Source organism: Rosa chinensis, chromosome 3 (assembly GCF_002994745.2).
Source record: "Rosa chinensis cultivar Old Blush chromosome 3, RchiOBHm-V2, whole genome shotgun sequence".
NCBI classification, from domain to species: domain Eukaryota; kingdom Viridiplantae; phylum Streptophyta; class Magnoliopsida; order Rosales; family Rosaceae; genus Rosa; species Rosa chinensis.
Genome location: NC_037090.1, coordinates 16,186,416 through 16,258,288, shown reverse-complemented (window position 1 = coordinate 16,258,288; position 71,873 = coordinate 16,186,416). Strand labels below are relative to the sequence as shown.

At 37.6% G+C, this 71,873-nt stretch overlaps 4 protein-coding genes and 1 long non-coding RNA gene across 8 annotated transcripts; 3 read left to right on the top strand and 2 right to left on the bottom strand.

Moving 5' to 3' along the window:
• Positions 1-17,848: 17,848 nt before the first annotated feature.
• LOC112191697 (ABC transporter B family member 1) lies at positions 17,849-24,039 on the top strand. Its single transcript, XM_024331100.2, has 10 exons — positions 17,849-18,560; positions 18,665-18,719; positions 18,844-19,019; positions 19,122-19,322; positions 19,445-19,704; positions 19,799-20,115; positions 20,233-20,456; positions 21,194-21,567; positions 21,688-22,402; positions 22,542-24,039. The coding sequence occupies exons 1-10, from the start codon at positions 18,129-18,131 to the stop codon at positions 23,829-23,831; spliced, it is 4,044 nt and encodes a 1,347-aa protein (XP_024186868.1). The 5' UTR covers positions 17,849-18,128; the 3' UTR covers positions 23,832-24,039.
• A 6,803-nt stretch (positions 24,040-30,842) lies between these two features.
• LOC112193293 (zinc finger protein 593) lies at positions 30,843-31,781 on the bottom strand. Its single transcript, XM_024333377.2, has 2 exons — positions 31,485-31,781; positions 30,843-31,180 (listed from the first exon to the last, which is right to left on the bottom strand). Exons 1-2 carry the CDS (start codon positions 31,682-31,684, stop codon positions 31,018-31,020), a joined length of 363 nt encoding a protein of 120 aa, XP_024189145.1. The 5' UTR covers positions 31,685-31,781; the 3' UTR covers positions 30,843-31,017.
• Positions 31,782-54,437: 22,656 nt separating this feature from the next.
• LOC112193867 (histidine--tRNA ligase, chloroplastic/mitochondrial) lies at positions 54,438-60,181 on the bottom strand. 4 transcript variants are annotated; one of them, XM_040516855.1, is made up of 11 exons: positions 59,701-60,179; positions 59,519-59,607; positions 59,249-59,378; positions 58,890-58,982; positions 58,333-58,407; positions 57,725-57,842; positions 56,695-56,837; positions 56,267-56,329; positions 55,960-56,088; positions 54,875-55,038; positions 54,438-54,777 (listed from the first exon to the last, which is right to left on the bottom strand). In XM_040516855.1, exons 1-11 carry the CDS (start codon positions 60,121-60,123, stop codon positions 54,639-54,641), a joined length of 1,566 nt encoding a protein of 521 aa, XP_040372789.1. In that variant the 5' UTR covers positions 60,124-60,179; the 3' UTR covers positions 54,438-54,638. The 4 variants fall into 4 exon arrangements, with proteins under 4 accessions (XP_040372789.1, XP_040372790.1, XP_024189884.1 ...); XM_040516856.1 differs by lacking the exon at positions 58,890-58,982 and having other exon boundaries at positions 59,701-60,181; XM_024334116.2 differs by lacking the exon at positions 56,267-56,329 and having other exon boundaries at positions 59,701-60,178.
• A 2,434-nt stretch (positions 60,182-62,615) lies between these two features.
• LOC112191884 lies at positions 62,616-65,108 on the top strand. The gene is made up of 3 exons (XR_002933173.2): positions 62,616-63,100; positions 63,355-63,417; positions 64,398-65,108. It is a non-coding gene; the product is annotated as an uncharacterized LOC112191884 (long non-coding RNA).
• Positions 65,109-69,202: 4,094 nt separating this feature from the next.
• On the top strand, positions 69,203-71,317 carry LOC112192876 (heavy metal-associated isoprenylated plant protein 6). The gene is made up of 5 exons (XM_024332784.2): positions 69,203-69,363; positions 69,480-69,627; positions 69,853-70,118; positions 70,241-70,319; positions 70,503-71,317. Exons 1-5 carry the CDS (start codon positions 69,355-69,357, stop codon positions 71,039-71,041), a joined length of 1,041 nt encoding a protein of 346 aa, XP_024188552.1. The 5' UTR covers positions 69,203-69,354; the 3' UTR covers positions 71,042-71,317.
• The last annotated feature ends 556 nt before the right edge of the window (positions 71,318-71,873 follow it).

The window sequence follows — 71,873 nt, the reverse complement described above, 5'->3', positions numbered from 1 at the left end:
ATATATATATATATATACTGCTTACTCCTTATACTTATAGGGTTTCATCATTTCAGTCTTTGACCTTCTAATTCCACCTAAAAAGTCCCTGAACTCTCAATTTCCTCCCAATCGGTCCTTACCGTCAAGCCTCCATCCAAATTGTCTGTGAAGTTGCTGACATGGCATTCCATACACACCGAAATACCTATTATACCCTCAGTAACTCTTTTTTATTATTTTTTCTCTCTTTTTTTTTTTCTCTTTTTTCTTTTTACCTTTTCTTCTTCCATCTCTCTCCTCCTCTGTTTATTTTCATCTTCTTCTTCCAAAAACAAACCCAGCTCTCTCTCCTTCTCCAAACCTTCAACGACACCAACGCCTACCAGAACGGCGATGTTTCCAAACAATTCATCAAAGAATTCGACACCTCCAAACCCCTCAACGACGGCCTCAGAGCCCCTGTCATGATTGGTAACCCAACTAGTTCCTATAGTGCGCACCCAATGGGGAGGAGGTAGTCACAACTATACCATTGGCTTTGCAAAAGTCCTCCTTTCAATTTTCATTTCTAATAAACCATTAGCACATTTGAATTCAATTTAGGTTAAAGATTTTATTCACCCCAAACAAGCAACAAACAAACTGAAACTCAAAATTGACAAAACAAACAAGCAATTAGTCAACAAACTCCAAACTTGGCCTTTCTCACAATAACAGAAACTAGATATAGAGAAATTGCAAGAGCGTACCATTTAATCACAAATTAAAAAGCCTAAATCAATCATAAATTTGAACAACAATACCATTTACCATCATAAAACTCATATCAGCTACAAGATTAGATTATCATAAAACCAGATCGAACTGTTGCTGGTATTTTTGCAGAAGCACTCGAAGATTGAGAATCCATCAGGAGCCGGATTCCGGCAACCACAGTCGCACAAAACAATTTGTTCAACAAGAAATTATCAGGGAAAGATAATTCTGGACGATTTCCTGACCAACTTGGCGTTCTCGAGTTGGGGCTTTAGCGGGTTGGATTTCAGAGCTAGCACCGACCTTCTTGTGGATCCTAATCCAAAAGAACCTGAATTGAAACCCTAAATCCCCAAATCAACCACAAAAGAATCAAACTTGGGAATCAGCAACGATTTAGATCAAGAAATGCAACTCGAAAAAGAAGAAGAAAGACTTACCAAGCTGTCAAGATCAGAGGAGTATCCGGTTGGGGAAGTGAAGATGAAAGTGAGGGAGAAGAAGAAGATGACGGCTGAGGAGGTGATGGTGAGGGCCAGTAATCTGAAAGACGAGCTTCACCGGAAGTCATCAACTCATAGCCAGTTTGGAAGGGAAAGGCAAAGACGCTGCGACGCCTAGACTTGCGGCGCCAAGACTTTGCTTAATACCCGACCTAGCTAGCTGAGCCTAAGGAAGATGCGAAGGTCGAGAGAGAGAGAGAGAGAGAGAGAGAGAGAGAGAGAGAGAGAGAGAGAGAGAAGACGTAAAAAGAAAAAGGAGAAAAGAAAATAAATAAATTTAAAAAAAAAAAGTAGGTGAGGGTATAATAGACATTTTCGCATGAAAAGAATGTCACGTCAGCGATTTAACCGACAATTTGGACGGAAGTTGACGGCAGGGACTGATTGGGAGGAAATTGAGAGTTCAAGGACTTTTTAGGTGAAATTCGAAGGTCATGGACTAAAACGACGAAATCCTATAAGTATAGGGAGTAAACAGTAATTAACTCATATATATATATACACACACACACACACAGGCCTTCTCTACTAAGGATATCCTTAACTTAGCTTACAGTACGGATTTCCATATTTTGACCACTTTTCGATCACATATTCACATCCTAACCGTTCAATTTTTAGGTATATATGAGTGGATCACTTCTGCAAATTTTCAGCTAAATTAATGATCGTTAAGGCATCCAAACTGCAATTTACACGAACGGTTCAGATTTGATAGATTCGGTTAGTTCGTGTAAACTGCTATTTTGGATGCTTTAACGATCATCAATTTGACCAAAAATTTGCATATATGATCTATACAATATGACCTAAAAACTGAACGGTTAAGATGTAAATATATGATCAAAAAGTGGTCAAAATATGAAAATCCGTACCGTAAGCTAAGCTAAGGACCTCCTTATCTTAGAAGGATTGTATATATAGATATATAGATATATATATATATATATATATATAGAGAGAGAGAGAGAGAGAGTTTGATGTGCTTTCATTGATAATAGAGGCCTCTTTATATAGAGGATTACAAGTATAGAAGTAAAGTTGTACATGGAAAGATAATCGTACAATGATTGGATATCTACGAATATATCCGAGAATATCTCTAACATAAACCCTATTACAACTTGCACAAGTAACCTAGAGTTTGGGCCAGATATATATTCTGGATTTACTTGAATGCTCCCCTTTGTGTCCCTCAAACGTAGTGCTCATTTCGTTGCCTCGTCAAAAACCTTGTCTAGTAAAAAAAACCCAATGGGATAAAAATAACCTCGGTCGAAAAAAGAAGAAGAGCACAACACACTCTTCACGTTTCGAGATTAACATGTAGACATCTCCCCCTGATGTTTGCGTCTCACCCAAATGACTATGATCATGAGAGTTCGGATAACTTCCACAAACGATGCTACCAACATATTTCTCGAAAGTGGAATTAGGCGATAACTTAGTAACAATAGTCTGTCATACTGTCCTCAGATCAAACCTAGTTCACTTTGATCTTGAGGAGAGTCTGTTGTTGCTGATTATGCTTGGTGTCATCACTTTTGATGTAGTCTTGCTTCATTTGTTCAATACAAGCAACATTATCCTCATAAATGCTCGTAGGCTTATCTGTAGTAGACTTCAAACCATAATTGCTTTGAACAAGCGTAATTATGGATCCAATCCATAAACATTCACTAACTGCTTCGTGAAGAGCAATAATCTTTGCATGGTTCGAAGATATAGCGACAATGGTCTGTTTTGTAGACCTCTAAAATATCGCGATCTTACCCATGGTGAACACATAACCAGTTTGGGAACAACCTTTGTGTGAGTCAGAGAGGTACCCAACATCAGCAAAACCTTCCAAAACACTAATGTTGGTTTGGGATAGGGATAGAGAATGCAGACCAGTGTTAGCGGCGTTTCTGGTGTATGATGGGTCCAAATCCATCATCTCTCTGTAAGGATAGAACAAGCTCATATCAATCGTACATCTCAAGTATCAAAAGATATCTTTTACACAAGTCCAATGAGGTCATGTTGGAGCAAAACTATATCTAGCTAACAAGTTCACTACAAATGAGATGTCTGGTCTTGTGCATTGGGGTAAGTACAATAATGAGCCTATTGTACTTAAGTAAGGCATTTCTGCCTCTAACACATCTTCATCATCATCCTTTAGACGAAGAGGATCATTTTCAGGATCAAGACTACGGACAATCATGGGTGTGCTTGAAGGCTTGACCTTGTCAAAACGCCTAAGCAGCTATCAACATAATGCTTAAGTTTCAAACCGAGACATAATCGTGTTCTCCCAAGATCCTTCATCTCAAATTCGGATTTCAAGTGTTCAGCAATTTTCCTTAACTCTTTAAGGACTTCCAATGAAGATCATGTCCAACATAAACTGCGATACAATCCATAACTTGTCATGAAAACGCACGTGCATATCCCTTCCCAATCAAGTAGTCACCTTAGTGAGCATTTCAACCTCATTACAAACACACTCCGTGATCTAGAGCCACTTGACTTAGGTAAATGAAGTTCATCATGAATATTCATGTATATTCTGTATCTGGATCCCCATAGAGATATTTAGTGACCACGTTCATAAGCTGCATGTTCAGTTCTTCAGAAACTACTAAACTGACAGGATAGTGGAGTGTAGTGATATCCATTACGAGAGAATATGTCTCATCGTAGTCGATTCTAGAGCGTTTTGTGAGAAGCCTTGCGTCATATGACGAGATTACCATCTCCTTTTCTCATCAAACTTTCTAACGAAGACCCATTAGTCAACGGGTTTTATGTAGGAGGTGTTGGAATCAGTGGCTCAAAAAACATTCCTCTTCGTTAGAGATTCCAACTTAACCTAGATCGCATCTTTCCATTTATGCCAAATTTCTGTATGTTGGCATTCATTCATCAACGAAGCATGGTTCAATATCATCGGACTCAACAAACTCATGTGCAATGAAATGCGTGAATACATCTTCAATAATCATCAATCATGATGGAGTTTCTATCTCACGTCTCATGTACACTAGTGTAATTATCATAGAGCTTTATATTCTCAGGAATATGATCTGACGTTGAGGCGTCCCCCAACGATAACCATAATCCGGAACATTCTCATTAGACGAATTTTGAGTGTCGATGATCAAAAGGATTGAGTTATTCCAAAGTATCTTTCAAACCCACAAGTCTCTCACGCATCCTAGCTAGGGCCATAGCCTGTAACGCCAGAGTACCACTCTTTATGGCGTTGGCGTCATGCCTACCTCAATGTAGCATGGCGCTACGTCCTCTCATAGGGACGTACATCCTTGCAAGCATGTTTGCAGCAGATATGTGTGATCTCCTCAATTTAACGGGGATCTAGATGAGACATAGTAGGGACAGATCACGACAATTCCTGTCGTTCATGCTAAACATCCAGGCTCTTATCTCCCCCTAGCAACTGAAAGACTATCTCATCAAAGTGACAATAAGCAAATCTACTGGTAAGGAGATCGCCTTGCAAGGGCATTAAGTGGCGGACGATTTGTTGGAGTCTCAAATCCAACTTAGTTGACCATTCGTCTGTAAGGACCCATCATAATGGCGGCGTAATTGGCACATAAATGGCACACTCAAATATGCATAAGTACGAGATATTTGTACCCAGTCATTAGCTGTAACGCAGAGATTGTTTGAGTGGTGGTGGGTTGTAGACGAATTAGCGTAGCTACATGTGATATTGCATCCCCCAAGCGGATATAAGGAGATTGGTGCATATTACCAATGTCCAGGCTACCATCGTAGTCACTTCCGCGAGACCATTTAGGTGTGTACATGAGAATATGATGTCCAACATTAGTCCCAGTGATATGCAATAATCATCAAAAGTCTTCAATGTAAACTCTCAAGCATTTTCAAGTCCGATTAACTGAATGGGATGATCCGGGGAATGAGCCCATTGTCATATGATATGTGCTAGGAGTGTAGTATAAGCAGCATAACAAGTGGATAATGGCACAACACGTGACCAGCATGTTTGCTTGTCAACCAACATCATGAAATATTTAAACGTCCGCAAGTTGGTTGAATCAGTCCACAGAATCCCCTCGGATTCTATGTAAGAACAGAATGAGCTAGTATTTTTGTATCCTTTGCAAAATGAGCGAGGGGCCTTGGAAGCAACCAATGAGGATTTTGGTTAGGCATGAGCGTATGAAGCACTATTCGAAGCAAAATTTGTAACTACATCACCCATCATGGCGTCATATCCATGGGAAGTGGCATCCTTGGCATCATAGCCATAGTTGGCGCCTACTATGGAGTCATTAAGGGGGACGGTGGAGGCCCTAGGCCGGCGGTGGATGGCGGCGGCTGTCACACTCAGTTTAGGAATCAATCTTTGATTCTTGCTTCGTTTCGCTCGAAAGAATGGATGTCCATGTGAAGTCTTTAGTAGACGGATCATCATATCATGACTATGATAACCTATCATGTTGTGACAAAGCCAATATGTGTTTAAATCCAAAAGATCTTCTCTCATAACTTTATTGGATTTAATAGCTCGAATAGTGGTGATATAAAATCCACTAGAGAGACACATACGTTTCTCTAAGATGCGTCTTTATTCGCAATGATTAGAGGTAATGCAAAGGAACTCTTTTCCGTTATCTTCATGCATTTTGCATTGAATCCGTTGACTCAAATAGCTTAGTAGGGTTCGATTTTCCCTAGGAGTGTAGAGAGTTTCTGTGACAGTAATGAAGGTGTCATTTGGCAAGCGAAATTTGGGATATTCCATGTCCTTGAAATAATCTTGATGGTCCAGCCATCATAGTCACAAAGTAATATGCTCATAATAAAAATAAAGTCATAATGAAAAGAACTCGAAATTTTATTCATAAGCCAACGGAGTACATCATTGTTTCTTAACCATTAAGAGAATCTAATCCAAGTACTAGCTAATGCAAAACAATGGTAGTCGTTTAACTTCTTGCAGTAACTCCAAAATAAATATGACCAAGTAAGTAGAGAGATGTCGGTGGAGCAAACCTCGCTTAAGTACCACTTATCTCAAAACCTTTCTAGACATCATACTCACTTTGGATGAGCTTAGTTCGAAGAGAAACTAAACCAATGACATTTAGTATAAAATATAAGGCAATTGCCCATTACATCTCTTGAAAAAAAAAAAAAAAACTTAAACACAATTGGCGATCTATTGATCCCAGCCAGATTTGAAGTCTCTAACCCTTCACTCTAGATCACCTTCTTGATCTTCTTGTTCCACATAATGAGCTTCTCTTGCTTCACAATATGCTCTATAGGCGGTGACAATATCTTCACGAGCTCTACAAATGTGTACCCAATGACCGGATAATCCACACAGGGAACATACATCTCTGTACTCAAACTCCATTGATTGAGGTTCTTTGAAAGCATTATTTGGATGGCTCTTAGTGTTGGTGGCGCCACCAACATCGATTTGATAATTCTTAGCAACCATCAAAGTAGAGATGGGAAAGGTAGAGAGAGTCTTCTCAATCAACATCGCATCTGTGATATCTTCTCCACATAATTCCATCAAGGATTTAATGTGAAGTGCTTCCAAGTTGTAGTCAAGAACAGTCTTGAAATCACAGAAGCGGAGGCTAAGCCATCTCACTTTTAGGTCAGAAAACAGGGAGTCACAGACGTTGCCAAATCTTTCTTCGAGTGAGACCCACAACCTTCTGGGGTCTTCTTCATTCATATACTCATACTGAAGCGAATCATCCATATGATGAGTCATTAGGATGATGGTTTTCGCCTTATTTGCCTCCAAGGCTGCTCTATTTGCTTCCAAAGCTTGAGCTTGCTCAACAATTAGCACGTCCTGGCTAGCTCAAGAATCGTATCCAGGATTCCCTCGACCTTGAGATGTTGGCAGACATCACGAACTCACTTATGATATCCAGAGCCAGTTGTTCCCAATGGAGCAAAGTCCAATTTATTCAGGTTACTCATCCTGAAAAGAGAAGAAGGAAAAAGGGTTAGTTTTGAAGCGGAAAAAGCTACCACGAAAATAATATAAATTTCTGAGCATAATCGCTTCAAAAAAATTAGGAATTTCTTAGCGTAATCGCTCCCAAGAAATTCAATTCCAAGAGGTATTGGATTAGATCGAAACAATGACGTAAGTGGTCGATCATAAATTCTCTACAAAATCTAAGTTTGGAGATCTCAACAAGCTCCAAGCTTGGAGATAGCACGAACCCCCACAGTTCAGCTTAATTAGGTCTCCCCTATGAAGAAGAAAGGGGGTTGAAGAAGGGAGGTTGCAAGTCCCCGAAGAAAAAGAAGGGAAAAAGAATAAAAACTTCAAAAACAGAAACTTTTAAAACATACCTCTAAAATTATCAGAAAAGTCACCAGAAAGTTGTCAGATGGTCGTCGGAAAATTGGGATGTTCGGCGGTGGTTGTCGCTGGCCGGAGGCTGTCGAAACTGGTCGATGGTGGCCTGAATTAATCGATGGTGGTCGGAATTACCTTAAAAATATTTCTGTCCGGTTTTCTACCTATGGACCAGTCAGTCAGGAGGCCGATTCGGCGAGTTTTAGACTGGTTTCTTGGAACGATCTGATCGGTTCTAGAATAGTGAGATCAAGGCACTGCCGCTAACAAAATTTGGTGGCAATCGGAGGTCCAGAAGGTGGTGAACTGGCAGAGTTTTTGCTGCGGATAGTTTGGAGCTTCCAATGGCCGGTTCAATAGGTTCCAGCAGGTTCTGGTAGTTCTACCGCCTGTTCTGGATTCCTGGGGTCGAGGGCTTCAAGGTGTGAGGCGAAGGCAGAAAAGGTCTCAAGGTTTTGTATTCGGATTTACTTCTTGAATCAGGGTTTGGCTATTTGTTTCTAGGTTAGGGCTTCGTCCTGATAACATGTTTAAGGAAAAGGAAACTGGGATAGAATTTGATGTGCTTTCATTGATAATAGGGGTCTCTTTATATAGAGGATTACAAGCATAGAAGTAGAGTTGTACATGAAAATGTAATCATACAATAATTGGATATCTAGGAATATCTCCGTGAATATCTCTAACATAAACCTTATTACAAATTGCACAAATAACCTATAATTTGAGCCAGACACATATTTTGATTTGCTTAAACATATATATATATATATATATATATATATATATATATATATATATATATATCATACGAGCTTGTGAAATGTTACTCATTAGGTCTTCTATTTATCAATTGCATATTCGTTGGCATACGTAAGTGTGATGCATATTTGATAATACTTCAAGGCTTATATTGAGCAACATGGTAAATTATTTACTCATGAAACATGAAGGTTTCCAAAACAACGTGAAGAGTTACTCAAACTTATAGAAACCAATCGATGTTCAATACATTCAATAGCCACAATAACATAATATATCTAACTATGTTGCTCATCATAATGTAAGTCATACTTAGGAGTTTGAGAATGGATGAGTCTAAGGTAGTGGACCCAAAATAGCCTTCATTTTCCATTCAAAAGCTTTTAATTCACCCCACACATTGATATAGTTCCAAAGAGAAAAAAAAAATAGCAAGTGTTCCCCATTACTATCACATGCCCAAGGATTGCCCTACCAACTCTACAATCAACTGTGTCCTTGAAACTTCAAACTTAATTTCCGCTGCTCAAGAACTGAAAGCTTTCTCAAAGTGCTTAACATTGTTTATATGAATGGGGCAAATTATCTTTCATTTTCAAATACAAAGAGATTAGGTCAATTTGCTGACTTGATTTTAATTGGCCTTGTTCTACGTTCTAGCAAAACCAGCAGTTTATAAGATATTGAGAGCATATTCTTCAAAAGTCTTCTTATGTAGGGAATGACATTTCACTTTCTTCGTTCTATGACATTTCATTTTCTTGACTGAAAACTACTCAGAGTGCATAATAATTGGGAAGAAGTTGTTCAAATGTTGACAATATATACATGCCAAGACTTAGAACGTTTGAATTTTATTTTTTCTGACACCAAGAAGGTTTGGATTCTAAATGATCGATTTCATATATAGTAGTATGATACTATCATATTTATGTAGTGATAGTTTGACACTTACGTATGATACTAACTACAAAACTAGCAACTGTCTAAATTTTGATAGTAAAGTATGTAAAATTACCCTATAACATAAACGTAGAATTCAAATTTGTATTATCCTTAAACTTAATTGGCAAGAGATAGTGAATAAATGAGTTAGGATTAAGATCGCGGTTAGAGATTCGATTCTCTTTGATTTAGCATGTAAAAAAACTCACTAAATGATTGCATGACATTGTGTGTTGAGCCTCATATGTATTTCTTAAACCATACCCCTCTTTGTATCTACATACAATGCGGTAAAGGTTAATCTGCCTACCTATAATAGAAGAAAGATAAGATCATATACGAGTTCGTTATTATGGATAGATGGGTATTGGGTAGAACCCTAAAAAATGCATAGTTGCCAAAAACGACCTCTTGTGGTATCTAAACCAGAAGAAATCATCCTTACTTGTAAATTAAGATTCTGATGATCAAAGTCATTAACAACTAATTTACGATAAAGCACACTTAACCACAAGAAAGACAACGGGAATATGGCATAATGAGGGCCACATGCACTACTTTTCAGGGCGGTAATTGAGTAAGCACTTGAGTAATTGTTTTGAGGTTTAAATTTTTAATCTCAACTTTGTACCAATCTTAATAATAACCTCTCAAATGATCGAGAGAGGTTGGGGGTTTCTTTTTTGACTTCTTCACGGCCACTGGGGCTCCCCAAAAATTTGGCTATAAAAAACTGCATTTTCATCATCAAGAAAAACTAATCTTAGTTTAAGTCTCTCCATGTTGAAGTTTGTTCACCAACCTTTTTCTTTATATATACCTAAACTTTAACAACCATTTATTTGTTTATCTTCATTTTATCATTTATTGGATGCTAAACAAGTTACCAATGTATTTAGGATGGTAATTCCAATGTCTCTATTGTAGTGCCTACACCTTGTTGTGGTTATAACAAGGCCATGATGTACTATTATCAAGAGCACACAACCGCAACGAGAGTTCCCAAGTAAGACTCGGCTAAAGCTTGAGAGAGTGTTTAGTGGACGCCATGCAGTTGTACCAACAAAATTTTATGGTTCGACAACATTAAGTATATTAATATCAACATTTGAAATCTACTAAATTTGTTAATTCACTTGCACCGTCGGTGCACAGAAAAAGTTTCAGAATAGTAAAGTTATTAATATTCAATTGAAGTACTGAGTTTGATGTTTCATTCAACGGATTATCTGATGATTAATGAATGTCATCTATTTTTTATATTTAATTATAAGAGTTGAAATTAGACGATAACCACTTTTGATCACAAGTAAAAATTTTAAAGATCAAACTGATCGAATAGGTGAATTCATTAAATAGAAGGTCAATTGTGAGAAAAAGTTGGTGTCTTCCATATATAACTTTCTCCATAAAATTATAAAATTATACCGATTTCCATATTGGTAATTTACCATCCTCAATGTTAAATATAGTAGTTGGTTTCAGTCTCTTCCATCTCAAAAGCATAGACGAGTCCCCATTTCTTCAAGAGGATGAAGCACACGCACAATGACACAAACAGAGAGAGTAGATGTGCAATGGAATCTTCCTACTCTCACCTCCATTTATAATCAAACAAGCAAGCTACTACAACAACTTCATGCAGAAAAGATAGACATGGGCAGTCTAGTTATTTATTACACTCATGTAACAGATATGACATCAAAACCAAACAATTGGACACATTCATGAATTGGTGTTGTATCTTAGCAAACAGTTGGACACATCAATAAATTTGTGCTGCAAACTTGTGACTTGTGAGAGATGCAAGCAGCACTCCTGCCAGTATTGTCCTATTTACTTCTCACTTTGTAGTAACATTCTTATCATTTTTTTTTTCATTACTCTTTAATCATTTAGGGAAAACTTATAATTAAATATATCAGTGATTATAGAAATAATAAAAGTTTGAAAATACAGAAATATCATGGATTACCAAAATTTAGATACATACGAAATTTAAATGAAAAACTTAAATTTTGCCAGAAATTTAAACCTTGATTCCAACCATGAAAGTATGGTATTGAAAAGAAGCGTGTAGAAAATTAGTAGAACAATTTCAGCAAAAGTAGATTTTTGTTGCAGATTATGTTCACTTTTGCATTATTTACTTACCTATACTATTATTAAGAGAAGAGGTGTTGTCAGCCAAAACTAAAAAACATGTACCAAATTAACCCTAAAATATTAATAGACTTTAGTATTCATAAAATAGATAGGGATAATATAGTGAAATAGGAGCTTCTATTCATACATCCAAAATTGGTATTTGGACCTCTCCACTTAATAGACCTCTAACTTATTTTTACAAAATACCAATATGCTATTTACACCTCCCTAATTTTCCCAAAATGCCCATTGTCCAATAAAATCAATAAAAATCCTTTTTTTTCTTTTCTAGATTCTATTCATACCTCCAAAATCGGTAATGGATTTCCTTCAAATTTTGAACAATTCACAATCCTATTTTACCTTTGAAAAAAAAAAAAAAAAATCTCCAGGTGGTAGTCTCTTTCTTTCACATAATTTTGTCGCTTCTATTTTGTTTCTTTCATCCATATGTATTTTTTAGTCTTTCTTCCAAAATTCTAACTATCATAGTTTGACTTTTGTTTCAGTTTGGTTTATGTTACTGTTATGCTTTCTTGCTTTGTTTTTCTCTTTTTGACCTTCTGGCCTTTGTGTACTGCTATTGTATTACAACAACAACAACAAAAAGTCTACCATGCTATCAAGTCTATGAAACTATAGTACAAGAGAAATGAAGTGAAAACAAAGAAATCCAACAATCAGATAGTTAGATATAATTGAAGTGAAAACAAAGAAATCCAACTTCGAAAAGCCTACAATTATAGAAGAGTAATTAAATAAAAGGTCATTCAAAGTAAGATCAAACACAATTAGGTCCTGGACTCTCTAAGGACAAATATTAATCATTCTTCCCAATGGCCTGCACAAAAAAACATGGTGCCAAATCGAACCATTTAATCAAACCAAGAACCAAAATTCCAAGTTTATGAAGTGGATGCTTCTAGTTTTAAGTACAGTAGTACTAATCGAGAACATCATACCATGTAATCAAGATGCAAGACCAAAATTTCAATTTTCTCAAGTGGATGCTTCTAGGTTTTAGTAGTACTAATCGAGAAACCAGAGTGTTAGACATTGGTGCAATACATTGGTCAGTGATTTTAGAGTTTATGTTGGAGGAGAAGGTTTTCTCCAAGTTGAAAACTACTAGAGATAAGAAGAGGCATTTTTTTTCTCTTTTATGTCCTTATTGTTAATTTGACATGAGTTGACAAAGTCAACTATTACTTGAAAAAAAAAAAGAGGTCCAAATACTTATTTTGGAGGTATGAATAGAAGCTCCCTAGTGAAATTACAAAATAAACAAAAAAATAAAATAAAAATAAAAAAGAAAAGGGTTTTTGTCTATTTACCCCATTTCTAGGGATTTTTATCCCACTAACCCCATTAAGTTTTTTTAATTCTCTCTTACCCAATACACTCTAAGGGAGTCTTCCCTAATACCCTATTAAGATTTTTTTTTTGTTTTTAATTTTTTTAATACCATTTTACCCCTCACCCTTTTGTTACTTAGAGAGAGAGAAAATGGAAGAGAGAGAAACTATAGGAGACTTCGCTTGAGACGGTCACCGGTCACCGGCCGCTGCCCACCGGATTTTTTTGAAAACGTCTATTGCCCTCAATAGAGGAGCAATACAAGTCTATTGCCCCCAATAGACGTCTATTACCCCAGCAGTGTATTGCCCCCTAATAGATGTCTATTGCCCCCCAATAAACGCCTATTGCCCCCCAATAGACATCTATTGCCTCTCAATAGACGTTTCGATTATTGAAATCAGTGAAATGGGAACCAATATTCTTAAAATTAGACAAATAAAACTTTGATTAAAGAAAAAAAAATGAGGAGATTACATCAATTCAAAACGTATATTGCCCCCCAATAGACGTTTCGGTTACCGAAATGAGAACTAATCTTCCTAAAATTAGATAAATAAAACATTGATTAAAGAAAAAAAGAAGGGATTGCATCAATTTAAAAACGTCTATTGCCCTCCAATAGACATCTATTGCCCCCCAATAGACATTCAAAACTTTTTTTTTCTTTCTTTCTGCCCCATTACTTAAACAAGACCAAATTGTACAACATTTTTTTTTTCCGCTTTTCTTTCATTCTTGGAGAAACAGTTTACTGAAAGGAAAAAAAAATTTGATTTGGCCACCCAGAAAATACTCTGGGTACCAAACCGGAGCAAACCTCTGCAAAAAAAAAGGGAGCAAACCACCACAGGTGCAGCTGAGGGATCCAAGCTCGGCCTCAATTGCTGTAATTCATCTTCTCGTAAAATAGCAAAAGCGCCAATTCCAAAGCAGCAGCACCTCGCCGGTGCTTCGAAGCTCTGACTCCTCGTCGCTTACTAGCAGTTATCGGTTCTCGTCGCCTACCAGTTTCGATTCCTCGTGGCCTACCAGCTCCGCCTCCGAGATCGCTTGCCAGCGGTGACCGGTCCTCGTCGCCTACCAGGTCCGACTCCTCGTCGCCTACCAGCTCTAACTCCTAGATCGCCTACCACCGGCGACCGGTCATCTTCGGCCTCGTCTCGCCGTCGGCCATCTAGACCAGAGACCGGAGCTAGAGAGAGAGAGAGAGAGTCGATCGGAGAATGGAGGATGAAAGATAGAGACTGCAGCAGATCAAGGAGAGAGGAGAGAGATAAAGAGAGGGCCACATGTAATTAATTAATCAAGTCAAGGGCAAAATTGTCATTTTGCTTTAAATAGCGTAAGTGAGAATAAAAATTTATTGCTAGGGTAAATGAGATAATTTTTGCTTATTTTGGTGCTTTTGGTCAATGATCCAAAAGAAAAAAATAATGTGAAACAAACAAGTACGTAGGAAAAACTACCCACTTCCTGAATACTTTCCCTGCAGATTTTTTTTTTTTTAAATAAAAAAAATAACTTTATAAAATAAGCTCAATAGAGATGATTACAATCATATCGTAACACTTCTAGAGTACATTCTAGAGCGTTATCAAAGCAAAAGGAACTTGTTCTAGCCTCAAGCCAGAATGACCATTACATATCCTTCCGCTGCTATTGGTATAGACAGGCAAGAAGTTGTGGTGGTACCACGGTGGTATATAGAAATAGGTTCACTCATTAAACATTCAATGCTTACTTATTCCAAGCAATCGTATAGTACTATACCCAAACATTAGATAGTACATAGGCAACATAAAACAGATCGAACTTAAATTTTCTTCTTACCCATAGTATTACGGCAAGGAGGATAACTATGATAAGTTGGCTATCTCCGGGATCCCAAATACGAAAATTGAGGGAGTCTGAGCCCATATGCTTGTTCCACTTACAAGCCAGGTCCAATAAACATCTTTAGCTGCATTGGGCCCCCATAATGTTCCAAATCCGAAGACATTGGGCAACCACTTTGATCTGGGCACCCCAAAAACAGATCTAGGCACCCAACCGAGTTTGGGAATCCGAACTGGAGCTGCTTCACCGGTGTTAGCAGCCACCACAGCCGTAACACCTTTCACACCTGCAAATCGATGCGTTGTCGGCTGTTGCCTTGGACGAACCTCCGATTTCGCGGCTACCAGCCGCCATGATCGCCCTTTTAGCTTCGCCACTCTCAGCCTCTATCCCTAGCAGAAGCAAAACCATTCTTCCTTCTCTGTCGCCTTCAGCGCTAGGCCCAAACCACAGCCACCTTATCGCCTAACAGCTGCAGAGGCTATGATCCGATCCCTCGCTTCTGACACCACATCGAGAATCATACGCCTTTAGTCGCCCTCTGAGAGGTCGAATCCTACCCGGATTCTCATTTGGCTCCCAACTTGAGAGGCCAGCAACGCCATTGTGGCGAGGCACGGTGGAACTCGAGGATATAGCCTCTTTGAGGGAGAAAACTGGTTGGAGAATTGTCGAAGTAAATTGACGTTGGAAGGCCGTAAGACGGCGTGAGGCAGAGATGCTACTGCTTAGTGATGGTGTCGAACACCATTGATGGAGTCCCCAACCATGACGGCTAGGGTTAGCAAGGAGGCGGAGAGCCATTAGTACAGGGCTATATACATATCTTTGGCTTTGTAGGCCCGCTTGCTCTGCAGATAACTACTGCAGATAACTATATTATTCTTTATTTTTTTAAATAACTTTTACTATATCTTTTTTGAGTGAGAAATTTTCTTACACATGCAGAGCATGTGATTACACACTAGTTTATTTTGTGGGATCCAAATTATAAAAATTAAATTGATTTTAAAAGTATAAAAAGAGAGAAAGTAACTTGAAAATAAAACTTTTAAAATTGAAATTAAAATAAATATAGTTGCGTTGCGAGCAAAATGTCAGAATTGGTGGCCATGACAGCAATGATGAAGAATAATAAATAGGAAAGGCACCTCAAGTTTAGAAATTGACTGATAATTAGAATAGGCTTCATAATGTTGTTGAAGACTAATCGAAAAAGACAAGAAAAAAAGGTGTGAGATTAGTTAGAAGTGGAAGAGAAAAATGAGGAATTTTCATCAGAGATGATGCAGTCAACATGAACAACAACATTTTTAACTCGGGGAATGCAATTAAATAAACTAGAGTCGCTTTTGTTCACAATTTCAATATAAGCCTAGCATTGTCCCAAATTGTGTCAAGGTGAAATAACAAAATCTCTAATGTGATTGATGTGAAAAGCAACACATACCCCGTACATGACAAAACTTGAAAAGAGAATGGTGCTAAAATATTTCAGTCTTTATTTAATTTATCTTTTAGTTAGACGGTTGAATGAATTTAATTTATCTTTCAAATTTCAATCAAGCGATTGAACGATTAATTTATACGATTAGCGAATCAGACACATCTTGCGTACAATTTAAAAAAAAAAAAAAAAATATATATATATATATATATATTCGGTTTTTCACATAAGAAATCTCCTATGCATAAGACATCGGGATATTAATATTAAAAATTAAGTTGAATGGGTTACGTCTTACGTGATATGATCACTTCACTAGTGTCTTTCTCCGTTAACTTGTAAAGCTCAAGCTCAAATGGCATGTTTGAAAATAAGTACAACAGCAGTGGCAAATGCTCATCGTTGGGGTTACTTGTAGCAGCAAGACAGCCAAGACTAGACAGACGCCCCTGGATGGAATCAAAACTGAAGACCTTGCGGAGGAAAAGAGAGAGAGAGAGAGAGAGAGAGTACGGTTACAAGCGTGAAAAGAGAGAAAGATATCGGACCCCTTTCCCTTAATTCCTTAAAATCATTTTCCCTTTTTTTTTATTTTTTTTTTTGGGTTTAAAAACCCACCAATTTCTCATTTCTAAATAAATTTTCTCAGACCTGGGTAAGTTTTCCTTAAATCTTGTCAGAACAAAACAATACTAAAAAAATTGCAACTCGAGGGTATTTTCAGAGTGTCAGATCCCTGAGGACTTTATTGTATTTTAGCTGGAAAAGGAGCTGACTCACAAATCCAGTTTCATTTATTAAATTCCAAAGCCTGATTAAAGCCAATCCCTCTCTTTATGTTCTGTGAATTCTCTCAAAGCCTGAAACGAGTGCTTAACCACAAGCTTAATTAATCACTACTTAGCTGACTAATCTGACTAGCTGCTAAACAAGTCCAATAATTCGCTGTCAAATTATGTAAAGAATCAAAATGTAGAGGAATCCCCAGATTTGTCCACCACTCCCTGACAATTTCCTGGAATCCCACTCTGAATTTTAAACAAATTTCAGTTCTTTAACCAGAAATTAAATGTAAACATGGAAATGGGACCTGGGTTAGTTTGATGGAGAGATAGCATAGTGGTTTTTCAATGAAAGCAGCTATAACTTGATGGCAAAAAATAGCAGGGTTTACATTGACAGACTGCCTCACCGTCCATGGTTAGGTTTCAGTCAACATTCAAAGAAAAATGTAACCACTACAATAAACAATAATGGAGGAGGGTCAGTTTTGGGTGCTTTTAAATTAATCACTTTTTTTTTTTTTTTGGGAGTGAAATTTGGGGGTACAGTAACCAGGGAAAAACGCCGGATTTACAGGAGGACAGAGGGCAGGTATGAGCTTTTGAAAGAAAGGAAAGAAAAACAGCTTCTATTAAGCGTGCTTTTGCAATTTAACTTGCAGAAGAAGCCAAACCCACCTAGATGGGAATTAAGTATCAACTGTCGCCATGATTAAAATCAATGAAGGAAAAAAAAATCGAAAAATGGAGAATTCGGTTTTAATTGTTTCTGTATTGGGTGGTCTGGTTTGAATCTGTTCCTGGTCAAGAACCCATCTTGAAGCTTTCGCACAGTGTTTTCTGTCGGGTGGAAAATCCCTCTTTTTTCACAATCTTACCGATCTGTCACTACTGTTTGTTTTAGTGCTTTTTAGGTTTTTTAAAATCCACAGAAGCAAAACCCACCAACCGAAACGCACCGAAGCAAAAGAGAGATTATACACCATAATCACCGATGGAAACAGGGGCGAGAAAAACACACAAGGCAACAAAAATATGAGAGTGACAAAAGCAGAAGACCCAAAAGGGTGGGTTAAAAACAATAAATTTTTGGAGAAAGTGTCGGAAATGAGCTCAGTTAGCCCACCAGGTAGATTGAGATAATAAGAGAGAGAGAGAGAGAGAGAGGGGGGGAGAGTAGTGTGTGTCTGAAGTCTTTGGTTTTGCTGATAAAAGCTAGGGAATTTTTGCAAATGTCACAAGATTCTCAGGGGATAAAGACGATTGAGCAGTGGAGATGGTCAGATATGCAAGGCCTTGAGCTTGTGACTGACCCTCCTCCTTCTTCTTCTGACCCATCTAAAACCAACCCAACAACAACAACAACAACTGCTAAAGAGCCAAGAGAAGCTCAAGCAATGGAGAGCTCTGCTGAGCCAACAACAAAGAAGGAGTCTAATGACAGCGGTGGAGGTGAGAAGCCTGAGGCTGTTCCAAGCATCGGCTTCGGAGAGGTTTTCAGATTCGCTGATGGATTGGATTACGTATTGATGGGAATTGGGTCTGTTGGCGCAATCGTGCATGGTTGTTCTCTGCCCATCTTTCTTCGCTTCTTTGCTGATCTTGTCAACTCTTTCGGGGCAAATGCGAATGACATGGACAAGATGATGCAAGAGGTTTTGAAGGTATTGTGTTTCGAAACAATCATATTTCACAATACTTTTCAATTTTAGTTGACAGCTCATCTCTTCTCTTTCTCTCTGTGTGGTGGTGGTGGTGAATTTTGCAGTATGCATTGTACTTTCTTGTTGTGGGAGCTGCAATATGGGCTTCTTCATGGGCAGGTGAGCTTTTGGCTTACTATTTTTGCTCCACCTTTCGCTTCTTCAGCGCCTTCTTTTTGGTTTTTGGTTTTTGTATGCGTTTGTGTTAGCGTAACGGAAGGAACTTTTTGGCAATTGGGTGCAGAGATATCGTGTTGGATGTGGACCGGAGAAAGGCAATCGACCAAGATGAGGATCAAGTACCTTGAAGCTGCTTTGAGCCAGGACATTCAGTTTTTCGATACAGAGGTTCGAACCTCCGATGTCGTTTTTGCCATCAACACTGATGCAGTGATGGTCCAAGACGCTATTAGCGAGAAGGTGAAGCATAACCTCAGCTAGTTGCCCACTGCAGTCGTACTAATTTTTTAATTGGGTTTTTTTTGGGACCAACATATTTGGTTTTGTGGTTTGTTTCTGTAGTTGGGTAATTTCATTCACTACATGGCGACATTTGTATCTGGATTCGTGGTGGGTTTCACTGCTGTGTGGCAATTAGCTCTTGTGACTCTAGCAGTGGTGCCCCTGATAGCTGTGATTGGAGCCATTCACACGACCACATTAGCCAAACTCTCAGGGAAGAGCCAAGAGGCTCTTTCACAAGCAGGACACACTGTAGAACAGGTTAGAAATCTGAGCTTCAATTCTTAAGAAAGTAGAAGGATCACAACTTTTTGGCTTGAGTTATGGCGAATCTTCGCTGTTTCTTGCAATTTGGTTTAGCTGATTCGTGGCCAAAATTGCAGACTGTAGTTCAAATTCGAGTTGTCATGTCGTACGTTGGGGAATCGAGAGCACTAGAAGCATACTCCTCAGCATTGAGAATTGCCCAGAAGCTTGGTTACAAGACTGGATTTGCTAAAGGAATGGGACTTGGAGCAACTTACTTTGTAGTCTTCTGCTGTTATGCACTTCTTTTATGGTATGGGGGTTATCTTGTTAGGCACCACTTCACCAATGGAGGTCTTGCCATAGCCACCATGTTTTCGGTCATGATAGGTGGACTGTAAGTACTATCATACATTTGCTCAGTTTGGATTTTTTTTTTGGTCCTTTCAACATCAGTGTAGTTAGCTTATAATTCTCTTTGATCAAAACAGGGCTTTGGGGCAATCTGCTCCAAGCATGGGCGCATTTGCAAAGGCTAAAGTTGCAGCTGCCAAGATATTTCGGATCATTGACCACAAGCCAGGTATGGACCGAAACAGTGAATCAGGGGTTGAATTGGAATCTGTTACAGGACTAGTGGAGCTGAAAAATGTGGATTTCTCCTACCCATCAAGGCAGGATGTTCGTATTCTCAACAATTTCTCTTTGAATGTTCCGGCTGGAAAAACCATAGCTTTGGTCGGTAGCAGTGGCTCTGGTAAAAGCACTGTGGTCTCCCTCATTGAGAGATTTTATGACCCCTCCTCAGGTAACTTAGCTCATTGTAATTGTTCTAGTAAGAGTTTTAACTTGCTCATGAGTTCATATATTTCTGTAGGTTTCTTCATTGTTTTACTATATTTCTTTATTAAACAAACCATTTCAGGACAAGTTCTGCTAGATGGACATGACATAAAGACATTGAAATTAAAGTGGCTAAGGCAGCAGATAGGGCTTGTGAGCCAAGAGCCTGCTCTGTTTGCTACCACCATTAAAGAGAATATACTTTTGGGGAGGCCTGATGCAGACCAAGTAGAGATTGAAGAAGCTGCCAGAGTTGCCAATGCTCATTCATTCATTGTCAAACTTCCTGATGGTTTTGATACTCAGGTTAGCTAATTGAGATAGTAGTTCAATTTTTCATTAAAAAAATTAGCATGATCCTAGGTTAATCGGAACCCCCCACATATTTTGAATATCGAAAATAGTTGGCATTGCTCTAATTTAAGTTATATTTTCATTATGGATCTTGACTGGATAGCACCAGATTTAGTTTGATTTCTAATGACCTATCGTTGCTTCAGTTATACTAAATTAAAGATGCATTGGTTGATTTGGTCAACAAACAAGGCCTAACTTTATCTTGGGTTGGCTTTTTAAAAGTCAACGTGAAGAAGCACTTGGTTATGCATGCATTTTGCAGAAAGTAACATGCTTCAGTCAACAATGCATGTGCAGAAGTTAGATCAAGTTATAAGAAGTACAAGACAAGAGAAAAGGATAAAGAAGATAAAAAGGGGTCCCATTATTTTCCAAAACATCACAAAAATTAAGAATTAAGCTATTTCTGTGAGCAAGAAATAATATCTTGATGTGTGTGTGGAAATGGAAATGAAAAAAAAAAAAAAAACCAATAGCCTGGTGATTGTGATAAAAGAGATATTTAGACAATTTAGTGGATAACCTGAACATACCAAATGGGGTTGCAGACAGGTGCTATTATCTCAACCCGAAACTTTTGTGTAAGTTATGTTGAAAAATGTAGAAAAATAAACATTTATGGCAAAAGAGTGATAACATGAGAGTCAAGTTATTAGAGAAATGTAACAGAAGGTTGAAAATGGCAGGTAGGGGAAAGAGGAGTGCAACTGTCTGGAGGACAGAAGCAGAGGATAGCCATAGCAAGGGCAATGCTTAAAAACCCAGCAATCCTTCTCTTAGATGAGGCAACAAGTGCATTGGACTCTGAGTCGGAAAAGCTGGTGCAAGAAGCCCTGGACCGTTTTATGATAGGCAGAACAACTCTTGTCATTGCTCACCGCCTCTCAACCATTCGCAAAGCTGACCTTGTAGCTGTACTCCAGCAGGGAAGTGTTTCTGAAATTGGAACCCATGATGAACTCTTTTCTAAAGGAGAAAATGGTGTTTATGCCAAGCTCATTCGAATGCAAGAGGCAGCTCATGAGACCGCTCTCAACAATGCCAGAAAGAGTAGTGCTAGGTAAGCCACACCAGTCATGAATTCTTCTTGAGAATACACATCTGCACGATTGTTTGATCTCTTTTGTAATTGTTGGTTTTTGAGCTAAGAAATCAATTCTTATCTTGGTTTTTCATTCAGGCCTTCTAGTGCAAGAAACTCTGTTAGCTCACCAATAATCGCCCGAAATTCTTCATACGGTCGATCACCATATTCACGCAGGCTCTCTGACTTTTCCACTTCTGATTTTAGTCTCTCCCTTGATGCCACACACCCCAATTACCGTCTAGAAAAGCTTGCCTTCAAGGAGCAAGCCAGTTCCTTCTGGCGCCTTGCCAAGATGAACTCTCCTGAATGGGTGTATGCATTAGTTGGTTCAATTGGCTCTGTTGTTTGTGGTTCTCTTAGTGCTTTCTTTGCATATGTTCTAAGTGCAGTCCTCAGTGTCTACTACAATCCGGACCATGATTTCATGATCAAGCAAATTAATAAGTACTGCTATTTGTTAATTGGACTTTCATCAGCTGCACTACTCTTCAACACGCTACAACATTCTTTCTGGGATATTGTGGGAGAAAATCTTACAAAACGGGTGAGGGAGAAAATGCTGACAGCAGTATTGAAAAATGAAATGGCATGGTTTGATCAGGAGGAAAATGAGAGTGCCAGGATTGCAGCAAGGCTGGCCCTTGATGCCAACAATGTCAGATCAGCAATTGGAGACAGGATTTCTGTTATTGTACAGAACACAGCACTCATGCTAGTCGCTTGCACTGCAGGATTTGTTTTGCAATGGCGCCTTGCCCTTGTCCTCGTAGCTGTCTTCCCTGTTGTTGTTGCCGCCACAGTTTTGCAGGTATTCCTTGTTTTTTGCCTTAATAGTTCCACCATGCATGTTGACAGTGTTCAGGGTTAGGGAACTTGAGAGTTACATATGGTGCATATACTGACAAGTTGTGTAATTTACTTGTACTTTTTGTTCAAATTGTAAACAGAAAATGTTCATGACCGGTTTCTCGGGAGACCTTGAAGCTGCACATGCCAAGGCCACCCAACTAGCTGGGGAGGCCATAGCCAATGTAAGGACTGTTGCTGCATTCAACTCCGAGGGAAAAATTGTTGGTCTCTTTTCCTCCAACCTGCAGATTCCCCTGCGTCGGTGTTTTTGGAAGGGTCAGATTGCAGGAAGTGGATTTGGGATAGCTCAGTTTGCACTTTATGCCTCCTATGCTCTAGGTCTTTGGTATGCTTCCTGGCTTGTAAAGCATGGAATCTCTGATTTCTCAAAGGCGATCCGAGTTTTCATGGTCCTCATGGTATCTGCTAACGGTGCAGCAGAGACACTAACCCTGGCTCCTGACTTTATTAAGGGTGGTCGAGCCATGCAATCAGTTTTTGAGCTCCTTGACCGCAAAACTGAAATTGAACCTGATGATATTGATGCTACTGCAGTGCCTGACCGTCTGCGTGGAGAAGTTGAGTTTAAGCATGTAGACTTTTCGTATCCTTCTCGACCTGATGTTCCTGTGTTTCGTGATCTCTCCCTCCGTGCCCGAGCAGGCAAGACTCTTGCTCTTGTTGGTCCTAGTGGGTGTGGAAAGAGCTCAGTCATTTCATTAGTACAGCGGTTTTACGACCCAACATCAGGAAGAGTTATTATTGATGGAAAGGATATTCGCAAATACAATCTCAAGTCTCTCAGAAGGCACATTGCTGTGGTTCCCCAGGAGCCATGCCTCTTTGCTACAACTATATATGAAAATATCGCTTATGGACACGAGTCAGCAACTGAGGCTGAGATCATTGAAGCTGCTAATCTAGCCAATGCTCACAAGTTTGTATCTGCATTGCCAGATGGCTACAAAACGTTTGTTGGGGAGAGGGGAATTCAACTATCTGGAGGACAGAAACAAAGGATTGCTATTGCCAGGGCTTTACTGAGGAAGGCAGAGCTTATGCTTCTCGATGAAGCCACAAGCGCACTTGATGCCGAGTCCGAGAGATCTATTCAAGAAGCTCTGGAGCGCGCTTGTTCAGGAAAAACCACAATTGTGGTTGCACACAGGCTATCAACTATTAGAAATGCCAGTGTTATTGCGGTAATTGATGATGGGAAAGTGGCAGAGCAAGGATCACACAACCATCTATTGAAAAACTACCCGGACGGGTGTTATGCGCGCATGATACAGCTACAAAGATTTTCACACAGCCAGGCCATTGGAATGGCATCAGGTTCAAGTTCTTCAGTAAGACCAAGGGAAGAGGAAGAAAGAGAAGGCAAGTAAGGACTAGTTGAAGCCATATACCACTAAAGAGGAGTATATCCCCATATACCCCTTCCTGATTTTTTGGGTTTTTTTTTTGTTTTTGTTATTCTATTTTGGTAAAGTATGTGTATTATCTTTCTCTGTCCCCTATTTCTACGATATATGTCTACCTTATGAACCCATGAAGAAATTGATAATGACAAATACCCGTTGAGATTGAAATAGATACCCAACACTTCATCTACGTTTTGAAGAAATGATCTCAATATACAATTGTAAACCAAAAACCTAACAAATGAAGGCCATTCTTTCTTACTTTACTAGGATAGTTTTCATGGTTGCCAACTTGCCATTGAAACTTTTGGTGAAAATACTCAAGTAGTTACATATAAAGTTGTATAAGGTTTGAAGTATCTAGTGTTCGTCCAAAATAAATACTGGCAGGAATTCCAAACCTACACATTTATTGTGAAGAAATGTTCTTCACTGTCCAAAGTAGATAGATATTGGCAGGTATTTCAAACCTACACATTTATTGTGAAAAAATATTCTTCACTCTCAATATATCTTTGATATTTGCTGATTTGTTGATTTATTCTTAAATTTGAGTGCCAATATAACTTGTACGGCCAGTATTTGAAACTTTGGATAAACTTAGTGCTTGGTCCAATCGATGTTAGACAAGTGAAAGCTGGTGGGTAGGCAAACCCACATGCGTGCAAACTTTGATTGCCAAACAAATCCAATCGTGCTTGGAATCCAGTAAGTGTTGAAGAAGTCAACAATTATAGCAGCCTTGCAATTATATCTGGATAAAAGGGTGTTAGAATTCTATCACTCTCAGAGACACTGATCGCATGGCAAATGGGTGTAATGGCATTCGATGTAGACTTTGGGGTGAAAGCATGGTAGGCTTTTGATTGTATTGTATCCATCTCACTCTCAAAAACTCAATGCGAAACAGACTCAATAGTGCAGTCCTGATCTGAATAGGGAAATTTCATATAATACATATATGTATATGTGTGTGATGGAGGTTGTGGGGGACAGCATTATTGGGTGAGTTCATAATATGGTGGTTGCTCATGTGCATGAGTTTAAAGCAAAGGGGAGGGAAAATGCATAAAGACGTAACACAAGAAAATGACCCTTTTGGCCCTGTAGAGCAAAGAGGTGGAGGGAAACAGAGGCCGGTAGTGGACAAGGAGCTGTGAGAAAGACTTGAAGAAAATGTCCATGAGATTTAGGTGTTTGATTTAGTTAGGCTGGGTGATATGTGATTATGTGAGGCCCTGAGGGAGTGGGGTATACCCAATCACTTTCGTCCCCAGGATATACAAGGATCTGAGTGGCCTGAGATGGGGTTTTGATCCATGGTGGTGGCTCCTTCCATCTTTGTTTTGGAGTCTGAGAAAAAGAGAGAAGAATAATAACGCCTACTTGCTTTAATTATTTACTTGAAATCATTTTGTTTGCATTGTCTGTATTAGGGAAGGTGGGGATGGCGCAGTACTGTTATAGTCTTTTACTGATCCTAAATTCAAGTTCACTGTCTGCAACAGAAATGGCAAAAGTGAAAGAACAAATAGAAGAGACAGGATGGAAAGCCAGGAACAGATATGATTATCCTCTTCAGGATGGAATACAGCAATGGTTGGTTCTTGTTTCGAAAGTGGAAGGGTTCAGGGTTTTCAGACTAAGGACACTCAAATACTGTCACAGACATACACAAAAGTGTTCAACTATGAACGTTGGACGGAGCATTTGAACACCCATTTTGTCGACCATTTTTTGTTGCAAAACTTATACTTATTTGCGAACACTTTATAAGCACTCTTCTCATTTAAGAACGGCCGATGACCATACCCGTCGGGAAAAAAAAAAAAAAAAACTTTCCGCATTTGAAGCCTCTTATGCATACTTAAGTTTCAATTTGAGTCTTTCTAAATATACCCAGTAAATTTCTATGTAGACCCAGCAAATCAATTTTGTATAAAAATACATTTATATCTTCATACGAAATAACCATAGTAGTTATGGTAAATAAAAATAACAATAAAATAAATCAAAAAGTTTACAACTCTTTTTTGTATTTGTACCGAATAAGTAATAAAATAATGCTCGTACTAGTGGACTAGGATCTGATATGAAGGGAACAAATGCCATGAGTGTTTGCCTCTGTCTTATTTTTCTTGATGTATTTCCATTTTATATAATGCCCGGATATGTATGTCTTTGAACCAAAAAAATAAAAAATAAAAGCAGCTATAATTGTTCACATGCACAGAGACTCAAGTGTGTGTGACTATGTTAATTAAAAAAAAAAGGACTTTAGTGTGAAAAGAGAGATGTGAAGTCTGGGATGAGCCGACTAAATAGTGTCAGACATGAAGCAATTTTTCCAGATCAACCAAATTAACAACCTTTTGTAAGCTTCTCAACCAACCAAAAAGAAAATACAACAGAAACGTAAAAAAAAAAAAAAACACATCTGATCCAATCATATTTTTTAAGGTACCAAACAGGTCTGCATTTAGGCTAATTCGATATGTATAAGATCTATTTCTAAACATATCTTTTTGCAGCTGGTCTTATCATCTTTTCTTCAGAAAATGTTAAGCACCTTTGAAGTCCTAGCTATAGTTTGGTGCGCATATATGTTATCGATCAGTTTCGTAATGTAAACTGAATCCCTCATTCCCTATTGCTATAAAATTGAAATCGATTTTCAAGTTCTCAATCAGAGTTTATTACCTTTTTCAAGTGCAAATGCAATGCTAAATAATGCAAAACAAAGCCTCAAGTCTAAACATTGCCACTGCTCAATTATCATCAATATAAAGAACTCAAGCCATCCACTTGATTCAAGCACATGAGTTAAAGCATCCAAACAAATAAAATAAGCTTCTCGTATCAAACTGATCAACTCTCTTATAAGCAAATTGAGCGTGAGATTTTGCTGGGTGTGAGTTAAAAATAAGGGTATTGTTGGAAAAGTTGCTGGGTGTAATTACAAATTCTATTTTTTTACTTTCAGTTGATTTTTACTTTTTTTGCTGGGTCTACATAGAAATTTGCTGGGTACATTTAGAAAAACCCTTCAATTTTTGTCAGTTGATGTATTTCAAATTTTCAATTACTTTCTGCTTTAGAAAAAATCAAAAACTTGCTCTAAAATAAAGAAAAGGTACCTAATCCCATGATTGTTGTATAGGTAGGTCGCTGATCGAACAACTACTTGAACAAAATAATTAGAACTATATTTTCAAAATAACATGCCAAACTACTTTAAAAGATTCTCATTCTTTTACCGGTCTTAAAGTCATCATTTGCAGTTGAAGAACACTAATTCAAAACCCTAAGCCCTCAGAGTCATCATTTGCTGTTCAAGCAGGTCAGACAAAGACATTGGATGCAGCTGAAACATTGAAGCAGGTACTGAGTTCTGCTGTTCTGGGGACAAAAGTTGTGAGGAGGACTAAAGCTACTCATCTGATGTTGATCACTAAGTTGACTTTTTCTTTATATAACTTTTCACTTTTTGACACTGTGAACCCTAAATATGGAGCCTAAGAATCTTCCAATCCTCTAGTAGTCTTAGGACTTCACTTTTCCACAAAATACCTTGCTATAGCTCAAATCTTCTCCTGAAGAGTCTCATTATTTGAATTTTTTCTTCCTTACAGAAAAACTTCATGCATGTGGGTGGTGAAACTTGATTTGTTAGCTTTCTCGGTGTTCAAAATCTTGAAAAATTAGCGGTTCGACTTTTAATGAACATTGTGTCGTTTAGCAAATGAACTATGTTTTGACACCCAACGTGATTTCTACATATTAAGTCAAAGAATTTTCCAAATGTTTTCCTAGATTGCTAGGGACCTCATTTTTACAAAATTAGGTTTTCGCCCAAGATGGAAATTTGACCCGTTTTGTGCTAAAATGTCTTACTATAGCACATGAATAAATTAATTTATGATGAAATTGGTTTTCAATTTGGGCACCTATTATCCTCGCACACCTCACGGAAGTAGAATTCGTTTGATGAAATTAGGAAGAAATTAAAAAAAATATAAAAAATTGGAGCACCTTTGCCAACTCATGTCGTTGCCGAGAGTTGCCATCCTTTCAATTTTTTTCCCATATAATTTCTACTTACACTTAAAAAATGCATTTGTTTTTGGGTAAGAAATTTGATATATATATATATATATATATATATATTTTTTTTAATTAAGAGCCTGGTGCGGCCCTCAACCCTTGATTAATATAAATATGATTGGTTTTCTTGTATTTGAAGTCTTGAGATCTTCATCTAGGGGCTAAATATCCTCGACCATCATCCAAAATGTAATTCTTCTGATGAAATTTGAAAGTTAAAAATAAAATCAAACCCTTGGCCGATGATATGTGACGAATTGAGATTTTGGAGAAACGAATGATCGCAATATAGACCCCCATTGCTATCATGCCAGTCTCCACAAACAACCCTCTCATCTCATCTTAGTCAAGATTTGTCGCCGCACACTATCAAATATGTCAGCCACACTACTTTCTTAATTTTTTTTCCCTGCACCAACCTGAAGAAAATCTCTCGTTAGTCCAATAATGCATGATCGGACTCATCGGACGTCTGAGGAGATAATGAATCATAGCCCAGAAGTATGGCTTTGGTTTCGGTTTTCCAAATCTTGAAAGTCCGGCCCCCCTCCTCTTCAGGAAAGCCCAACTTCGCCCATGGCGTCCAATGAAACCCTTTTTGATGGGCTACGTTAGACTAAAAAACTAAAATAGGATTCCTCCAAAAGAAGATTTAGGCCCATTTTGGTATTGCTTTTGGATCCTGCTTTTGGTCCAAAAATGCTTCTGGTGCTCAGTGAGGCTGTTTGGTAAACTCCAAAATTCTGGCTTTTGGGCAGAAGCGCTGCCTCCCACAACAGGAAATCAAAAGCTAGTTTTAGTAGCTTTTGAAAATGACTTATGCGGAACTGAGCTGAAAAACACATAGGTATTAATGAAGTTGACTGAACTACCTTATTTGTCCTCGTCATTTTCTAAATTTTACATTAAACATTGATTGCCAATCTTTTCTCCTCTTCGACAACTCAAACAGAGATGACCCAGAATTTTCTGACCCTTCACCAACCTTCACAAACACTGAAAATTAACCACAGATAAATATCAATAGCGATGCATTAAGGTCGGAACCAGACCAAAGCAAACCAAGCTGCGACCCTGCAGTGGCCTTGGCGGTGGCCGAATTGTACCCAAAACGTTAATCATCCTAAATTCAACTATAATCAAAACCAAGTATATCAATACGTAGAACGTGAAGAGGAGATCGAATTTCGTACCTCATGCATTGCAGATGATCGCCGGAGTTGCCAAAAAAAGTCGAAATTCTGCCGAAAAGGTTGGAGCTTCTTGGTTTCAAATCGCCTTCATCAGAGCTCGTTGGTGAAAACCCAAGCCGTAGGCTTGGTCGCGACGGTGATGCGGTCCGAACGCCGGTGTCTGACGCCTAGAGATGGCTGGAATCGGAAGTGAGGATCGGTGACTGTCGAGGATACCGGAGAGACAAAGAGGAGTCTGAAGTTCTAAAATTTTCTGGAGGTTTCTGGGTTGTTGATACAATCTCGGCCCTTATATAATTGAAAGCAACGGATTAGATTAAATGGTGATTGAAATCTAAGGTCCATATCGCACCATAATATTCTTTTAGTTTAAAATGAATTTCCTTATTTCCAAACTTCTGAAATATGAAATAAATAGCTCCGAAGTCCGAAGAATTTCACCATGGACTCATCGTACCGCGTACTTTACTATCGGGTTTTGAAATTGAAGATTTAACTTACTAAATTTTTTTATAGTTATTCCTGAACACTATTAATAATTATAGAGAGCGCTATATATATATATATATAACAAAAAAAACCTAAAATTTTCACCGATATTACAAAAACTCTAAAATTTCTTACATAATTTTGATTTTGATGAAAGTGGAAATTACTCAAGTAAAGAAACTAGTGAAGAGATTGAGGATAATGAAAGTAAATGTTTTATTCGGTCTAATTAAGGGTATAAGGATAATACATGAGAAATTTATTTTATTTGGTATGATTACATAATCAAAAAATAAAATTATATATTTTAACAGCATATATTAGCATATATGACCATTTTGGTAATTATACCTAGCTAAAGCACTTTTGCTTTGCAACTTACCAAACACCTAGAAATTGCTTTTCATTCTCATTCTCACAGCACTTTTAAAAACAGTTTACCAAACACCTCAGCTGCTTCTTCTCACAGCAAGTTTGGAAATGCTTCCTCTCACAGCAGGTTCGGAAGTGCTTCTTCTTACAGCACAGCAATCCCAAACTAAGCCTTATTTTCAATAACTACTCAATAGATACAAAAGGAAGAATGACACAATCAGGAAGATTTATTTCCAAAATTATCACCACTTTCCAATCTTTCTTATGATGGAGATTGTGCAGACAGTGCTTCTACCCTAACCTTCACAGGAAGAGCTAACCTAATGCCTTTTGAGGTCAACAGACATCAATGGGGTAGCACAGGGCTGTACTGGGATTGAGACTGGACAATTTAGAAATGGCCAGAAGTGACAAGTTAGGAGAATCAGTATTTGCATTACACATAAGAGATGGGGGATCTTTGTTATTTAACTTTTTCACAGTTAACTAACTGTAGACTTCTTGTTTTCTAATTACATAGGTATTAGATGGGGATCTGTAGGACTATGACTGCTTCTAACATGTGATTAAAAATCTCTACAGGTTATACATCCCAATTTCAAACATAAACAACAGAAGGAAATCCATATCCATCCAGACCCAAAATTGCAAGTTCAACCTACATCAGTACTATAATCCACATTTTAGAGGTAAAAATAACTATTCCTAGTCAGGCATTTGACAAATGATTTATAAAACTGAGAAGAATAAGACAACTCTTCCCTGGAAAAAAAAAAATTGAATACCACCAAAAACCAACTTCAGAGACTCATTATCAAATCAATAACAAATGCAACCAACAATGAAAACCATCAAGAAGCTTGCTATATAATCGCACTTTAACAAGGAAGAACTATGCTTATAAAGAGAGAGAAAGAGATCATTCTTACAACAGCATGTAACATGTATCTTAGCTACAAATCGACTAAAGCGAAAAACATAAATCTCTCTCAGAATGACATAAGCTTAGGGCCGTTATCTGGCATACCCATCCCAGCAGCTAAATCAGCATCCAGTTGGGTGTGCGGTGCTTCCATCAGTTGCTTTACTCGCTTCCTGTGACGCTTGGTCTTGAAATGCTCATCCCTCACAGTCACATTAGCAAAATATCGGCTGCAATTTTCAAAAACAAATCACACATTTAAACAGAATGATCAAATCCATAAATGAACTCCAAACCTTGCTCCCTCAAATGGAGCATCAAACAAAGTGAAGATAAAACTAAACCCCTATTCAACTTCGAATCAAAACAGAACAAGAAAAAAGAACATAAAAGCATACAATTGCTTAACTTAGCTGACACAAACTACATCACAAGTGAAATCGAAAAGGGTGCATCAAACAAAGAGAACACGAAACACAGAACCAGTTAAACCTTGGGAATCAAAAATCAAAACGAGAGGAACAGAAAGCATACTCGCAGTGAAGACAGTAGTATTGGCCCATTCCAGGTAGATCTTCATCGACGGGCAACACCGGCGTGGTCATCTGATCCTCTGCTTTCTTGAGCCCATCGTACACCAAATCGTCGCCTTTGACGAGGAACTTGCTGCGGCGGTGAGTCTTGTGGGAGTATCTTCTCTTCTTAACGCTTCTGTGCGGGCACTTGCCTCCCATTTTTTCTTTAGCTCTCGAGTTTGCTTCGTGCGACGGCGGTGAGTTTAGGGCTCTGAAAACCCTAGATCTGATCAGGATGGATTTGGGGTTTATGTGTTAGCTCCTACGGCGCCGTTTCATTGGATATACACGAATTTATTTCGTAGTCGGTCGCGCACTCGGGTGGGACTTGAAGCCCAGTTCTTGGCCCAATTGGCCCACGTCTATCAGGTTATTGCTATGGGTTGGGTCCTCCTCTACAGCAAATTTGCACGGTAGTGAAATCCACAACTCCTTCTAGTTAACTCGATATAAAATTTCTTCCCAAGTGTATTTTTAGGGGCTGTGATTACTTACTTAATTTGAGCCTAAAAATTACAGGCTTAGAGCATCTTTAGCAGACTCTCTATTTTGACTCCTTAGCTATTTTGGAGAGCATGTTTAGCTCTTTATATATTTTAACAGCTGCACCAGACTCCTAAGTGGCTCTCCATTATAACTTTTAGTTATTTCGCTCCTAAATATAGAGAGCGAGATGAGACTCTCTATAATTTATAACATTCATTTTGAGTTATTTTATGTAATTTTTAAATACATTTAAACTATTTAACCTTCCTTTAAAAAATAATATGAATTCAAAACTAGCTATAATAGAGAACATTGATGCAGACGTATTTCTAAAGTAGTTAGCCAAAATGACTTTTTAGCTACTATGACTAAAATTTGAGTCAAAAATGGCTAGCATTGCTAAAGATGCTCTTGAGTGACTCTCTATTATAGCTTTTAGCTATTTCGCTCCTAAATATATAGAGCGAGATTAAGCTCTCTATAATTTATAACATTATTTTTTAGTTATTTTATGTAATTTTTAAATACATTTAAACTATTTAACCTTCCTTTAAGAAATAATATAAATTCAAAACTCACTATAATAGAGAGCACTGATGCAGAAGTATTTCTAAAGTGGCTAGCCAAATTGATTTTTTAGCTAATTTGGCTAAAATTTGACTCAAAAATAGCTAGCATTCCTAAAGATGCTCTTACTCCACTAAGAGTTTTCTACTCCCATTTACTCAATCTAACATTTATTGACAGTATTGCCCTCATTTTAATTAACAACTACTCCCCTCACTCTCTCTCTCTCTCTCTCTCTCTCTCCTCCAAGCGGAGTCATACGGTCCGACCAGAATTTCTAACCGCTTCGAGTCTCCGCCGACGTTGGCGATGAGCAAGACTTCTCCGTGCTGCCCTGTCGTCCTCCATCTCTGAGTGGTGGCACACTGTTTGGCTCTACATCGACCAGATCAGCGCCGATTTGTTTCCTCTCTCTCTCTCCGATCCCGACCACCACCGCCACACGAAGAAGACACAAGAAGAAGAGGATCGTTGAAATTGCAGCCTCTACAAGTCCTGGAGTCGAGGGCGAGTGGGTGAAGAGAGCCTTGACGGCTCTGATTCGTCCTTATACACACCAGCAGAGGCGGAGAGCCGGGTTCCATCCACTGCATAACCAACTCTTCGTCATGTCCAAGGCCGATGATAAGTGAAGGATTGGTAGAGAGGAAGTCCCGGGGGGGGGGGGGGGGTGTGGGTGGAAGGTTGAAGTTTGCTCCGATATGGTGCCCAAAGCAATTTCTGGGTGGCCAATTTTTTTATTTTTTTTGGAGTACTGTGAGCTCCTAGAATGGGGAAGGAAAAAAAAAAGTGAACATATAAATTGATCAATTGTGTCTGTAGTGTATTCATTTTGGTTTTGGGAGTTTATGCAATTCACTTGAGAGCAATAATATGATTATTAGGAGACAATAATATAATTATTGGAAGGCAATAAAAAGAGTATTGGGGGTCAATAAAATCGGATGCCGGAATCCGGCCACCCGTTCGATGGCCCGATTCCCGTAACAGGAGTTAGTGGCCGGCCACCGGTCACAAGAGTCCGGCAAGGTCTCCGATGACTTCTCTCTCTAAATGACAAAGAAGGAGAGGGCAAAACTGTCCTAAAAATAAATAAAAAGTAATAAAAAAACTTAATTGGGTATTATGGAAAAATATATACAAAATATTGTGTAAGTGGGCAATCTCTTAGAGTGTTTGGGTAAGTGGGGTTAATTAACCCCAAAATTGGGTAAATGATCATTTCCCCTTTTTTTATTGAAATCTCTAAATTTACTCGCTTTACCTCATTGTCTTTTACGTCTCATATCAAATTTTCAAATACTAAATTTACTCACTACACCTCACTCAAATTCCTCAAATAACTTCACTCATAAAAATTGTAAAAAAAAAACTATTCTTTTTATTTTAATGATTTAATTACTCTATAAATCTTAGTTACATGTCTATTCCTTAATTAGATAATACAAATCACTTATCCAACAATAAAAAAATGACACAAGGGGTATGCGATTTCAAAAGTTAATCTCTAATCAACAAGAAAATGTTTTACATGAACTATTATGTGTTTTTTTTTTAACTTTTTTTTTTCTATTTTCGCTGTGCAAAAAAAAAAATCAAGAGTAATCATTGTTTCTGTAATATTTATTTATTTCCTCTAATTCATGTACCTCATGATTAATTATTTCAATAGTTATTTAGTTTTTTGTAATTGCTTACTCATTTTTTTTGCAAATATAATGGATTAGGTCAAAATAGGATTTCTTTTGTTCTCCCTCACCTTGTATATGCCTTCAACATGTATGATGATAGAAATTTTTATGTCATGTGTTTAAGGAAAACTGAATTGAGAGAAAATCGCTGTATATTCTCATTGATAATAGGGACCTCTTTATATAGAGGATTACAATGCATTGAATCTGAATTATACAAAGAAAGGAAATCATACAATGAATGAGTATCTCTAAGATATTCTTCGAGATTCTCTCTAATTAAAACCCTATTACCACTAGGTCAAGTAACCTAGAGTTTGGGCCAGACACACAAATAGAGATTTACTTGAACACTCCCCCTTGTGTCGCCCAAACGTGGTACTTCTCTAGTTGCCTCACTAAAAACCTTGCCGAGTAACAAAAACCCAGTGGGACAAAAATAACCTCGGTCGAAGAGGAAAAAGAGCACAACCCACCCTTCACGTTTCAAGACCATACATGTAGACACCTCCCCCTGATGTCTGCATCTCCCCCTAATGACTACGGTCATTGGAGTTCGGACAACTTCCGCAAACGATGCTCTACCAACATGTTTCTCGAAAGTGAAATTTAGGCAATGACTTAGAGAGTAAGTCTACCATACTGTCCTCAGATCGAACCTAGTTCACATTGATCTTGAGGAGAGTTTGTTATTGCTGATTGTACTTGGTGTTGTCACCTTTGATGTAGCCTTTGCTTCATTTGTTCAAAGCAAGCAGCATTATCCTAAATGCTCGTAGGCTCATATGTGGTAGACTTCAAATCACAATTGTTCAAACATGCGTAATTATGGATCCAATCCATATACATTCACAAACCACTTCGTGAAGAGCAAGAATCTCTGCATAATTCGAAGATATAGCGACTAGGGTCTATTTCTGTAGACCTCCAAGAAATCATGGTCTTTACCCATGGTGAACACTTAACCAGTTTGAGAATGACATTTGTATAGGTCAGAGAGATACCTAATATAAGCAAAACCTTCCAAAACACATGTCGTTTTGGGATGGGGATAGTGAACGCAAGCCAGTGTTAGTGGCGATACTGGTGTGTGATGGGTCCTAATCCATCATCTCTCTGTATGGATAGAACAAGCCCATATCAATAGTACATATCAAGTACCGAAAGATATCTTTTACACCAATCAAATGGCGTTGGCGCAGAGCTATACCTTAGCTAACAAGTTCACTGTAAATGAGATGTCAGGTCTTGTGCATTGAGCTAAATACAATAATGCGCCTATTGTACTCAAGTAAGGCACTTCTGCCTCTAGCACATCTTCGTCATCATCCTTCAGATGAAAATGATCCTTTTCAGGATCAAGACTAAGGACAATCATGGGGGTGCTTGAAGGTTTGACCTTGTCAAAATGCCTAAGCATCTATCAACACGATGCTCCAGTTCCAAACCGAGGCATAATCGTGTTCTCCCAAAATCCTTCATCTCAAACTCGGATTTAAAGTGTTCAGCCGTTTCCCTTAACTCTTTAAGGGCTTCTAATGAAGATCATGTCCAACATGAACCGTGATGGAATCCGAAACTTGTTATAGAAACGCGTGGGCATATCCCTTCCCAATCAAGTAGTCACTTTAGTGAGCGTTTCAATCTTATTGTAAACGCACTCCGTGGTCTAGAGCCACTTGACTTGGGTAGATTAAGTTCACTAAGAACCTTCATGTATATTCTGTATCTAGATCCTCATAGAGATACGTAGTGACCACATTTGTAAGCTGCATAATCAGTTATTCTGAAACTACCGAGTGGAGTGCAATGACATCCATTACGAGAGAATATGTCTTATCGTAGTCGATTCCAGGGCGTTTTGTGAAAAGTCTTGCACCATAAGGCGAGATTACCATCTCTTTTTCTCACTAAGCTTTCTAACAAAGACTCATTAGTCAATAGGCTTTATGTCAGGAGGTGTTGGCATTACTGGCTCAAAACTTTCCTCTTCGTTAGAGAATCCAACTTAACCTGGATCGCATCTTTTCATTTAGGCCAAATTTGTCTATGTTGGCATTCATTTATCAACGAAGCGTGGTTCGATATCATCGGACTCAACAAACTCATACGCAACGAAATGCGCAACTACATCAATTATGATGGAGTTTCTATCCCACATCTCATGTACACTAGTGTAATTTTCATAGAGCTCTATATTCTCATGAATAGATTTTGACGTTGAGGCATCCCCCAACGATAACCATAACCTGGAAGATTCTCATGAGACGAATTTTGAGTTTCGATGATCAAATGATTGGAATGTGCCAAAGTATCATTCGAACGCAAGGGCCTCCCATGCATCCTTGCTGGGGCTATGGCCTGTAACGCTAGAGTGTCACTCTCTTTGGCGTTGGCGCCATGCCTACCTCTGTGTAGGGTGGCGCTACATCCTCTCATATGGACATACTTCCTTGCAGGCATGTTTGCAGCATATTTGTGTGATCTCTTCACTTTAACAGGGATCAAGATGAGACATAGTGGGGAAAGGCTACGATAATTCCTGTCGTTCCTGCTAAACATCAGTGTTCTTATCTCCCCCTAACGACCGAAAGATTGTCTCATCAAAGTGACATCCGCAAATCTAGCAGTAATGAGATCGCCATGCAAGGGCATAAGTGGCGGACGATTATTGTTCTCTTAAATCCAACGTAGTTGCCCATTCATCTGTAAGGACCCATTATAGACCACTGTGGCGGCGCAATTCGTACATAACTTGCAAACTCAAATATGGGTAAGTACGATATTTGTACCCCGTCACTAGCTGTAAGGCAGAGGTAGATTGAGTGGCAATGGGTCGTAGACGAATTAGCATAGCTGCATGCGATGTTGCATCACCCCAAGCTGATAGAAAGATGTTAGTGCGCATTACCAATATCCTAACGACCATCGTAGTAGTTTCTGCGAGACCATTTGGGTGTGTTCATGGGAATATAATGTCTAACATTAGTCCCAATGCAATAACCATCGAAAGTCTTCGATGTAAACTCTCTAGCAATGTCAAATTCAATTGACTGAATAGGATGATCCGGGGAGTGAGTCAGTTGTCATATGATATGTGCTAGGAGTGTAGCATAAGCAGCATTTACATATGGACAATGGCACAACACGTGACCAGCGTGTTTGCGTGTCAACCAACATCATGAGATATTTAAACGTCCGCAAGTTGGTTGAACTAGTCCACAGAATCCCCACGGATTCTATGTACGAACATAATGAGTATTTTCATATCATTTGCATAGGACGGTCTCAGTCCTAATTTCCCTAAGGAACGGGCTTTGTAAAACGAGCGAGAGGTTTTAGAAGAAACAATTGAGAATTTTGGCTAGGCCGGAGCGTCTGAAATGTTATTTTGAAGCAAGTTGGTGATTGCAGCATCACCTAGAGCGCCATCACCATGATGGATGCCATCCATGGCGTCATGGATAGGGACTACGCCAGCACTAGGCTGGTGGTGGACAGAGGCGGTGCCCTAGGCAGCAGCGTCGGTCACACTTAGTCTAGGAATCAACTTTTGATTCATGCTTCATTTCGCTCGATAGAAAAGATGTCCATGTGAAGTCTTTAGTAGACGGATCATCATATCATGACCAGGATGACCTATCATGTCGTGACAAAGCCAATATATGTCTAAATCCAAGAGATCTTCTGTCATAACTTTATTGGATTTAATAGCTCGAATAGTGACACATAAACTTCTCCAAGGTGCGCCTTTATTCGCAATCGTTAGAGGCATGGCAAAGGAACTCATTTTCGTCCTCTACATGCATTTTCGCATGGAATCCGTTGGCTATTCATAGGTGTGATTCGTCCTAGAAGTGTAGAGAGTTTCTGTGACATTAATCAAGGTGCCATTTGGCAAGGGGAACTTGGGCTATTCCATGTCCTTTAATTTATACTGATGACCCAGCCATCATAGTCACAAAGTAATATGCTCAGAATCAAAATTGAGTCATAATGAAAAGAACTCGAAATTTTATTCATAAGCCAACGGAGTTACATCATTGTCTCTTTGACCAAAGAAAATCTAATCCAAAATGCTAACTAATGCAAAACAATGGTAGTCGTCTAACTTCTTTCGGTAATTCCAAAATAAATGTGACCAGGTGAGTAAAGAGATGTCGGTGGAGCAAGGCTCGCTTCCATACCACTAATCTCATAACCTTCCTAGACATCACATTTACTTTGGGTGAGCCTACTTTGAAAAAAGACTAAACCATTGGCATTTACTACAAAGTATATGGCAATTTCCTATTACATCTCTTGGAAAAATAAAGACTTAAACAGAATTGGCGATCTATTGATCCCAGCCAGATTTGTAGTCTTCAACCTTTCACTCTAGATCATCTTCTTGATCTTTTTGTTCAATATAGTGAGCTTCTCTTGCTTCACAATATGCTTTGTAGGCGGTGACAATTTCTCCACGAGCTCTACAAATGTGTGCCCAATGACTGGATACTTCTCATCGAGAACATATATCTCTTTGCTCAGACTCCATTGATTGTGGCGCTTTGAAAGCGTCATTTAGATGGATCTTAGTGTTGGTGGCGCCACAAACATGGCCAGAGGCATTGCGTCCCTCTCTCTTTCCACGTTGAACTCTTCAGTTCCGTGTTCGCCTATTTTTGTGGTTACCTTCCTAAGTAGAGTGATTATATGGACCAGAATGTCTAGAAGTATCCTTAAGATTAGAGTTTCGCTTTTGGCGCCCTCTCTTAGAGGCGCGACTATAATTGGACTCCGGAATATGCTATGTTCCCATGGGTCTCGAATTATAGTTCTTCACAAGGATGTTGTCATGCTTTTCAGGGACATTCATAGCTCAATAAGCTCATGAAACCTTGTGATCCGTCCTGCAGTAACATCGATTCGATAGTTCTTAGCAACCATCAATGCAGAGACGGGGAAGGTAGAGAGAGTCTTCTATCAACATCGCATCTGTAATCTCTTTACCATAGAATTCCATTAAGGATTTAATGTGAAGTGCTTCTGAGTTGTAGTCAAGAACTGACTTGAAATCATAGAAGCGGAGGCTATGCCATCTCACTTCTAGGTCAGGAAGCAGGGAATCACGGACATTGCCAAATCTTTCTTCGAGTGAGACCCACAGCCTTCTGGGGTCTTCTTCATTCATACACTCGTACTAGAGCGAATCATCCATATGACGAGTTATTAGGATGATGGCTTTCGCCTTATTTGCCTCTAAGGCTGCTCTATTTGCTTTCAAAGCTTGAGCTTGCTTAACAGTTAGCACGTCCTGGCTAGGCTCGAGAATCGTATCCAGGATTCCATCTTCCTTGAGATGCTATCCGACATCACGAACCCACCTGTGATATCCAGAGCCAGTTGTTCCCAATGGAGCAAAGTCCAATTTGTTCAGGTTACTCATCCTGAAAGAGAACAAGAAAAATGGTTAGTTTAGGAGCATAAAAGGCTACCACGAAAACATATAAAATTCATGAGCGTAATCGCTTCCAAGAAATTAGGAATTTATGAGCGTAATCGCTTCCAATAAATTAACTTCCAAGAGGTATTGGATTAGATCGAAACAATGACGTAAGTAGTCGATCATAAATTCTCTACAAACTCTAAGTTTGGAGATCTCAACAAGCTCTAAGCTTGGAGTGCGCACGAACCCCCACAGCTTGGCTTAATTTGGTCTCCCTTATGATGAAGAAAGAGGGGTAGAAGAAAGGAGGTTGCAAGTCCCCTAGAAAAGAAGAGAAAAAGAATAAAAACTTCAAAATGGGAACTTTTAGTAAAGCATGCCTCTTAGGATTGTAGAACGTATTTGGTCCTTGTTGTAAGATATGGAGGCGAGCTTCAGTTCTAGTGCAAGCAAGTAGACTTGTAGGATTGCAACGTGGTCGAGGAGTCACGGAGTCGTTGTGCCGCAGGTTCGCGGAGTCACGAGGCCGCAGGTTCGCGGAGTCGAGAGGTCATGGGGTCAGGGTCGTGGATTCTCGAGGTCGCAAGGTAGTGGTGTCGTGAGGGCTTGGCAGGGGCCTGTGCGGGGCAGCTACGAGGATGCTGCAGGGCCACTACGGGGATGTCGCAAAGCCCCAAAGATGCTACAGAGATGTCGCGAGGTTGTGAGGATGATGCGGGGATGTCGCGAGGACTGTTGCGAGTCGCGGGGTCGCAGGTTCGCGGAGTCACATAATCATTTTAGATGTGACATGGCAAATATCAAATACCAAATGACATGGCAAGTGACACATAATCATTTTAGATGTAATAATTTCAAGCAATATATGTTTCCCTCTTGTAATTTTATCATTATCAAAAAAATATTAATATATCATTTATTAATAAGTGACCTAGCCTCCTCTCAAGTCGTCTTCTTCGAAGCTACTTCCATGGCTCTACACCGATGTGCGTATCTTTATGAACAAAAAAAATGTAGATCTGAATTACACCATTATGTATGTATTCATGAAACAACTGCTATAATTTCTAAGTTTCAATGGAAGTTATGATTTGAAGAATTGAAGGACAATTCCAAATCATCTACCGTACTTATATATATTTTCATCCTCCATACCAACCACAACAACACACATGATGATGAAAGAAGATGATGGAAACTCATATAGCTAGCTAGAATACAATTCCAGCAATCTGAAACTTTCTCTTCCCGGGTTGTGTGGATCAAGTTTTAGGGTTTCTTCTTATTATTATTATTGTTAATATTATTAAAAATTATTGTTAAAGAATTTAATATCTTATGAGAGAGACATGTTGGAAATTAAATTTCACAAAATCAATGACGTGGCCTGCGCCACATCATTTGGAATCCAATTTTGATATATAAATTTGGGATCTCTAGCATCACTCATATGTTATTTAATCATTCATAATATAGTAAGTTCAAGTGAGCAGATTTGAAGATTCTAATTAAAAGCTGAGCTATTGAACCAGAGACGAAGGAAGAGAAGGGGTGAAAGAAAGCGTATAAAACTGAATGGGCTACATTGTGTATTCTCTGTTAATTGTGAACAATACATCAACAGCCTATTTATAGGCATAACAAAATTACACTAACATCCTTTCATATTCCTAACACTAATAAAAACACTATTTCCTCCCATTTGAACGGGATGATATTTACTGAATTATGGTACAATTTAAAAAATAAAAATGGAATGAGGCTGAAAGAAAATAACTTTTTATGCAAACTTTTATTCATGCGTGCTTATCATTGTCAAATATGAGAAATATTATATTCAAAATTTATCGTACCTCGGATTAATAACTAACTCACAATTCATGAGTTAGTCATAATTAAAGTCACTGAGCAACCAAAAGAAAAAAATAAGTAAATACGACTATATAATGCTCTCAAAATCATCTACCACAAATGTCATTTTCACTAGAAACAGAGTTCGCGCATGATCTATAGTTGCTAACAATTTATAATCATGAAATAGATAACTGAAAAGGACTTGTTTGTCAGAAAAAGTCGTGAAGATTATTAGTTTATCTTTATCTTTTTTTTTAAAATCTAATCAGAGTCCATTGCCTATTGTTTTTTGTGTCAAGGCATAAAACTCCTCTAGCCATGTTCTTTCACATGCCACAGCTCCCTACTCATGAGGCTTCACAATCAACATTATGCATAGTCGTACAGATCCATTCATCCACAAAATAGGCCATCAAAGACAAAGAATTCCGAATTCGACAGATGGTAACACATCAGAACTAAGTAATTAAGACAATGTAGACACAACTAACATATACCCAGAAAACACATCATCAATACTACGAATTTACTACCTGCTGCTATAAAATCTTAAGAACAGGAAGCCAGTGGTTGAAGGAACATGTATATTGTACAGTCCCACATGCAAACCAGCACTGTATACAATAGAAAAAAATTTATTGAAAAAGTCAGCTAGTTGCCTCCCATTTTCTTAGCTCTCAAGTTTCTATTGGTTTCATTGAAAACCCTAGAATGAATATCTGGGATGGAATGGGTTTGTGACTCTCTGTGTCGGTGCATACGGCGTCGTCGTTCAGGTTCATATACATAAAGTCACTGTCGATCACATTCAGGCTAGATTGGCCCAACACATAATTGACCTACTGTGAGTTAAAGATTACGCACATTTTGAACTCAAACCCATTCTCATCTAATATGTTCATTCATTTTACATTCTACTTTGAGTCACAGATTTTGTCTCAGTAAGGTTTTGAGATCTAGGGATGGCAAAAATCTCCATCGGGTATTCGACCCTAACGGGGAGAAATTCAGAGGAAATCGGGTAACGGGGTGGAGATGGTATTTTGATCTCCATCCCCATACCCACCCAATAAGAATTATCTGAAATATATATATATATATATATATAATATATTTATCTTTTGATATTATTTATAAATAAATATTTATGTAAACTTCATCTTTTTGTCAATATTTAAATTATGTTAATAAATATGTTCAAAAAAATGATGATTCTTTTAATAAAAGATCTTTTTCAACATGTCAATTTTCCTTGATTGAAATAAGAAAGTTATTTTATTTTGATGTTTGATTTTAACTTCATAAATTATTTGTATGAATTTTTATATAATAAATTAATAATATTGTTAACAGAATTGGGGCCGGTACAGGGACCTAATCCCCAATGGGGATGGAGATGGGGAATCTCCAATATCTTATTACAGGGATTGGGGCGGGTAAGGAGATGAGGAATGAAAATGGGGATGGTAACTTGATCCCCTTACCCTACCCTCCCCATTGCCATCAGAGATCAGTTTGAGTTGCAACCAGAAAGCATTTCCTCATTCATAATTTTTTACTCTCACACCACGAATTATATTCCAAAACTCTCTGTCCATAAGAAAGTTATTATTATTTTTTTTTTTTGAATGAAGAGCTGGTGCAGCTGCCCTCAAGCCTTGATTAATGAAATTGTTATATACATCCACAATTTTTTCCTATTGTGATATATGCTTTAAGATATTGGAGTAAATTAACAAGAAATTTTAGGTTCTACTTATAATTGGTTTTAGTGTTGTTCTTTGTCAAAAATCAAAATAAAGTAAATTGCTACTGTATACTTCAAAAGTTTAAAATACATGTTATGAATAATAAATTGATATAAAGAAATTGAAGCGCAAGCGAGAGATAACTCACTTCATTATGTGACACTTCATAAACCTGCAGGTGGAAAATAAAGAACAAGCTCCTCAAATTGGCTTATCAGGAGTTTAATATGGGGTTGGATATGATCATAAAAACTTGGATACCAAGAAATGCTGCAACGCATGTACTAATAATTATTATTTTCAATCCCTTAGGGGTCAGCTTAAGTGCTAAGGGGAGGTTGGTACTTAGGGGTCAGCTTAATTGCTAAGAGGAGGTTGGTACTTATGTTAGGACTAAGCTAATTCAAAGGCTTCATTCTCATTTGATGCAATAAAAAATATAAAAAATTAGAACATGTACTATTTTCATCGAACAATGTGTGAAAGAAAAAAAAAAGTTATTGGATGTTGCATTGCAATATTTATAATAGTTTGGATCAAATTTGAAGATGTGAGATGGAACTTTGCCGACCCATCTTTAGGTTGCAAAGTACTAACTATCAAGTGTTCTTTTTCAAATTAAAACCCTACACGCATATGTTATAAAGTGAAAATTAGAGAAAGTCAGCCCTCCCATATGTAAACCCAAACTCGGATTTAAAATTTGTTCAAGGGTGCGGCTATAGCCACTTTATCATTTTCTTAGTTCATTCTATAAACATTTGAATTATTGAAAAACTATATTACCCAAGTGCAAAATGACTAATAAATATACTAATTTTCTAAAATCCAAATATGTAAGAAAAATAAATATATAAGTAATTAATTAAATACAAAGACTACTTAATTTCTCATTGGATAATATTAATCTTTATCTTCTCAACCCAAATTTGAATTTATTACTATTTTTTATCTTTTTTTTGTCTCCTCATCATTATTTCGTTATTCAATTCACAAAACCATTACATTTAACTTCATCAAAATCTTTGCAATATTCTTTGTGAACACCGAAAGTAAAAATTTAAAACACAAAGAAAAAAAAATCAATCTCTTCTTCATTGATCATAGTTGTAAATTTACTAAGCTTTTTACATAGATTGAAATAGAGAACATTGAAATTCCTGATAATAAAAAATAAAATAAAACATTGAAATTGAAAGAAAAATTAAAAAAATTGGAGTAAATCAGATTATGATTTTATTAGAAAACTTTAATAATTTTTTTTATGAGTATAAATTAAATGAGAGATTTTTGTTAAAAATATTTATTTTCTAATTAGATATGTATGTCATATAAGGATATTCTTCGAAAGAGAAATGAGTTACATAAGTAAATTTAATAATTGAAATTAAAATGTAGAGTGTAATGAGTAAGTAGAGTGAACAAAAAAAATGGTAGGGTGGCAATAGCCGCACCATTTGTTTAAACACATGTATTTTTTTTTTAAATATTTATTTTATACACTTTTAAGGTATCAAAGTAAATTAAAACATTTTTCTAGATGAATGGTTTACATAAAGTGTATAGAAACAAAAGTCTCACTTGTAACAAAGTCTGCAGTCTCTGGTTGAACCAAAGAGGAGGCTCAAGGTCGAGCTAAGCATGAAGATGAAGGGAAGCTGGATTGCAAGCTAAACTCCAAACTGAGTACACACAGAACTGTAACAGATAGGACATAAATGGCATTATAAATGGCTGAATTTGGATGGACTTAAACTATAGAGTGAAAGCTACTTATTGTAGACATCAAGTAATGCGCGCAGTTGATGAATAGTTAGAAATAGGGGAAATTATTGGTCACTCCCTGTACTTTTAGGGCGTCGACAGTTCAGTCCCTGCTATCCTAATTTCTACAAGTTACTCCTCAAACATTCAAATCTCACACAATTTGGTCCAAAATGACTATTTTGCCCCTCCCTTCCTCTTTTTATTTTTTATTTTTCTCTCCTCTCCCCCCCCCCCTTTCTTCTAAAATTCATAATTAATTCATACGAACTCCGATATTTACATTCCATACATGTACGAGATCATATCAATGAGCTCTACAACTTTTATGAGGAAAGGTTTTCCAAATTTTGTATGTATAAAAAGTCAATTTCCACGACCCCCCCTAAATAACATTCGTTTCGAAAATCCCCTTTCATCTAAAACTCATAATTAATTCATACAAACTCTGATTTTTGCTTTCCAGTTTCCATATATGCACAAGATTGTATTGAAGAGATCTACAACTTTCATGAAGAAAATTTTTCCAAATTTTGTATGTATAAAAAGTCAATTTTCACTACCCCCTAAATAACGTTCGTTTCGAAAATTCTATTTCTTCTAAAATTCATAATTAATTCATACAAACTCTGATTTTTGTGTTCCATACATGCACGAGATCGTATCAATGAGATCTACAACTTTTATGAAGGAAGTTTTTCCAAATTTCGTATGTATAAAAAGTCAATTTTCATGACCCCCCCCCCTAAATAACGTTTGTTTCGAAAATAAAATCGATACAAAACCGAATTTCTCGTACAACTACTTATGAAATAGTCTTAATATTCATAATTCAAATATTCGATATGTCTTGGGTTGAAATGTGCATAGTGAGAGAGAGAGAGAGAGTGTGTGTGTGTGTTATTTAGGGGGCGGTCGTGAAAATTGACTGTTTATACATACAAAATTTGGAAAAACTTCCTTCATAAAAGTTGTAGAGTTCATCGATACGATCTCGTGCATATAAGGAACGAAAAAATCGGAGTTCATATGAATTAATTATGAATTTTAGAAGAAATGAGGGGAGAGGAGAGAAAACATAAATAAAAAGAGGAAGTGAGGGGCAAAATAGTCATTTTGGACCAAATTGTGTGAGATTTGAATGTATGAGGAGTAACTTGTTGAAATTAGGATAGCAGGGACTGAACTGTCGACGCCCTAAAAGTACAGGGAGTGACCAGTAATTTCCCCTTAGAAATAATATATTAAATTTGTAAGAACAAGCAAAAAAAAAAAGAGATAGAATATAATGACAAATTTATTATAAGAAGTTACTGACAAGCAAAAAAATTTCACCTGAACTCCATCATAAAGGAGAAATATTATTTGCTTAAATAGTAAAATGTGTCACGAAACTCTATTTTATTTTTTGGTCAAATTTTCATTTCATTTTGGATCAAATAATTAGAACAAAAATTAACTAAATATGATGCTAATCAATAAGGCATAACGAATACGAAAATGTCTCTAATTACTCAGCTCAAATCTATTACATGTAGTATTGAGCATCTCCAACCATGATAACTATTTGCATAGCTAAAAGTAGCTAAAATTGGAATATAACTAGTTACTTATTGAGTTATGCTCTAGCAGAATACCTAAATCCCAAATTAAATTTAAGTTTTAGTTAAATTATATGTCCTCTCTAGCTAAATATATTTTTTAGCTAAAGTTAAATTTAGCTTTTATTTAGCTAGTCTGCCGGAGATTAAAACTTAGCCTGAAATTAGTTAAATTTTATTTATTTATTTATTTTTTTAAAATAAGTATTCTATTGGAGATACCCATATAAATTTTAGATCAATTCAACATAAAAGCAAACTTATGGCATAATACATTTTAAGTTCACACTCCCACCAAGTGAAGGCAAAAATTAACTAAATCAAAGAGGCATAATGAATACCAAAAGTTTGGATCTAACTACTAAGTTCACCTCTATTACATGTAGCATTATACTTCAAATTTTGGATCAATTCAACATAATCTCGAACTTATCGCATAATATATTTAAGTTCACAGTCCCACCAAGTGAAGGCAAACAGTACGAATGTACTGCCTCCTGCTAGTAAAAGGTAACCGAAAGCTACATAAACATGTAAAAAGAAGAGTCCCACACAAAAACCAATACTTCATACAACAGAAAAGGTCATCAATCCTTGCATAATTGAAGTACCCCATTACAAATTTACTGACCATTTATCGATAAAATTACCTATATGATGAAATCAAAGTGTATATTGTACAACGATCTGTCAGCTATGTTTGAGGCTCCTGTTTTCTGTATTAATTGCTTCTTTTATGGAAAGTAAACTTTGTCAGCATCGTAATTAGTAAGTTCAACACAACTCAGCTGAAATGAACAACATGAGTAATTGCCAAAAAAGAATTTAAGAGTAAGATCTTGAGATCGTGCAGTATTCTATATGCAATAATATCGAGCTAAAATCTCAGACTTTCACTGCTCCAGTGCTCCCATAGAACAAAAATGCTATAGTGTTTTATGTCATATTTGAGGTTTCATATGCAACATCAGGAAGTCAATAATGCATTATTATCAACTGGCCCCAGAATCATACAATACTGTATGAAGGTGTATATAAACCTGCAAAAAAAAAAAAAAAAAATTTAAGAGTAAGATATTGAGATCGTGCAGTATTCTATATGCAATAATATCGAGCTAAAATCTCAGACTTTCACTGCTCCAGTGCTCCCATTGAACAAAAATGCTATAGTGTTTTATGTCATATTTGAGGTTTCATATGCAACATCAGGAAGTCAATAATGCATTATTATCAGCTGGCCTCAGAATCATACAATAAAGTACAGGTTGAAGATATATATAAACCTCAACCTATATAACTTACTTCACACCCAGAGGCATAAAAAGTTTCCACCCAGAAAAGTTGAACTCAGTTTAGATGACAAAAAAAAAAACCTCAACCTATCTAACTGGGGAATTGACTACTTTCAGAAACTTCGGAATCACAAGGTTGTGGAAATACTCTATTTGTTAATTATGAAGGTGAAGTTGCATAAGATTGTAGCTAGGTTTCACCGTTTCAGCAACAACTGCTTAATTAATTACAATTGATATCTGCAAAACCTAACGCTGCTCAACAACATTCCTTTTACCAAAAGAGCTTAAACTTTCATTATTTTGCTTAATTGTTCTACTTTAATGAAAAGATCTAGAAGGACAAATTCAGTCATATTAGAACTGCAATTGAATTTTAATTAATGGACAGTACTTGTGGGTATCTCATACACTCATTTACAACTATTTGAACAAAAAATTACAATTATTTGAACCAAAATTACAACATTGAGAACAAAAGTTACCATATTCATTTACACTATTAATTTACATATAGTTAAACAAAAATTACAACAATGACAACGAATTTGTTCAAAAGCTTGTAACAATGTCGTAAGAGGTGTAATTATCATTATTAGAATTAAGATTACAACAAAAATTACAATATTGACAACGAATTTGTTCAAAAGCTTGTAACAATGTCATAAGAGGTGTAATTACCATTATTAGAACTAAGATTACACAATATAGGACTCAACATTACCACTCTGACAACAAATTTGTTGTCACTTTTGTAAATGTGGGTATGAGATACCCACAAGTACACTAGAATTTTCCTTTTAACTAGCAATACCAGAAGCTAGCAAGCATTTCATACGTACTAAACAAGTACTTTCTTTGTTCATAATAAATTAAGACCCTAGGAACATTGAGAAGGAGCAAAACACCAGTGAGAACTTGGCTTCAGTCAAAAAAGTCAGCACAATATTTCATCAGATACACAAGCGGGTAAATCAATATTGAAGAAGTTCACAACAATTTTATTGGGGGTTCGAATTCAAATACCCTCTGACGCCCAATTCAATACTTTAATTGTGTGTCCGCATTGCAGACTTCCACTCCTCACATGGATACTCATGACATCAATCCGACTCGTAAGCACCCAAAATCACAACAAATTGAAAAAGACATTATCACTTGTAATAAAGAAATAGCTCTTACCTAATTAGTGGGGAGCTTCCGAGCTAGGTAGCTGAGAAAGAAAGAACGAACCAAGAAGGCATTCGTCTGCACTTAAACCTGCACCTATTGATCTTCTGCATTCAAGTAATGATACTTGGCAGAAACCACTCTAGGACCGAAGAGGTGCAGGTGCAAATGCAGATAAATGAAACCATCTTTGGCTATCAAATCAAAATAATATCACCAATCCAATCCCCTCTAATCTGCAAAACCCTAAAAAGACAGAGAATTGCTTTGCTCAATTTAATGCGTCTTCGAGATTGAAATATATATAGGCCAACACGTACACACAGAGAGGCTATGCTTTTCTATTTTTGTATATGAGAGGAAGAGAAAATTGCAAGTGAAAATTGAGATGATGAAAGTGAAATATGCTGCACTAATTTGTGTGCTAAATTAAATATGCTCCTGGCTGGAAAGCTAATTAATTAAGCTAGGGTTGAAACACAAACAGAGACGGTCAAGTACGTAGCAGAAGAGTCGAGACCACTGGCCACGTGACGGAAAGGGCGGAGGCACGTGGGGATTGAGTCCTCGGCCAATGGTGTTGGAGTAAGAACTGGATGTCCTCATGCCTGTCCACCCCAACCCTCGTGGTTGAAAGTAAAATGACGAAGGGGGTTTTGATCACGTGGGCTTTTTCAACTATTCAAGAACAAGGACCACTCCGCCCAATCAGTTATAGCATCATTTGTTAGCTTTTCACCCTCAATAAGTTGTTTTAGGGTTTGATGGACAATGAGTCAGGACTTCGCTCGGATAGGGAAACGGGATCTCGAGTTATTTATGAGTTCATTTTTTGCCGTTTTAAGTCTAAAACATGTCATTTATGAAATATGCAATATTGAAGAAAACTCATGCATAAAGACATACAATGCAAACGAAGGCAAGCGAAATGCGACTTGCTTTACTCAGCAATGCACTCATCCATTTGGGGTTTAGTGTTTATGGTTTGCTGGAGATGGAGTCGAGACTTTGTCAAATCGGGATACGAGATCTTGGGTCAGTGAGTTACTTATTATGAGTTCATATTTTCTGTTTAAGTCCAAAATGCGTAGTTTTTCTAATTGACTATGCAATCGAACTATTTCAGAGAAAAACTCATCCATGTAGACACGGATACAGATTAACACAAGTGAAATGCAATTGGCATCCCTCAACAACATCTTTTATATCATCTACCTTGCTCAAATGATTTAGAATAAAATTATTTTACCCACCCTTAACTTTATAATTAAAATCATTTGTGCCCCTAAACTTTTAATATGACAGCTTGTGCCCTTGATTATATATTTATAGCCAATCCTTAACTAATCCATCAATTTCTTCATATAGTAAAATGATAGTAAAATGATTTTAGCTCAATGATTTATGTTCATTTTTTTTAACAAATAAAGAGTAAACTGTTCAATGAAATGTTAAAACAAACTAAAACATGAAACATTGTGTTGCTACATGGACGGACTTCTTTCAGCCAAACCACAAATTTGGCTATTGGTGATTTTCACTCTTGTCATAATAATCAGCGAAGTGAAGATGAGACTCTTCTCAATTTTTTTATTTTTTATTTTTTATTGAGGGGTTAAAGCATCCTAGCTAGGAAAATCCCAGACAAGCAGAACCTGATATAGAGTAGAACTACGTGCCTGCGTACCGCTCACCTTGGCAAAACATGAATCATTGGTTGGGACCTCAATATCGTCAAGCCAAAGCCATGCCATGTGGTCACTCCCAACCCAGCAGCTAGCGACTGGTTCGTTCACTGCTAAATCTGCCTGGATTGAGACACTGCCCTGACAAAAGAAACGACATGCAATGCCCCCCAATAATAAAAGAAATTACTAAATTAAGCAATCGGAAAAAGTAGAAGCAGGTAGATGTCAATCATGGAAGAGGTTGACGAGTGAGCATCTTCGTTTAATCCATTCGTGCCGGGACGGTGATATACTGATATAGCACTATAAGGTCACGAGGATGAAAGATTAATAGACCAAGACCTATCACAAACTAGCAACAAATGGTTATGAGACTGGTCTACAATCCAAGACGTGGCTGCTCATGAGCTAGTGGCTTGATGCATTGGCTTTAAAATTCCAGAGAGATATTTCTGAAATCTGTAACTATAAACTAGCCACGCATAATGAATTTGAGGGCTAACTAGACCTGAATATTTTAGGTCCCGTTTCATATGCATGGGGCATGAAATCCTCGGAAATCAATTCCTATGTCTTTTCTGAGGGGGGGTAGGAAGGCAACAGGTTGGAATTACGTAATGAGATTCTTTTTATTTTGCAAGGAATTTTCAAAGGAAAAAAGCAAACTAATTGTGGCGGATATACAGATTAGTGAAATCTAAATGTTATGCGATCTATATTCATGAACAATGTGTGAGTAAATAAATACATTGTGGCTACAAAACGGAGATATTTGTTTTTGCCGAATTACAAATTTTACCTCACTTTTCACCTTTGGTTGACAGAGAAACTAACGTTGGACATGGTGCTGGTTGGCGTTAGTTCGGGGTTCGACCCACGCTGCCCTAGTAACCGACACTGAGAGCTTTGTTGACCGACCCTTGGTTAAGTAATGGGATTGAGATCCTCTAAAGTGAGTTCTCTGCAGTTTTGAGAATTTCATAAAATCTCTGCCATCAACAAAATCCAATGGCTTAGGAGCTCGCCACATTATCTTGCATTTGTGTACCACAAAGTTGACGGCAACTCCTGCCGTTACGACTCTTTTCTCTATTTCAGTTCATCTCCATATTCAAGTAACAAGTTCTTTTGAGACTTTCTCAAGAACAGTACGTGATTCCCCTTTGCATATTGTTGGCATCTGAGGATTCTTCACCCAATATTTTGGTTGAGTTTCTGATTAATTTAGGATACACCTGATGTTATAAATGCACATGGCAAAGGAAGAATGATCAGATCCCAGACCAATTTCGGTTTTGGTTCGAAGATTCATATGAGATCTGAGAGCTGTCGGCAGAAATGCATATATTCTATTCAAGTGTTTTCAGAACAATTTTCCATCACTTCTCACACAGATTTTTTTTTTTTTACCAATCTGAATAATTTTTAGCAAAAGGAACACGAAAACTAGAGGGGGAAGAAGATTGATGGTAGATTCGGGTCAATAACAAAGAAAATCTATTGCATAAAATGAAAATGAAACCAGAGAAAAGGAAGAAAGAAGCAGAGAATGAATGCATAAGAACAAAAACAAGGAGACCCAGAAAACCACACTCCCCGAATTTCTGAAATTTCAAAGCGCCATCTTCACAGATCATCATCCTCACCTTCTCTCTCACCATTTCCATCCCATTTTCAATTAATTTTAAAATTCCATCCGGATGCCCAGAACCCAACGTCGAATTTCATTCTCGAAGAGTGGAGGTGGGTTTCATTTTTGATTTTGGGTTTTTGGGGGAGCCCTGAGAAGAAAAGGAACTAAACGGTGTAGACAAATAGTGATGACGGAAGAATAGGAGATAACGGGAAACAATACATTTCGGTGATGTGGCTTTGTATTGACCATTGAATAATATAGATGGCTGTGATATTATGAAATTCACAAAACTGCATGGGCTCCTCACTTTAGAGGAGCCGGATCCTAATGATGTACTCTTGGTGCGTTCTGTTTTCCTGAACAACTTCAGCTTCATCACAAAACCCTTTTCCCTTCGCTTCTCTGCTTCTTTCCCTTTTCCAGGTCCTGAACTCAACATATATCTCAATCATATATCATATAAACGGGGGGGGGGGGTGGCTGGGGTCTGGAATATGGCAGAAGGAAAATTTGTAATTTGGCCAACTTTGATTATTCAAAGCCTAAAAAAGCTAAACAAAAACAGGAATGAGCGGTAAAAAGGTGAGTGCAAAATCACTCGCACTAAAAGAAAAATCAGATCCTGTTCATATTTTTGGTTAATGGCATCTAGCTACGTAAATGTTATAAAAGCAGAACCTGACCTAGTAGAACCTCTTGGCATGAATCACTGATCGGGACCTGAATCGTCATGCCCTGTAATCATGACTAAGAAAGCCAGACCAAATTAGCCAATGCATGTGGTCACAACCACAGTGACTGGTTTATTGCTAAATTTGCTTGGATTGGGACATTACCTGACAAGGCAAAAGATCACCAGATAAAAACATACTAAATACAGCAATTCTGAAACATGGAAGATGCCAGAAATGAATAATGGAGCAGTATCTTCCTAAATTTTCCAGGAATATTGATAGAGCCATGGACGGCCACAAGAAGATAAGAAAGCTAGAGATCTATCACAACCTCCAGCAAATGGTGATGAGACTGATCTAGAATTTGAATGTGTGGTTGTTCACGAGCAAGCTACTTGCTACCGGACTCCGCATACAGATTTGCTGGGCTAGCTAAGGATCCCGTATATTACGGAGCATAATAAACTGTTGACCCTACATGGTGAGGAAGATGGGGTTGATTTGACAGCACAGTATGATCAAACAAAGCAGAATTCATTCAAATTCAAAAAAAAAAATCATTCCTAATATTTCTGCATGCTATCAATTTTTCTAACTTTGAACTTATCCATTGCTCAATCTCTTCTTTTTTTTCTTTTTGTTTGGGAAAAGCAAACTCCCAAGAACCTTCAAGGAATATCAATATCAAGAGAAGGATCAGACATGGCTTAGCAAATGTCTCCAGAGGAAAGTGACCAAATAAATCATCATTCTCTGAGAATTAATAAGTGACTAATTCAGTTGCTCTACAATATCTAATGAAAACCAGTCCGAGTTAAAAAGAATTGATGAAATTTAATGCCCCAGCTCATTTCAAAGGAAAGATCGCACATTACCTCATGATTCTGCAGAGATATCAGTCTGATACAGACATCGTTTCATCTACGCTTTCTTCATGAGGAAGATAGTTCATGGATGCACACTGGCTCACACTTTTCTTATACTGCATTGTTATACCAGCAAGTGTCCTAGTTCCAGAATCCACCTCATAAAGGGGGTTGCCATTTACGTTCCAGCACCCATTATCATAGAGTCTGCACTCCAAGGAAATTTAGTAACAGAAATTCTTCCACATTAATGGAAAATTGTCTGAACATTTCCTAACCAAATGCAGATCCTAAAGCAAGCAGTAAATATTCAATTAAAGAGCCTAATTTGTGTGTTCATGTGTTCGTATATTGAAAAACTTCCCAGTTTGAAGTAAGAGAACTACAGATCCTACAAGCTTGGTGTGGATAATTTCCAAGTGTTGCAAAAAATGGAATATGGCAAATGCTACAGAACAAGCATTTCAATAAATAGAAGCAAAGAAATGGTCACAAACGTTGATAAGACCAACAACACCAAAATCAGTAATTTCATTAATATTTTGACCGGAAACTACGTATGTACATAGGTTGGGGGAGAATAATGAACTACGCCTACCTAAAAAGAATAACCATAAACAGTACAACCACCAAATAATTAATGTCTTATCAATCTAGTTCATCAAGTTTGATCTCTTGTTGTTCACCAGTAGACAGAATTTTTACACCGACCATACCCTTTTGCCACTCTGAATCTCCCACCAAGATCAGCCTGCTAGCATTTATTCGTGAAGCACGCTTGAATACCCTGAAATAGAACAAATTTCATGCATGCGACAATAACAAATTAGAAACACAGTGATTGATATAGAATTTGCAAACGGCTATAAGATGGCAGTAAATACCATTTGAGTGGTTTGCTCTCCAAGACTAAATCAACACTTTGACCTTTCTCCCTAAGTATGGTGGCAACTGTTGCAGCTGCTCCTTGAAGTCCAGGATCCAGAGCACATACGATGTTCTCCACTTGCAGGCCGAGTTCTGGCAGAAGACCCTTCTCCTTGAGCAACTATAATCATCATGCCAAAATGTCAAATGAATATCAAGTCAAAGAAAAATATGACAGACAAATTTAAGGAGCTATTAGACACCCAGAATGAACATCAATGAACCAAAACAACTTGAAATAAATATCATATGTATGGTCAATAAACTGCAGATTATACCATTAGGCCCACTATAGGATGCAACAATTAATCAAGAATGAACACCAATAACACATCAAAATAGTTCAAAAGGTCATAGACACTGAAGCGCAAAACTTACAACATAAAGGCTCCACTTGAGCTCACCAAGATAGTCTAAAAATTCATTAATTATATGTTCTTCGCTTAAGGAGAAACTACTTATAAATATATATTCTCTAGTCATAGTTTCTAGCATGTTATGTTGCCAGACTGAATCAGACACATTGATCATGTAGAATCATGTCTTATGAAAATTAACAGATATATTTGTTTAAATAATTTCTAGAAAATGTCAAATATCTGGTTAGAGATTGTTGCTGATAAACAAGCATATAGAGCAAATATACATCCACAGGTATACCAAAGCATACCCACTTAAGACATTTCAAGAAGTCCTTCCCTTCAAAATGAAAAATGATGCATAACATCACACAAACAAGACTGTCACACATTTTGCAATCCATACAATCTTGAATCTTCTGTCAACCTCCAAATAGTATATATATTTTTTTCTTCTGGTAGCGTATGCTAATCAGAATGATAGCTATAAGGATTTGACCAACATAAAAAACTTCTGTGACTTTTACATACAGAAGTTGGTCAATCCAAAAAATTGTAAAAACATAGCAGCATTTTTTTCCAAAGATAAACCATCATATTCTGCTTGGGTGAAAATATTCAAATGTAATTTAACAGAAGAAAATCACTTCATCAAGCAAAGAGGGTATAAAGTTTTAACTCACTTCTATTATGACAGCATCACCAAATCCAAAGCCACAAGCAGGAATATCATCGCCGCCAAAAGTAGAGAGCAAGCGGTCATATCGTCCACCACCACAAATGGCTCGCAACTTTCCTCCTCTATCAAAACCCTAGAATATCATTGATCTGTTAGAACTGTTCATAAACTAGCTAAGAGATCTAAGCTTCAAAACTGAGTAATAAATATGCCTAGAGCAATTGTGTACTGGATTTTTAATTTTTCTGTTTAAGGCGCGCAAGAGTTTGTTCTTTCAGGTATTCGCAAAAGTGGAGAGTTTTGGTGTTTGCCAGATCAGAGTAGTTTGTTTGACAGGCTTCTAGATGGAACCATGTGTTGCGTGGTTGCTTCATCTAGAAGGAAATACAGTATCATACCCACTCATATTCAAGTGTTATATAAGATAACAATGCTTGTAACAGTTTTGCTCTAATTGATAATTGTACAAGTAGACAGTAAGATATTGTCTTCAAACTTCATCCTCATGACTCTACTGATGCCCAAAATTGAAATGCAGTAATAAATATGATACCACGGGCATTATCTATACTCACAAAGGTATAAAGCAGACTATAAAAGAACATCATCAATATTCAGTCCCCATGAGCAACAGGACATAAAAGCTTATGGAATAATATTTTAACTCAATCGTTGAACATTAATATCTAATACTCAAATGTCAAAAACGTAGAGTTGGGGGACAACATGAAAATCTAACCTCGAAGACTATACCAGTATAGTAGGCAAGGCCACGAACAATAGAAGCATCGAACTGAATCCATTCAGAATAACCAAATTTGTCCACAAGAGAGAACAGCTGCTTCAGATCAGCAACTGCTTCCCCAGAATCTCCAAGTATCTCTACATAAAGACAAGCATTGAACTGATACTAAGAATCGCACTACCAATAAAGAGAGCCTTTGAACCAGCAGTCAGCACTCGAAAGGAATTGCTAAAACACTCACCTCGCCTCCTTAACAACGTTCTGAAACAATCAATAATCTTATTCTATAATACTTTTAGATGAAAAGAAAATTTATAACTGTGACCGCAGTTTATATGAAGTTATGAACTTATACTTGCAACCACTTCCTCTCGCCATACCGTACCACTTTGGAGTTCGAGTTTCAACACTATCTCTTCTCTATGTTCTACAAGTAACTACAACTCTTGAATTTAACATCACCACTCCACAAATGTTGCAATTTGCTAGCACAATAGAATCATTTGGATTAAAGTTATCTAACTTTAAGGGGAAGAACTAATTAATCATTTGGGTATGTGTCATTGTAACATCTCATGACGTGAAAGAAAAAGACATACATAATGGAACAAAATGACTAGATCATTTATCTTAAATATTATCAGTATAAGCGTTCCTTGCAAAAGCTTTCCACAGGCTTAGTTAGGTTTTCTCTATTCTATACTCTATATACCAACTATCTGACTTACAAGTGATGTCATTTCTAAGGGGTACTACTGCACATTAGTAAGCTTTTCTAATTAATTGGAAATCTACCTTTATGCAGCACAGAAGATTATCATCTCCAGGGACATGCAGGAAGCCAAAATATTTCATAAGTGGTCAAAATGCATTTATGCAAACAGATAGATAGAATTTGTGCAGCCTAATCTAAGTATAGATCTGATATGTGTTCACATCTTCAAGAATGGCAAGACAGTTAATTTGTATCACCACAAAAAAACAGTAACATTCATTTTCGAATCAAAATATCAACAAGACCAACCTTCCAACTCTGTCAATGACTTTATGGAAAGAACTTGCAATAATTGCTCAATTGCTTCTTCCAATACACCAACAGATTCTAACTCTTTTTTGATTTCCGCCAATGGAAGCTTCTCTATCTATTTACCATCATCCAACATAACATGATAAGAAAATCACAACAAAAACATTCTAGTACAACATATGGGTATGACCAAGCAAATGGAAAAAATTTTGAACTGAAATTGTAAGATCAAAATCATTGTGGCACATGCTGGAATGTAAGCAGAATACTACCACGATGCATGTGGGAATCATATGATCAATGAAAGAAACTGTGTGAACTTTTACAAAATCGAAACAAAGTAAACTAAAGACTGTAATCTAAGTTATCTTGAAAAAAATAATAGGAATCAAATTTATTTCTCAGAGAAGAACAAAGTAGAAAGGTTTCATTTTGCATCTGCAGAGGTAACTTCCCATTTTTACTGCTAAGAGCTTTATCTATTCTATCAATAGAGTACCAAGAATGAGAATCTTTGCAATCTCACAAACAACCATGAGCGGAATGGGTAGATAAATAGACTAGAGCATAGTCTGCTGCAATCACTTGCAACTTGCATAGTTTACCTTGTCTATGATGATGCAAACCTTGCCAAACAAAGCTTCCGGTATGGAGTAACGTCTCAATACTTCTTGTAAAACCTGTAGAGTGAGGAAATAATAAGATTCTCTCTGGTTCCAAACGTCATTAACAAACTGAAAGCCCTAATGTAATAAACGAGTGTGGATCACATATATCTCTCAAAAGATTAACAAGGTACACTAATAGTCAGAACATTTTAAATAATTCCTCGAAACCGAAATGAAAATTTGGTTTTACAAAACAAACAATAGAGAGATTTTAATCTTTTCAGAGAAGTAATGTCAAGTTGTGCAGCTTCTGGAAACCATCATGAGCAACTCCTAAAACCCCAAGCTGTACTATGTTAAATTTGGGAAACAAAAGGGGATGCATCTGTTTTTTTTTCCCCTTTTCTGAAGGACAAGTTGAGAAGTATGGGGTGATACAAAGCCTTTGGAAACAGAACTCACAAGAAAAAATGTATCATATCAGGAAAGTGAAATTATCATGAAGACCTCTTAATATGATAGTCTTAGTTCATACAAGAGAAAACCATCCACACCTTTCGACTAGAAACCTTAAATCCAACATCCGAAGCTGTAATTCCTAATCGCTTGAAGAAAGTGACAATTGCAGAAATAAGTTCCGCTTCAGCCTAGACAAGGAGAGACAAAAAATAAATCCAAGTTTGTTAGGGAAATGCATAGCATAGTATATATCAAAAACAACAATAGGATGAACAACATGTGTAACAGATCGGGAAATCCAATCAATCCTAAGCAGCATCCAGACAGTGCCAATTAAAACCATAAAAAAAAAAAAAAAAAAACAGCAGAATCGTATATGCAAGTGCCAATTCAAAGCATAAAAAACAGCAGAATCATATATGCAAGGCAAAAAAAAAAAAAAATTGCTCCTCACCATAACCTCAGGTACACCTATAATATCCATATTCCACTGGTAATGCTCCCTACGCCGTCCCCTTGTCATTCTCTCGTAGCGCCAACACTGCCCCACTGCAAACCATTTTAATGGAAGGGATAGAGATTTTCTAGACAACAATAAACAAACATGGTGATCAGATACTGGCACCTCTACCGGAATACGAAAACCATAAGTAAATTAAAATAAATACAAAAAGACCAAGTGTTTTAAGTAGCAAACAAGCAGCAGAATCAGAATTAGCAGTACCCTTTCTGTATCACCAGCCTCGCCAACGAGGGAGTAAGCTCAGGCCTCAACGCAACACGACGATTTCCCCTGTCTTCGAAGCAATACAGCTGCACAGTGCAGGAAATGTATATATGATTTTGCCAACTGAGGCAATGCCAGTAAAGCAAGAGCTCGAAATTCTCAGATATAAGAAAACCAACCTGGTCTCGAATCTCCTCCCCTGCTTTCCTAACAAACAGAGCCTCCGACTCGAGCACCGGAAAATCCACCTCCTCGAAGCCAAACAACCGCGAAACCTCTCTGAAATTGAAGAAGAGCCAGCTGCGGAGGCGCATGTCCTCGGGCGGGAAGTCCCTGGTGCCCTTGGGAGGGTTGACGTCGATCTTCTGCAGGTCCTCCGTGACCGGCGCCGGAGACAATGCACCGGCACGACCGCCGCCGGCATTGTTGCCTATAGCGGCGGTGGATAGAGAAGAGAGGCCCCTAGGGTTTGTGGCGAGGGGTAGGTTGGGGATGGGGAATCTGAGGGCGCGGGTTAAGGGCTTATTGAGGATAAGGAGGGAAGAAGAAATTGTGGAGAGCATGGCTATGCTTCTGGTTAAGCTGAGCTTGCTTACTGACATTTTGGGTTGAACGCAGGTCGCCACGAGTAAAGGGATTGACTCGTTGAGGACCAGAGCGCGCCATGGCTAACCGTTAGGACTTTTCCGAGCGAGAAATGGATGAGGCGGTGGCCCAAGTTTCTTTTGTTGGGCTCTTAAGGTGAGTCCATAAATGTATTAAGTTTGAAGTCGAGGGCCTGTTGGGTCATATTGTGTTGAATCATGCGCAAGTAATTTTAAGCATACGAGGGCGGCTCATCTCTGTTCTGTACAGAACTTTATTTGGGCTGATTACAGATGGAGCCGAAACAACATAGTCAACAAAAACAGAATTTACAATAGGGGGGAAGTTTTTTCAATGTTTGCGAATTTTAGAATTTTGTTATTTACGGTTATGATATTTTGTCCAAAAAGTTATTAACTTTGTTAGTGTCTTAACCCCAAAGTTACTATCGAAAGCATTTATCTGCTCATTTCAATCCAAATCCGACTCTTGTTTAACGCAGCACCAGAATCATTTTGTTCTCCTTGACAAAATCGGAGGTTGAAGTAGGGGTGTGATAGGAGCATTTTAATGCGGTATTTTAATAGTTAATTCCTCACATTTTGCTTAGTTAATTCCTTAACGAATCGATTTTTAACTCAATTTCTATTTTTTAGGTACATTGGACTAGATGATGATGAAATGAGCTGTTTGGCCCTAAAATGAGCATTTTGGCCTGAGAAAGCGTGTCTTGGAGAAATTGAGCCAATGAGAAAGCGAGCTAGACAAGAAATGTGGAGTGGCAGACTAACCATCCGAACTTCAAATGAGTTGAAACTTTCCAGATTCATTCTAGAAAGCCCAAGGATCATTTCTTATGAAGAGTGCCAGAGCAAACTATGAGTGGAAGGCCTTCAAACAATCAGCCCAATTTTCTACAGAAGCAAAACTGGAAAACTGGACCTGTAAGAGGTCCAGCAGCATTTCCGGCCCAACCACATGGCAATACATTCTGAAATTTTACCACAGTAATCTACATTCATGGGGGAATATTTGTTATGAAGAAGTCTTGGGCAGAATCTAAATTTTCGGTGGAGATAAAATTGAAGTAAATGAGTAGGAAATCCATCATCCTCATCACCCAAAAACATTCCATGTTTTAGGGTGTAATCATCATGTTTTCTCCATCATTTCTCACACTAATCCACCATCATCATCACCCAAAAACATTCCATGTTTTAGGGTGTAATCATCATGTTTTCTCCATCATTTCTCACACTAATTTACTCCATCTTTTCCAATTTCACTCTTCTTTCTCTTCCCTATATAAACACCTTCTCCTCTCACTCTAAAATAAATTCCTTCATCCATTCCATCTTCTTTGTCTCTCCATTTCCTTTCCATTTTCCCACATTCCTTCATCCATTTGATCTTCTTTATCTCTCCATTTCCTCTCCATATTTCTTTTTCATTCTCTATTTTTCTTGTTCTTCATTTTCAAGCCAAGAGAAAGAGAAGTCATGCAATACATCAATTTCCTAACCGTCATCCACCCTTGTGTCGTCCCTAGAAGATTGCTTGCTTTCAAGGATCTTCAAGTTCTTCGTCTCAAGGCTTTATCATTCATCTTTCAAGGTGTATTATATCCTTTCTCTTGTTTTCTTTGTTTGATTTTGTAAGACTATGAATTCTAGTTAACAAATAATGTTAAGGGCAAAGTTTAAAGCCCGTTTATATGTTTTGAAATAAAGTTGTAATTTCTTTGTGTTGATTTCTATGTTTCTTATGTGAGTTTGTTTAATTAAATTTGTGTTATAGATAACTTTTGTATTTTAATCTTATGTGGTTGCAAACACGTAGGGTTTTGATATGAATGGTGCTAGGTTTAAGAACATGAAATCGACTTTTCGTTTTGTGTAAACTTGAATCAAAGTAGTAAAGGTTTTGTGCAAAGACCGAATTTAATTAAAGAGGATTGCAATTAGGTGGACTTTTCCATACTAAGTTGTACACTTGAGTTAATAGCCTTTCTCTATGTGTAATGCGTTAAACATGACATGATTGACTAGCTTTCTAGGGTTTGATTGCATGTTTAATAGGATTAATCTAGGTGCTTTCGCTTAGGTTAATTAGCATTGAAAAGTAAAAAAATGGGAATTCATTTGCTTTCGAATGATTCACATGATCAACTCCTTTCTCATGACTTAGATGAACAATATTAGGGTTTGAATCAATTTTAATCATATGTTTCGATTTTGATCTTTGTTCTCTCATTCCATTCGTATTTTTATGTTTTTGCATTTTAATTATTTTATTAACTTAGTTTTATTTTCGAAAATCCAAAAACCAAAAATCCCCCCCTTTTCGTAAATATGTATATATTTTGTAATATCTTTGTGAATATTATACTTTGTTTTAATTTTAATTGCTTGTTTGTCCTACATTGACAGGTGTACCCTCAATCCCCGGAATAGAACGATCCCTACTTACTTATATTACTAACGACATTTCAGGGTTAAATTATGCGCTTGCTTTGAGCGCATCAGGGTGGGCATAAATGACCGAAAAACCAGAAGGAACCGATCCGGACCGGCCGGTTCGGGTCGAATTTTAGATTGAAAATAAGTGATTTCGGGCCGGTTCGGTCCTTGTACTCAATTTGCCGGTCCGGTCCCGATTCTTAACTTGTGGTGACTACGTGGACCAAAAAAACCGAGCTTGTATAGGTGTCTTCCAATTATTGGTTAATTTCGAAGTCTATTGTGTTAGTATGGACATGACCACATGTGATTAGTAAGTAAACCTAAACTCTAAAACTAAAATCCCAAAACCTAAATTGGTCTTATTCTCAGCTCTCTGCGACTCCGCCTCTTTAGCTCTCTCCCTCACAATCGGTCTTCCTCACCAGTCTCACTTCCTCAGCTCTCTGCTACTCCGCATCTCTGGCTCTCTCCCTCACAACGTCTACAGCAAGGTCATCAAGGCCCAGATTTGGGACATTGATGGCCAAGAAAGGTACTACTGCTTCTTCTTCTCTTCTCATTGATTCTTTTATGTTTTAGTGGATTTTTGGTTTTGGAGTGGATTTTGGTGAGGAAATGAGTTTGATTTGTGGGATTTGGTGAGTTTCAAGGGCAGATTTGGCGGTTTGTGGTTGCATGTGGGTTTGTTGAGCTCAGATTTGTGTTGTCTCTACATTCCAATTGCTCATCTAGCCATGGGGTTTGCTATCTAGTTTCATTCTAATTTTTCAATTATGGGTTTTGCAGGCTCAGATCTGAGATCTCCCTTTCTCCCTCTTCTCTGTTCTTCATTTTCCCCCATAGTCCACAGTAAGTGACAAAACTTTGGTTCTGTTTGCGATTTGAGTGACAAAACCATACTTTTAAATGTTGATTGAATGCACTTTTATCAGTTTATGCCGTTTTATGTTTATATTCTACTGGCTTTTTAACTTCTTTTTGAAATTATTGACTAATCAAAGGTAAGTATTGGTCTTTACAATTTTGGTTATTGAGGTACGTGTTTTTATTTAATTAAGAAAAAAGAAAGAGTTTCTAATCAAAGTTTGAAGCTTCATAGTGACAAAGCTAGCTTGTTACCGGAGCATGGGTTTCTTTAGAAGGATGTATGAAGTGGTCCAAAGCACTAACAAGCCACGAGGCTTTTTATAATTTTAGGGTTTGTAGAATTGAATGGAGGAAAAGAAATCGAAATTTTCCAAAAAGAAACAGAGCGGCATTGTCCTCTAGCTAGTTGATCAAATGTGTGATGTTTAAATCAATGCTTATATTTCTAGTTGCTTATAGCGATCTGTGTATTATTTGAATTATATAGTTATAATTGCTCAAATTCTTGTAATTGCAAAACTTAGAAGTCTGGGTTCAGAAACCAAGTGTGTGTATGTTTTGAATGATTATGTTTTGGTTAATGTGGTTTGCTATATACATGTATATCTACATTCTGGTGGTTCACGTGATGATTAGCCATGTACAGCTTTATCACCTTTATGCTTTAGTTTCTGTATTTTACCCACCACTATTGGTGAACTAACAAAACCATACTTGCAAATGTTGATTGAATGCACTTTTCTCAGTTTATGCTGTTTTATGTTTATATTCTACTAGCTTTTTAACTTCACAGTATTCTCTGTATATGGTTGCAGTAAGGAAGATAAGAAACTACACGAACGAGCAGTGTCATTCTTTTTCTTAATCTTGCCAATCAAATTGAATGAATACTTTTTATGTTTAAGATCTGTTGTTTAAGAAGGCTAACGTGTGCTTGTGGTTTCTCTATCTTACTTATACAGGGGCTTGCTTGAGAGCTGGGGGATTTTCTTCTTGCAATATGTGCTGCTGTGTTGGTGAACTTGTTGTGTAACTGTGTTGATTGTTATTTGCAAGATGGTTTTATTTGCAGCCTTGCTGCTAGTGCAGATTGCAGAATGGTTTATTGGTTTTATTTATAGCATTGATTGTTATTTGCAAGATGGTTTTATTTGCAGCCTTGCTGCTAGTGCAGATTGTAGAATGGTTTATTGGTTTTATTTTCAGCATTGTAGCCTTGCTGCTAGTTCAGATTGCATTACTCTTTATACAATTCCATTCTCTAAAGTCTAAACAGAAGCAGGTCAAGCAGCAAAATGCAGCAGTGCTGCAAATATTGATTGGAACAAGAAACCGGAAAAACAGGCATGTTTTGTCCCGGTCCCTGTTATTTGCAACAACGGTCCCGACCCGAAGTAAGACTGCCGGTCCCGGTTTCTATAAAACCATTGACGGTCCGGGTTTAGCCCGGTCCTTGTTTTGTGAAACTGCAAGACCGGCCCGAAGTAAGATTGCTTGTCCCGGTCCCTGTAAATGCAGTGCCGGTTTGGGACTGTGCCCAGCCCTAGGTTGAAGACATGGTGGAACTTAACTCTCCTACCACTTCTGAAAAAAGTCGGACACTACATATTGAATCGAGCTATTTGTTTCAATAGTAAATGATGCATTCTAGAATCAAGTTTATGATTGACCTATATTTTTTTTTTCTTATTGGTCGAGATAAGAATAATTTGGTATAAAATTCTAAATTAGCTTACAAATGTGTTCGTGTTTGTGTCGAGAAACACATTTATTTTACAAGATGTCTATCTACATTTTGAAAAGAGAGCAAAATGAATTCCTCAATCATACCAGATTCATATAATATCATATCAAGAAACGAGGTCGGAAGAAAAAACATACATCTATATTTCATGAATTTCTTAGTGCAGCTGATTGTAATCATATGCAAATAACAACAGGAGCGAGCGTCCACTCTATATTTTAGTGCAGATGAGATAGCTAGGTTGTTGATAATTATATAACCCTTCTCGTTCTTCATCTGCCGCACCCACATAAATATAACCATATCGTGAGATGAGATAGCTAGAACGCATGCTCTTCTATTTATAAATTGTTTTTCTGGCATTGTATTCTCAACATTATCATGCTTGCGCGTGCTCACTGTGTTTTAAAGTCTATAAATTAATGAAACTAATGTTCAATATGAAATGTAAGATATATCTTTTCATGTGAGGAAAATATCTCTTCATGTGAGGAAATAATTGATGAACATGTTCTATATAATAGTCATCTCTACTTCAATCATAATACAGATAGTTGAGCCGTGTATAGAAATCAAAACTGGTGACATCAATCTCACGTTTATGATGTTTATCACGATCGGTGCCGTTTTCTTTAGTGTTTCTGAAACACATGATGTGGGGATTCAAAATTCTCCATAGTACTTCTTGACTATTTTGACAGGAACCAGTTTCCCATAAAACCAGTTTCCCATAAAAAAAATATAAATCAATTACCACTTCATGATCAGCATTTAACATTTGGTAAATCGACAAATATGTTCTTAAATTGTTGTGAACTTGTGATCACTAATCTCTTACTGAATAGATGCGACAACATGAAACTCCCTGTCGAACCATCGATATCGTAGCCGGAGGATCAAAACATATGCATTTATGTTGATCGTGTTTTTTTTTTTTCAAGATAAAATATATATATATATATATATATATATATATATATCATTTTCCTTGGTATGATGTGTACAGTCTGGTGTACCCATTGCTTTTCGTTACAGCTAGCTAGCAAGCAAAAGATAGACGGAAACAAATATCTAATAAGTACATCTTACCGTCTTGGATTCCTCCACGATAACACAAAGAGCCAAAACCCTTTGAGCATCACTCTTAGTCCCTGCCAGCCAACTTCACCAGTTTAATCGAAAGTTCGGGAGTAGTATTAGTGACCCTTTTGGATCCTCGTAACAAAGTCAAACACTCCCTTGCTAATTTTGTCATTACGTTTTTAGGGTTATCTGGGTTTTGATTAGCATATTATGGAACGAGAACCGTAGCTTATATAATTCCGTCTCAGTCTGCACCTGATAACAACAGTGGCTGATGGTGATTTTGTAGCCGAACGAATGAGATACCAAATGCTGGGACGAAATCACATGTCCCAGTTTTTCTATCCCAATCATGTCCTCATATTGTAATTGGTTTTCTTGGATTAAAAAAAACTTTTTCTTAATCGTTTGTTTTATTTTTTAATTCATGAGGACCAATTACAACACGAGGACATGATAGAAATAGATTTCACCCCCTCCCCTCCCAATGCTAGCCTAATACGCAATTGGTAGTTAGGTCAAATGCATGCATGATTGTAGTGGAATAGCCGGAATTTTGGATGTTTTTGGGTGAAGAAGAGGTTGCTGAGCTCAAATAGAATTTAGTTAAAGTAGCACTTGGGTCTAATTCTAGTGGGAAAGGGATAGATCAATGTCTGCATAAACTCGAAGGAGAAGTCCAGATCGGGAGGACTAATCTTGATGAAGAAGGAGCGTGAGGATAAGGGTTTGAGAAATGAGACCCATGCCATGCATGTCTAGGGTTCAGACAAAAGAGCCCCAATCAGAAAACAGCCTCAATCAGTCCACACCCGCAGCCATCCTTGATTGATTGAAACTCGTGCATTTATCTTTTTCTTCTCCCGAGGGACAGGGCCAAACGGAGAAGGTGCTCTCTGCTGGAACTTCTATTTACAACGTACAAACACGTAAAAGTGTACTACTCTGGCCATTTGCGTAACTGCTGACGTAGGATTGCTAGCTACTAGATATTTTGTTTCTTTGGTTCAATTTGTGATTTTTTTTTAGGTTGAATTTCAAAATAATAAAGATAATGCCACTGAGGATGTCAAGTGATCACAGACGTTGTAAATTTACGAAACTATTTAAAGCAATATTGTTTGATAAAATGAAAACGAAAAAAACTTAATTTTACATTTTAATAGTTCGAATGTGTGGTAGCTTAATATTACTAGGGGAGATGTTAGCCAACAAGCTATTTCTTTCGTGATGGGTTCATTGGTTATGTAAATAATCCACACGTAGGATCATTATGGCACTTCCAAGGTTTATGTTGAATTGTGTCTTCAATTATCGATAGTAGTAGTTGTCAAAAAAATTTAAGCTATGTTTATTTTTCCACTTCCTGTTAATTAGTTTTAGCCTCTTTTTCTTCTCTAACTCTAACATATTTCATATTTTACTACAATCTCTAAAATCTCCATATTCGTCCTTAAAATTTTAGAGTTTGCTGTAAATATAGAGAATTTGGTTTTCTTTTTCCTCACTTTCCCTAAAATAGGGATAGTTATAGGGAATCTGTTGGGCCTCGTTTGGTTCGTGGAAATGAAATCAATTCCTTAGGAAATCGGATGGGAAAGGAAAACGAATTTCCTACTAACTTTCCTTTCCGTTGTTTGGAAACGTTGGGAAAGTAGCAAGAAAATGCATGTTTGTTTCCATTCTAGTGTTTGGTTTGTGTAAGGAAATGAAACAAAATCATACTAATATTCCATTTTTATCCTCATATATAATTACAAAATCTCATAAACTTTTTAAATAAAATCATCAATAATAATTTTCAACAAGGATATAAATGTACTTATACTATATAATTAATGTAGGGAAAGTGGAAAGGAAAATGAATCTTTTGGAGGATGAGAGGATTCACTTTCCCCCATATTTTCCCTTCTTAAAAGAAAGTTGTTCATTTCCTTGTGCACACCAAACATAGGAAATGAATAATTTTTTTTTCTCAAGCCCTCAATTCCGTGAACCAAACGAGGCCGGAGTAAAAAAAGCTTATTTTTCTCTAAAGTAGAGAAAAATCAAAATATATGATATCTAGTATATTAGAGTTGCTTAATTCCTTTGCCATATTAGAGTTGCTCTAATATATTGAGATAGGCCAGGGTTGGTAAGTTTGTCATTCATCATATGGTATTCTAGTTAATTGGAGACTTAGCTAGGCCCTTAGTCCTGTAGGTTTTACTGTTGTATGCGTGGCTATGGTGTTATTTACAAGGACTAATTGTTTTTTTTTTCATCATTTTGTTCTCATTATGAATAGGTTGGTGAGTTGCCCTTTGTACGTGCTCTAGAATCTTTATATATAACATGGTGTAGAACATGGTATACTTTCTATTGTTGTTGACTCTTATGATCGAAGAGATTTTTTTTTTTAATCTGAATTTAGACTTTCTTTTTCTCACATTGTCTGTAATTACTATCTCTCAGAGTTTTGATCTTTATCTTGTTACTGTATGATTTTGTAGTTAGTTTGAATAAGATTATTTCTAGACCTTCAGAAAATTATTCATTGTACATTCACTTTTGTACTAGTTAAAAGCCTATTTGCAAAGTGAGCCTAAAAGCCGAAAAATTAGAAAAACGAAAACACTAGAAGGTTGGCTGTACCAGAGTACGCCCTCGTTTTAGGGGAATTATTAATCGAGTAGGGGCAGAGAACCCTAAGAAAAAGGAAAAATTCAAAATTTCTTTTTTGAAATTAAGGAAAAATTCAGTTTTAACACATAGGAGTCCAGTCACAGTTAGCCGACTTGTCGCGGTGCCGTCGTTTCCCGACAACCATTGGTCCAACGCGACGGCATTTCCACTCAAAGCCCATTTTTCTTAATATTAAGCCCCAGATACTGCCCCATACCAGCCCATCTCCGCTGACCATCATCATTAAATAAAAACATGCATGATACACATCCATACATACATAACATCATAGCCACCGACTTACATTCTCTCACCCTATATATCTTCCCAACCCCCTCTTCATTTTCATTCCTCCAATTTACTCCAACAACCATAACCAAAAACCTGAAAGGTCTTACAGTTGTGTCTAGAAGGATCGTATCACAATGGGCGAGGTTAGTGTTCTATACCATAGTCTAAACCTCCGACGCAGATTTTTGTGTCGTATTTTGGTTCCTTCAATTTTGATTCTGTGTTTTGGTATTGACGACGGTGTTTTGATTTGTCGCAGAAAGTGGAAGGTGCGAAGAATGAGGGCGACAAGAAGGCCGCCGACGCCGGAAAGAAGGTCGACGGTCCTCCCACTGTCGTTTTTAAGACCGACATGCATTGCGAGGGATGCGCCAAGAAAATCAAACGAGCTGTCAAACACTTCCCTGGTACGAATCCATTTCTCAGATCAGATTTTCATTTCTGAGGATTTAACACGGCAAATCCAAGTTTATGGAAATTTTTACCGTTGAAAATCGACCTTGGTGGTCCAATTCGTAGAGTTAGACCATGAATATCAATTAATTCGTGATCAGATTTCATTTTTGACTTTAATGGCATACATTGTGTCAATGGGAGTTACAATTGCTTACCAAACACGTTGATGGTTTTAGGTGTTGAACAAGTGAAGACAGATGCCGGAGCCAACAAACTGACGGTGACCGGGAAAGTGGACGCCGCCGCTCTGAAGGCGAAACTCGAGGAGAGGATTAGGAAGAAGGTCGACCTCGTCTCTCCTCAGCCGGCCAAAAAGGAAGGAGGCGGTGAAGGAGGAGGAGACAAGAAGAAGGCGGAGGAAAAGTCCGAAAAGCCCTCGGAGAAGAAAGCCGAGGAAAAAAAGCCGGCCGATCAGCCCAAAGAGAAAGAGGCCCCCAAAGAGGTAAAAATTATAATCAATTCATTTCTAGCGTGTACCACGAGGCGTTCGTCCGGTCAACGCGGGGTGAATTTTTCGTTGCGAACTAGGTATCTAACTTCGTCTTCTTTGTTGGGTGGTTTCAGAGCACGATCGCTTTGAAGATCCGGTTGCATTGCGAGGGTTGCATCCAGAAGATGCGCAGTAAAATCTTGAAGTTCAAAGGTGAATTTTTCATTTCTTTCTTTTCATTAATTAAAACAAGTTTTGTTTAGTACGTTGGATTAATTTAATTAATCAAGATTCAAGAATGACGCGAGCAAATTTAAACAAATGATTCTTCAAAATTAGTCAAAGTCAGTGTTGTTTCGGTCATTTCAGTTCACTAACGAAGAAGTTTGGTCGCAGGTGTTAGTACGGTGGCCTTCGACATGGCCAAAGATCTGGTCACGGTGGTGGGCACGATGGACACCAAAGCGCTAGTTCCCTATCTGTCGGAGAAGTTCAAGAGACCGGTCGACGTGATCGCGCCGGCGAAGAAGGACGACGGCGCCGGAGCCAAGAAAGATGATAAGAAAGCAGCTGCCGGAGGCGGCGAGAAGAAAGACGGAGGTGGTGACAAGAAGGAAGAAAATAAAGAGGGAAAGAAGGAAGCTGCCCCCGGAGGCGGTGGAGGCGAGAAGAAAGAAGCTGCTGCTGCCGGCGGCGGTGGAGGTGCGATAGTGAACAAAATGGAGTATTCCGGCTACCCTTACCCGGCGTCGACGTCGTACTGGTACGACCCCGGACACGTTTACAACCACAACAAGTTTGTGATGGAGGCTCAGGAGCACCAGGCGCATGTTAGCCAAGGGTACGGGAACTACAACTACGCAATGCCCATGGAGCACTACCCTGAGCCGCAGATGTTCAGCGACGAGAACCCCAACGGTTGTTCGGTGATGTGAGAGATCAACGTCCGGCGGTGGTTGATGACAATGAAGTTGAGGGCCAAATAGGAATTTCAAGAACAAAATGTATATAATAAGGACAGTATATAAGAGAGGAAATACAAGGGTTATGTACGACTACGAGTAGTGTTAGTGGTGGAATTTTGGTGTTACGGTTTAGGGTGTCATAGAGATAGACCGACCGGCCGGCCGGCCAGCTGGTTAGCCGGTTCAGATGTTGGTGTGCTTGTTGGTTCAATTCAAATCTTCAATATGATTAAATTTTCCACTTAATTCTTCTTTATTTTCATTTATGATTAATTAATACTAAATCTTATCGTTTAATCATGAAACCGGTGGGTTGATGTTGTGGTTTGGGGCATAAGCGAGGCCACGTGGGTCTATTGTTGATTTTTAATTAGCTTAATTAGGGTGGGGATTTGGAAGGTTTTAGGTTTGTGATGTGGTTAAGCTTGTGCTCTATGCATGTATGTATTAACCTTGTTACAAAAAAAATGTATGTAGTAACCTAATTAATTTCCTTGTAATTAAGAAAGGAAGTGACGCTACTTCGCCTTGTTGCAACCGGTGGGGTTATTTGGTGGGACTCTTATTTGGTAGAGTAGTTCCTTTCGCAATTTCGAAATGCTTTTGCTTTGTGAAGAGGAAAAGAGACTGCTACGATTTAGTACCATCTCTTTGTTTTAGTCTGTAACGAATGCAGTGGCAAATTATACTCTACACTAAAAGTCTAAAACCCACACTCTAAATTACTGTTCATTACTTTTCAATACATGGTGATCAGATGCTTTTGCCTCTTTATGTTGCAAGATTTACCTCTCTCTCTCTC

Bases quoted from the DNA above. Each gene is read 5' to 3' on its own strand.
- LOC112191697 (XM_024331100.2), top strand. From the start codon at position 18,129: ATGTCACAAGATTCTCAGGGGATAAAGACGATTGAGCAGTGGAGATGG. The intron at 21,568-21,687 runs GTAAGCCACACC...TTTTTCATTCAG, and splicing joins GCCAGAAAGAGTAGTGCTAG to GCCTTCTAGTGCAAGAAACT. The intron at 22,403-22,541 runs GTATTCCTTGTT...AATTGTAAACAG, and splicing joins TTGCCGCCACAGTTTTGCAG to AAAATGTTCATGACCGGTTT.
- LOC112193293 (XM_024333377.2), bottom strand. From the start codon at position 31,684: ATGGGAGGCAAGTGCCCGCACAGAAGCGTTAAGAAGAGAAGATACTCC. The intron at 31,181-31,484 runs GTATGCTTTCTG...TGAAAATTGCAG, and splicing joins TACTACTGTCTTCACTGCGA to CCGATATTTTGCTAATGTGA.
- LOC112193867 (XM_040516855.1), bottom strand. From the start codon at position 60,123: ATGTCAGTAAGCAAGCTCAGCTTAACCAGAAGCATAGCCATGCTCTCC. The intron at 58,408-58,889 runs GTGTGGATGGTT...CTCACTCTACAG, and splicing joins TTAAGGTTTCTAGTCGAAAG to GTTTTACAAGAAGTATTGAG. The intron at 56,838-57,724 runs GTTGGTCTTGTT...GTCTTTATGTAG, and splicing joins GTCATTGACAGAGTTGGAAG to AGATACTTGGAGATTCTGGG.
- LOC112192876 (XM_024332784.2), top strand. The intron at 69,628-69,852 runs GTACGAATCCAT...TGATGGTTTTAG, and splicing joins AGCTGTCAAACACTTCCCTG to GTGTTGAACAAGTGAAGACA. The intron at 70,320-70,502 runs GTGAATTTTTCA...GTTTGGTCGCAG, and splicing joins TAAAATCTTGAAGTTCAAAG to GTGTTAGTACGGTGGCCTTC.